This window comes from Oncorhynchus keta, chromosome 12 (assembly GCF_023373465.1).
Source record: "Oncorhynchus keta strain PuntledgeMale-10-30-2019 chromosome 12, Oket_V2, whole genome shotgun sequence".
NCBI lineage: Eukaryota > Metazoa > Chordata > Actinopteri > Salmoniformes > Salmonidae > Oncorhynchus > Oncorhynchus keta.
This window is the reverse complement of record NC_068432.1, coordinates 5494069-5555016: the sequence shown is the minus strand read 5'-3', so window position 1 is coordinate 5555016 and position 60948 is coordinate 5494069. Positions and strand designations below refer to the sequence as shown.

General features: G+C 43.0%; 2 protein-coding genes across 5 annotated transcripts; both read left to right on the top strand.

Annotated features, from left to right (window-relative positions):
- The first annotated feature begins 489 nt into the window (after nt 1–489).
- LOC118390896 (voltage-dependent anion-selective channel protein 1-like) lies at nt 490–17023 on the top strand. Of its 2 annotated transcripts, none has more exons than XM_052457659.1 (9): nt 490–730; nt 4292–4361; nt 5271–5320; nt 7597–7749; nt 8139–8191; nt 8422–8649; nt 12090–12240; nt 12426–12483; nt 16028–17023. In XM_052457659.1, the coding sequence occupies exons 2-9, from the start codon at nt 4295–4297 to the stop codon at nt 16117–16119; spliced, it is 852 nt and encodes a 283-aa protein (XP_052313619.1). In that variant the 5' UTR covers nt 490–730; nt 4292–4294; the 3' UTR covers nt 16120–17023. The 2 variants fall into 2 exon arrangements, with proteins under 2 accessions (XP_052313619.1, XP_035637515.1); XM_035781622.2 differs by having other exon boundaries at nt 494–726.
- A 524-nt stretch (nt 17024–17547) lies between these two features.
- On the top strand, nt 17548–38741 carry LOC118390895 (coiled-coil domain-containing protein 8 homolog). 3 transcript variants are annotated; one of them, XM_052457658.1, is made up of 4 exons: nt 17548–17715; nt 31521–31951; nt 32000–32737; nt 36492–38741. In XM_052457658.1, the coding sequence occupies exons 1-4, from the start codon at nt 17604–17606 to the stop codon at nt 36624–36626; spliced, it is 1416 nt and encodes a 471-aa protein (XP_052313618.1). In that variant the 5' UTR covers nt 17548–17603; the 3' UTR covers nt 36627–38741. The 3 variants fall into 3 exon arrangements, with proteins under 3 accessions (XP_052313618.1, XP_035637513.2, XP_035637514.2); XM_035781620.2 differs by having other exon boundaries at nt 31521–32737; XM_035781621.2 differs by having other exon boundaries at nt 17551–17715; nt 31524–32737.
- The last annotated feature ends 22207 nt before the right edge of the window (nt 38742–60948 follow it).

Genomic DNA, 60948 nt, shown 5'->3' with positions numbered 1-60948 from the left:
GCTGCCAGCTGCACCCTTACTATGACAGAGGAAGTCATGGGGTTTGGCAGGGTTCCACACAACCACTTCCACACTATTCTATGAAAACAAGTTACACACTACTTCACAAAAAGCTTTGCACCCATGCTGCCATACACTACACTCATAAGGCTCACAAGAATGCAGAACACAGTATGAAAACTGGCACTGAGTGATTTGTATATGACAAAAAAAAGTTCAAAATAGCAACTGCATTATAGGATTACACATATACAAAGGCCTTCACAATATGCACATTTTGACTGCGTTAAACAGGCAGGATTTGCTGTGGTTACAGATAGTGCCGTACAGAAGTCGACTGTGACGAGTGCTCAACGTCACATCCTGGCTCTTCTCGTGTGCAGCGTTGATGCGACATTCCTGCATTCCAGCGATTAGACTACCCGTTGACTATGGACGGTTTTGTTATAAGCACATAATGATGGGGATTGGTGATGAGGTGGGACGAGCTGATTCTAGATCGGTTGTTAACGGTGGCGGGGTTTGAAGCCTACGGATGAGGCGCTATGCGGACGTCAAACGATCAACAGCGCGTGCGCCACCAAGACAACGCCAGAGTCGTGCCTCTTTTTTTTCATACGCTTGTTTGACTTCTAGCGTGTGTAACGCTGTGGCACCTCCTCTCGCCCCTCCCGTTGTCTAGTTGACAGGAATCTCCTCAGGCAGGATTGGAAAGCACTGACAGAGGTATGTTGAAATGAAGCTAATATTGTTGCATATTATGGTGCACTATTGTATCCCTGTTGTGATATAGACATGGACCTCTTTCTTGGCTTGAGTCGGAAGAGGTAACACGCTCATCCACCACTCAACCAGTAACGTTGCGTTAGAAGCTGTCCAGGAGGATAAATGCTGATCAGCATACAGCTAGCTAGCTGGCTATGTGAACATGGCCTCAAGCAACTAGCTAATAACCTGATGCATTATCATTTGAATTTAATGAGCTTAGGTACTGTTCTCTGCAATTTGATTAAAGTTACTCGCTATAGCCAGCGATCATGTGCAGTGTATGCGCTTGTCCCGCTCTCCAACCAATTGCTTGCTAACCTCAGCAGCTAGCTAGTTTTCTACTTCGTTAGCAAGTAAGCTAAAGATGTCCAAGGGGTTATGCAACAACGCGGCAGACACATCACTGCTTGCGCTTGAACATCATCAGGCAGCCAGGCAGAAGAACTGCTCGTATCAGGCAGCAGGTTGCAGATTCTGTGACAACTGTCTGGGAAACATGTACATTGCATTTCCATCTCTCTAGTGCATGTGGAAGGTGAAACCACCTGCCTGACACGGGTCTAATGCAACAATGCTAACGTTCTCAATCTCCTATCTCAAGGTCCTTTCAGTCGACGTTCCCTTAATATTTCTGTTCAGGTATGCTTATTTGAAAATTAAACAACGCAAAAAAAAATCTAGTTATCGTAAAAGCTTATCGTCTGATGAGATTTCATTGACTTTCTGCAATGGAGTATTTCTGTCTCAAGAGGGACCAGAAGGACACATTGTGTGGCTTTCCTTGAAGACCCGGTTATGTAGACTAGCTAGTACATTCCTCAAGACCCCACGGACATTCTTCTCTGTATGGCCTAATATTCTAACCTCTCCCACCAATAATGATCCTCAAAGGTTCAGTGCTCCTTCCTGTGTGTGTATTTGTGTAATGTGTGTGAGTGGGGTGTGTGTGTGTGTGTATTCTGTAATGCCTGATGTTTGACACTTCCTGTCTCCTTACCGTGGTCCCCTTCGAGTGAGTGCCTGTTGGTTACTGTAGATGTCTTGTATTAAAAACTGAATGCCTTCAACTGAAACGTGCCTAACTCATTTAACCTAACCCCAATGAATCAGAGAGGTGCGGGGGGCTGCCTTAATCGACATCCGTGTCTTTGGCGCCAGGGAAACAAATCTGTCCTTCTGCCCCTGAGCAAGGCATATCTACCCGTGAGCAATGCAGAACAACAGATTTTTACCTTGTCAGCTCTGGGATTCGATCCAGAAACCTTTCTAACCACAAGGCTACCTGCCACCCCACTGAATTTCAAAGCGTGTAGAAATGAGATGTGTAATAATTGGTTTTGATTTTGGGTGTCACTAAACGCATTTAAACTGAACAAAAATATAAATGCAACATGTAAAGTGTTAGTCCTTTGTTTCATGAGCTGAAATGAAAGGTCCCAGAAATGTTCCATATGCACATTATTATAATATTTTTCTTGTTTTGTGCACAAAGCTGTTTCCATCACTATTAGTGAGCATTTCTCCTTTACCAAGATAATCCATCCACCTGATGGGTGTGGCATATCAAGAAGTTGATTTAACAGCCTGATCATAAACCGCCTGATCATAAACCGCCTGATCATAAACCGCCTGATCATAAACCGCCTGATCATTAACAGCCTGATCATTAACAGCCTGATCACTGCACCTTGTGCAGGGAACAATAAAAGGCCACTCTATAATGTGCAGTTTTGTCACATCACAATGCCACAGATGTCTCAGGTTTTGAGGGAGCATGGAATTAGTATGCTATTGCCAGAGAATTCTATGTTAATTTCTCTAACATGTGCCACCTCCAACATCGTTTTTCAGAAACTGTCTCAGGGGAGCTCATCTGCGTGCTCGTCATCCTCACCAGGGTCTTGACCTGACTGCATTTCGGAATTGCAACCTACTTCAGTGGGCAAATGCTCACCATCGATGGCCACTTGCGTGCTGGAGAAGTGTGCTGTTCACGGATGAATCCCGTTTTCAACTGTACCAGGCAGATGGCAGACAGTGTATATGGCGTCGTGTGGGCGAGCGGTTTGCTGATGTCAACTTTGTGAGCAGATAACCCCACCACCACTATGGGGTAATGGTATGGGCAGGCATAAGCTACGGACAACGAACACAATTGGATTGTATCGATGGTAATTTGAATGCACAGAGATACTGTGACATCCGTTGCCATCACCTCATATTTCAGCATTATAATGCACGGCCCCATTTCGTAAGGATCTCTACAAAATTCCTGGAAGCGGATAGTGTCCCAGTTCTTCCATGGCTTGCATACTTACCAAACATGTCACCCATTGAGCATGCTTGAGATGCTCTAGATCGACGTGTACGACAGTGAGTTCAAGTTCCCGCCAATATCCAACGACTTCGCACAGCCATTGAATAGGAATGGGACAACTTTTCAAAGGCACAATCAACAACCTTATCAACTCTATGCGAAGGAGATGTATCGGGCTACATGAGGCAAATGCTGGTCATACCAGATACTGACTGGTTTTCTGATCCACACCCCTACCTTTTTAGTTTAAGATATCTGTGGCCAACAGATGTCTTTATTCCCAGTCATGTGAAATCCATAGATTAGGGTCTAATTAAAGTATTTCAATTGACTGATTTCCTTATATGAACTGTAACTCAGTAAAATCTTTGAAATTGTTGCATTTAAAATTTTGTTCAGTGTATGACCGGGAGAAAGGTGTAGTAATTATCATTAATATTCTATTAAATAGTGTTTGAATGAAGTGATCGAAGGCTGTAGGCTATGTGGCATGCGCTGATGTACAAAATAGCCATTTGGGCTATAGGCTATTCTATTTGCAAATTAGCATTGTGCACATGGGCAGAGGGCAAGTGTTCCAGTTTAAGCCTAGTCTTGGATGAAAAAGCACGATCAATGCTGAAATCCTTTTTGGAATCTGCAACAAGCACATTTTTCCTCCTGTTTCTAAACATTGAAGTCTGCCCAGACATTCTCGTATAGTAAGAGTGGAGTTGAGGTCATCTAACAAATATTAAATCGCGTCTAACCCTTCCATTTAGAAATCACTTATTGATTCATAAGCTGACCCGTCTGTGTTTTGCGTTTTGAATTTGGCTGTCAGTCCAGTGTATCAGGTTTGGCTGCTGTTGTGAAATCTCTAGCCTGGCAAGGCAAGCACATCACTCTTTTTCTGATGAGTCAGAGCAAACGGGTTAGTCTGTTCAGGCAGATGTGAGGCGTGTCTGTCTGCTCCTCTGTCTGCCTGCCCCTCCCCCTACCGGCCCACCCGTCCATCAATGACCTCAATCCTCTCCCACCTCCTCCCCCACACGCAGTGCTCTCTCCTCAGTTGCTATGTCAGTGAAGGCCGAGCACACTGCTAATGCTTTATGTATACCATTGCCCCATTGCTATCTCACAGCGCTTTGTGCTAAGCAGTAGCCTAACACAAAGCTGTCTCCTTTTTATTCTTGTGATTTTCCTTTGATTTTTTTTTTTTTACAGATAATGGCCGTTCCTCCTACCTATGTTGACCTTGGCAAGTCCGCCAAGGATGTCTTTACCAAGGGATACGGTGAGCACTGAGCAAGTACTACTTTCTACCCACTATTTCCTAGATCATTCTTCAACTCAGCCTTTGCTCCTGTCCTGCAGAGAATCAGGAGTGGACTGTAGTCGTACTAGCCTAGTGTTATAGCCATTTGGTAAACCCTCTAGTTTAGACTGGCTGTCCTTAGGCAGCTTATTGACTGAGAGACACACAGCTGTACTGAGCTATTGAGGTCTAGGCCTTATTGTGGGGATTCCCAGGTAAATCCCCCCCAGGCGAGGGTGGGACGACCAGCACACTGCCTCCCAGAGATGGATGGAAAGGAAGCTGGGTCGGTGAACTGTGCCTGACGTGACAATGGACTCCAGTTTAGAAACTAGGGCCGGGAAGATACCAGTATCGCAATACTTGTTAGTATCGTGGCAAGGGAAAAAAGCAGATTTAACTTTAGGACAACAGCCCAAATGTTGGGAAACAAACATCCATTATGTCGTCATCCTGAGTCACATTTCTGGAAAAGAATATTGTGATACTGGTATAGTCACAGCCCTAGTAGAAACCACATCAAAACATCAAATCAATAAACTCTATCTATCAATGTTATGTAATAGTTGTAATGTGTGATAGCCTAGACTGGTATTTCTCAGAGAGGGATTTATTGAACAGCGGTTTACAGTGCATTCGGAAAGTATTCAGACCCCTTGACTTTTTCCACGTCACTTCATAAGCACTATGTGTTTATGAAGTGATAAAATAAGTGCAAGAGACGGCATGCTTATTTTGAAAACAACTGAGGCCATGCATTAACGGGGATTGCTAGGAATGTTAGTGGAAATAATGAACTGAACAGGAATATATCATCAGTTTAAAAAGCACTCATAGAATATGTTGTAATTACAACAGTTTGATTTCATTTTCTTCTGTGCCTTTCAGGTTTTGGTCTCATCAAGCTGGACTTGAAAACAAAGTCAGATAATGGACTGGTAAGTTCCACTGCAGTCTGTATACCCCTTCAGCCAAAAGAGGTGAACAGGTCAGGGATCCATAGCCGCAGGCAGAACAGTTGAAAATGGAGTAGCAGCACGATCAGGTGGACTGGGGACAGCAAGGAGTCATCAGGCCAGGTAGTCCTGAGGCATGGTCCTAAAGCTCAGGTCCTCCGATAGAGAGAGAATTAGTGAGAGAATTCGAGAGAGCATACTTAAATTCACACAGGACACCGGATAAGACAGGAGAAATACTCCAGATATAACAGCATATAATAGCATCCCGGCACAAACTATTGCAGCGTAAATACTGGAGGCTGAGACAGGAGGGGTCGGGAGACACTATGGCCCCTTTTGATAATACCCCCCCCGGACAGGGGCTAACAGGCAGGATATAACCCCACCCACTTTTCCAAAGCACAGCCCCCACACCACTAGAGGGATATCTTCAACCACCAACTTACCATCCTGAGACAAATCTGAGTATAGCCCACAAAGATCTCCCCCACTGCACAACCCTTCGGGGGGTGGGTGCCAACCCGGATAGGAAGATCACGTCAGTGACTCATCCCACTCAAGTGATGCATCCCTCCTAGGGACTGCATCGAAGAGCACCAGTAAGCAGTGACTCAGCCCCCGTAATAGCGTTAGAAGCAGAGAATCTCAGTGGAGAGAGGGGAACCGGCCAGGCAGAGACGGCAAGGGTGGTTCGTCGCTCCAGTGCCTTTCCGTTCACCTTCACACTCCTGGGCCAGACTACACTCAATCATAGGACCTACTGAAGAGATGAGTCTTCAATAAAGACTTATGTCGAGACCGAGTCTGCGTCTCTCACATGGGTAGGCAGACCATTCCATAAAACCAGAGCTCTATAGGAGAAAGCCCTGCCTCCAGCTGTTTGCTTAGAAATTCTAGGGACAATTAGGTGTCCTGCGTCTTGTAACCGTAGCGTATGTGTACCTATGTATGGCAGGACCAAATCGGAAAGATGGGTATAAGCAAGCCCGTGTAATGCTTTGGAGGTTAGCAGTAAAACCTTGAAATCAGCCCTTGCCTTAATAGGAAGCCAGTGTAGAGAGGCTCGCACTGGAGTAAAAAAATTTCAAGTCAAGATTCTAGCAGCCGTATTTAGCACTAATTGAAGTTTATTTAGTGGTTTAACCGGGTTGCCGGAAAGTAGAGCATTGCAGTAGTCTAACCTAGAAGTGACAAAAGCACAGATTCATTTTTCTGCATAATTTTAGGACAGAAAGTTTCTGATTTTTGCTATGTTACGTAGATGGAAGAAAGCTGTCCTTGATATGTTCGTCATATCAAAAATATGAACAAAAATATAAACGCAACATTAAACAATTTCAACGATTTTACTGCGTTACAGTTGTTATGAGGAAATCTGCCCTAATCAATGGATTTCACATGACTGGGAATACAGATATGCATCTGTTGGTCACAGATACCATTAAAAACAATGGGACTCACAATGGGCTTAAGGATCTCGTCACGGTATTTCGTTGCATTGAAATTGATCAAATGCATTGGGTTTGTTGTCCATAGCTTATGACTTCCCATGCCATAACTCCTTCCGCCACCATGGGGTACTCTGTTCACAATGTTGACATCAGTAAACCGCTCACCCACACAACGCCATACAATACACGGTCTGCGGTTGTGAGGCCGGTTGAATGTACTGCCAGATTCTCTAAAATGACATTGGAGGCAGCTTATGGTAGAGAAATGAACATTCAATTCTCAGGCAAACGCTCTGGTGGACATTCCTGCAGTCAGCATGCCAATTGCACTCTCCCTCAACTTGAGACATCTGTGGCATTGTGTTGTGACAAAACTGCACATTTTAGAGTCGTCTTTTATTCTCCCCAAAACAAGGTGCATCTGTATAATGAGCATGCTGTTTTATAAGCTTCTTGATATGTCACACCTGTCAGATGGAAGAATAAATGCTCACCAGTAGAGATGTAAACACATTTGTGCACAAAATCTGAGAGAAATAAGCAATTTGTGCGTATAGCAAATTTCTGGGATTTTATTTTTTTGGCTCATGAAACATGGAACCAACACTTTACTTGTTGTTTTTATATTTTTCTTCCGTTTAGTTATCTGACTCATCAACACCCGTGAAAGACCTCTCGGATTGTCTCCGTCACTCGTGACGTGCCAATGTGGTCCTCAGCCATCCAAATCCTCACTAATAATGTCTGATGCTAAAATAACGTGATCACATCTCACCGCTGACCTCTGTTTGACCCCAATCCCAGGAGTTCACCAGCACGGGCTCTGCCAACACCGAGACCAGCAAAGTGGCCGGCACCCTGGAGACCAAGTACAAGTGGGCCGAACACGGACTGACCTTCACTGAGAAGTGGAACACCGACAACACTCTGGGCACTGAGATCACTCTGGAGGACCAGGTCAGGACTATGTGTTCTTTAGATCAGGGTTGTACTCTATTCCGTTTTCTTCAATCTGTCATTGTTTGAAGGGCCAATGAGCCAATGAGTAATCCCTTCGTGTAAATATAAAAAAGATCAGCAGTCACTGACTTGTTTCATTGATTTTATTATATATTTTAAGACAATATATACATAACTTTACATGTTTAGTCTACTTTGTGTGGGAGTCTGTTCCCTATGGGCCCCCCCCACCCTATTAAGGGGTGAAATGCTCAGAGCAATATACATTTTAATTACGCAACAATGCTTTCTTAATAGTTCTTTCGGTCTGCCTCGGAAATTAATTTACTTATGAATCATTCATGCTTTCTTATCCTCTCCATCTTTCTCTCACCTTCTCCCTTCAGTTGACCAAAGGGCTTAAACTGACGTTTGATTCCTCCTTCTCGCCAAACACTGGGTAAGAAGTGGCTATCCAATTAATTCAGTGAAGGTAGCATTTAATGGTTTCACAATGTTAATTAATTGCAATCAATGATGTCACACAATACACGTTGCCATTTTATTTTGTCCTGCTCAGCTCAATGTAGATTGTTGGATGTATTTGCCATTCTGTCACTGTAATTCCTATATTACCTCATACTCACAAGTTTTTCCTTCCTTCCATTCCTCTCATATCCCTACCTCCAGCAAGAAGAGTGGTAAGATCAAGACTGGCTACAAGAGGGAGCACATCAACCTGGGGTGTGATGTGGACTACGACATTAACGGGACGGCTGTGCACGGCATGGCGGTGGTGGGCTACGAGGGCTGGCTGGCCGGCTACCAGATGACCTTCGAGGCCGGGAAGAACAGGGTCACCCAGAGCAACTTCGCCGTGGGCTACAAGACCGACGAGTTCCAGCTCCACACAAATGTGTGAGTAGATATATTTATTTAACTAGGCAAGTCAGATAACAACAAATTCTTATGTACAATGACTGCCTACCCCGTCATTGTATAGATGCAAAAATATGGTTCAGGTAGGCCTCCGCGCTTCAGCAAACAATGGAAGTAAGAAGGGGGCTCAACAACACTGACAGTAAGCCAGCGATGGGGCTGAACATCACTGACAGTAAGCCAGCGATGGGGCTCAACATCACTGACAGTAAGCCAGCGATGGGGCTCAACAACACTGACAGTAAGCCAGCGATGGGGCTCAACAACACTGACAGTAAGCCAGCGATGGGGCTCAACAACACTGACAGTAAGCCAGCGATGGGGCTCAACAACACTGACAGTAAGCCAGCGATGGGGCTCAACAACACTGACAGTAAGCCAGCGATGGGGCTCAACAACACTGACAGTAAGCCAGCGATGGGGCTCAACAACACTGACAGTAAGCCAGCGATGGGGCTCAACAACACTGACAGTAAGCCAGCGATGGGGCTCAACAACACTGACAGTAAGCCAGCGATGGGGCTCAACAACACTGACAGTAAGCCAGCGATGGGGCTCAACAACACTGACAGTAAGCCAGCGATGGGGCTCAACAACACTGACAGTAAGCCAGCGATGGGGCTCAACAACACTGACAGTAAGCCAGCGATGGGGCTCAACAACACTGACAGTAAGCCAGCGATGGGGCTCAACAACACTGACAGTAAGCCAGCGATGGGGTTTAGGGACCATATTTATGGTCTTTAAGACCCTTATCCAAAATGATTTACAGTGAAGTATTTTGTATTTTTGGCACTTTGTTGCAAGCACCATGCTCCAACCAACTGAGCTTTTTGAACGACTCGTCACTAACATTTTGTTTCCAGCTCTGAACTATGAGAGCTGATGTTGTCTGGACACTAGCAGCCCCAAGCACTTGCTGTCTCTCTGGTCCCCTCAGATGCAGACTGGCAGTTATTTTATGTATCCCACAGTGATGGGATTTGTCATAGGGCTTTGTTGGTAGGATAGTATAGTATCGTAAGCTAACCTCCTGCCACGACCTGGCCTTCCATTCATGATCACTTTTTTGACTTTTTTGAGCTAATGTCAATTAGCTCTGAGACATGACTATTTAATCCTTTGACAGCTGATCCTTGATATCCACTGAGTGTACAAAACATTAGGAACACCTGCTCTTTCCATGACAGACTGACCAGGTGAATCCAGGTGAAAGCTATGATCGCTTATTGATGTCACCTGTTAAATCCACTTCAATCAGTGTAGACGAAGAGGAGACAGGTTAAAGAAGGATTTTTAAGCCTTGAGACAATTGAGACTTGATCTGTGTTCGCATACACATACGAACATACTGTATACTACATAATGACTGTATACTACTTACTATATACTTTGTCTACTGGAAGTTGATGCTGTTGCTATGCAACCTCTTGCTTGCTTGTTAGCATAACAAATTACTATCAAGACTTCAGGTGTGTTTGTAAATTCAATCTGGAGTGTCAGAGTGCGTTCTGGAGCGCATACTGGAATCTTTGGCCGAGGATTAGGATCTAGGAATGATCCGAGTGTTCTGACCTCACACTGGCAGTCAAGCACCCAAGCTAACTGGCTAGTTCCAGACACAAATGAGAGAACACCTCACTCTAACCACCATTTTACTCACCCTAGCAGAGCTGGTTAGGCAGTTATCCAGAGTGTTGGTAACTGTAATGGTGCTGCTGGCAACTATTTAATTACACTTTTTTTGCCGACATTTACTGACACCGGCCACATTCAACGAGTGTTGAGCTTTTTGTAAATTCATCAGTTATTCTGCGCTCTGGCACAGTCAGACCAGAGTGCTCTGAAATCGGAGTAGGTAGCCAGAGTGAATTTACAGTGACACCCAAACCACTTTACCACTTAGCTAAGCTATAAATTACGTGAATAATCAAGTGAATAAATGTTGGGTAGTTAGCATAAAGTAAATATACTGGCAAGTCCGACTTATTAGTAGCCAACTGACGTTACAGTAGGTAGCTAAACATAGCATATCATTACACCAGTATGTACTGGGTATGCGGTTCGTAAGGATAGCGTAAACATTCATTCAAACAGCACTTTCTTTGTGTTTTGCCAGCAGCTCTTCGTTGTCAAGCATTGCGCTGTTTATGACTTCAAGCCTATCAACTCCCGAGATGAGGCTGGTGTGACCGAAGTGAAATGGCTGGCTAGTTAGCGCGTGCTAATAGCGTTTCAAACGTCACTCGCTCTGAGCCTTCTAGCAGTTGTTTCCCTTGCTCTGCATGGGTAACGCTGCTTCGATGGGGGCTGTTGTCGTGTTGCTGGTTCGAACCCAGGGAGGAGCGAGGAGAGGGACAGAAGCTATACTGTTACACTGGCAATACTAAAGTGCTTATAAGAACATCCAATAGTCAAAGGTTAATGAAATACAAATGGTATAGCGGGAAATAGTCCTATAATTCCTATTATAACTAAAACCTAAAACTTCTTACCTGGGAATATTGAAGACTCATGTTAAAAGGAACCACCAGCTTTCATATGTTCTCATGTACTGAGCAAGGAACTCAAACTGTGAACTCATATTGTGTTTTTACTTTCTTCTCCAACACTTTGTTTTTGCATTATTTAAACCAAATTGAACATGTTTCATTATTTATTTAAGGCTAAATTGATTTTATTGATGTATTATATTAAGTTAAAATAAGTTCATTCAGTATTGTTGTAATTGTCATTATTACAAATAACATTTTAAAAATCGTCCGATTTAATCGGTTTCGGCTTTTCTTTGGTCCTCCAATAATCGGTATCGGCGTTGAAAAATCATAATCGGTCGACCTCTTATACAAACCCTGTTATGGATTGTGTATGTGTGCTGTTCAGAGGGTGAATGGGAAAGACAAAAGATTTGTGCCTTTGAACAGGGTATGTTAGTAGGTGCCAGGCGCACTGGTTTGAGTGTGTCAAGAACTGCAACGCTGCTGTTTTTTTCACGCTCAACATTTTCCCGTGTGTATTAAGAATGGTTCAACACCCAAAGGACATCCAGCCGACTCGACACAACTGTGGGAGGAAACGATGTCACCATGGGCCAGCATCCCGGAGGAACGCTTTCGACACCTTGTAGAGTCCGTGCCCCGACGAGTTGAGACATTTTCTGGGGGCAAAAGGGGGTTGTAACTCAATATTAGAAAGGTGTTCCTAATGTTTTGTACCCTCAGTTTGCTAGTTTAGACTGTGAATATTGATCTTCTGATTGCAATTCATGTGAAATTAGGTAGTTGTAACAGTTCTCGTTTCATTTTTTTTGTTGAACATGAATACTGGAATGAATAGTGATGTTGCAATATACTTGCATACATGTTAGTTCCCCATTCTCATAGTAATAATGACCAAGCGTTTTTTCCCCACTATGACAGAAATGACGGCACCGAGTTCGGGGGCTCCATCTACCAGAAGGTGAACGACCAGCTGGAGACAGCAGTCAACCTGGCCTGGACCGCTGGCAACAGCAACACCCACTTTGGCATTGCAGCCAAGTACCAGATTGATGCCGACGCATCTTTCTCGGTAAGGGGCCACTCTAGCTAGTCCACTTACTGGCTGAGACATGACCTCCGCCTGGGGTCACATTCAGGGGACGGGTAGAGGGAGTTACTAGGCTAATAAGTTTTAAATGATCTGTCGAAGTATTGTTGAGTACATTTTGAGTCCTATTTTTAATCCTGTTTCTAATCTATACATTTCTCCAACAGGCCAGAGTGAACAACTCCAGCCTTGTGGGCCTAGGATACACTCAGACTCTGAAGCCTGGTTAGTAATTTTAAAATGTTTTATTAAAATGTTTTGCGAAATATTATTTTTCTCCATGCCAGTGTATTAAATGTGCAGTTGAAATACCTTTCTACAGTATTTTGGGAAGAAATGACAGAACAGCAGCGTGCACTTGATCTTGGACCTCCTCAGCCAGTCAATGGACGCTGATCTTGTCACTAGGACTGTTGCGGTGACCGTATTACCACCACACCGGCGGTCACGAGTAATGAAGGCAGGCAAATTCCACATGACTTAGTCATGGTAATTAGGCTTCTCCAAGCTTTGATGTTGCTAATGGTCATTAGTAGCCTACCAAACTTGCTAACTGCCTCGTTCTCAGCACCCTATTGTCCCTTTAATCACTCTGACATCAATGCAAATCTAATCAAACACTTCTTGAGAGCCCATGAGCTCATGTTGCGCAACATTTCAATAGAGTGATGGCCTCTATTAAAAAGAGGAGCATCAGCTTTCTATAGGCTAGGCCTACTATATTTATTTCTCAACTTCCCTAATATCAATGTTTATATTTACAACAGGAATATAGCCTACCTGGCTGGCATGAAAATAAACCACATGGAAAAGCGTCCTCCATTCTCAAATCAAATTTATTTGTCACATACACATGGTTAGCAGATGTTAATGCGAGTATAGCGAAATGCTTTTGCTTCTAGTTCCGACAATGCAGTAATAACCAACGAGTAATCTAACCTAACAATTCCAAAACTACTACCTTATACACACAAGTGTAAAGGGATAAAGAATATGTCCATAAAGATATATGAATGAATGATGGTACAGAATGGCATAGGCAAGATGCAGTAGATGGTATCGAGTACAGTATATACATATGAGATGAGTAATGTAGAGCATGTAAACAAAGTGGCATAGTTTAGTGGCTAGTGATACATGTATTACATAAAGATGCAGTAGATGATATAGAGTACAGTATATACATATACATATGAGATGAGTAATGTAGGGTATGTAAACATTATATTAAGTAGCATTGTTTAAAATGGCTAGTGATATATTTTCCATCAATTCCCATTATTAAAGTGGCTGGAGTTGAGTCAGTGTGTTGGCAGCAGCCAATCAATGTTAGTGGTGGCTGTTTAACAGTCTGATGGCCTTGAGATAGAAGCTGTTTTTCAGTCTCTCGGTCCCTGCTTTGATGCACCTGTACTGACCTCTCCTTCTGGATGATAGCGGGGTGAACAGGCAGTGGCTCGGGTGGTTGCTGTCCTTGATGATCTTTATGGCCTTCCTGTGACATCGGGTGGTGTAGGTGTCCTGGAGAGCAGGTAGTTTGCCTCCAGTAATGCGTTGTGCAGACCTCACTACCCTCTGGAGAGCCTTACGGTTGTGGACGGAGCAGTTGCCTTACCAGGCAGTGATACAGCCCGACAGGATGCTCTCAATTGTGCATCTGTAGAAGTTTTTGAGTGTTTTTGGTGATAAGCCGAATTTCTTCAGCCTCCTGAGGTTGAAGAGGCGCTGCTGCACCTTCTTCACGACGCTGTGTGGGTGGACCAATTCAGTGTGTCCGTGATGTGTATGCCGAGGAACTTAAAACTTAATACCCTCTCCACTACTGTCCCATCGATGTGGATAGGGGGGTGCTCCCTCTGCTGTTTCCTGAAGTCCACAATCATCTCCTTTGTTTTGTTGACGTTGAGTGTGAGGTTATTTTCCTGACACCACACTCAGAGGGCCCTCACCTCCTCCCTGTAGGCCGTCTCGTCGTTGTTGGTAATCAAGCATACCACTGTAGTGTCGTCCGCAAACTTGACGATTGAGTTGGAGGAGTGCATGGCCACACAGTCGTGGGTAAACAGGGAGTATACAGGAGAGGGCTCAGAACGCACCCTTGTGGGCTATTTAAGTGCATAGATTCTATGTATTTTTCTTTTTCCCGCTGCGCCTGTTTCGATACAGGCGCATGATAAGGATCCATTCACATATTATTTAGTATATGTAAAGACTAGATTAAATCAATAATAGTCTGATGGGTGACAATGTTGGCCTATCACTTGTGAATTATATATTATCCATTTTTGTGTGGCTTTTTCGAATCAGTCGCACACCTCAAGTAGCCTAGCCCATAGGCCTATATGTTTTAATAAGGTTTGTATCACAACTTAAGTGACCAAATAACTTCTTAAAATTAAGCACATTAATCTGCTTTACAAGGGGTGTAGAGCCTAACGCATACATAAGCAGCACGTGGGTTTCAAGTTTGGGAAAGATCATTTTCACCATAAAAAATGCACTTTTTATAATAAAATAATTTCATTTGGGGTCACTTGATAATGATGTTTTCTGTTAATGGAACATTTGCTCTTATAGTCTACTACCATGTGCACATTGCTGCGCTTATAATGTGAAGAAATAGCCTAATAGTTCATCAACATTTAAAGCTAAACGTTCTGATTTGTTGCGTCAGCCACATTGTGTAAAAAAAAAATGTTTGGTGCTAGCGGTTGTATTCATTTTGCATCTATCGAATCCCACAACTGTCCCAGACTGTTTGGAATATTTATTTCTCGCTTAGAATATAATAGGTTGACCTTTGTACAATGAAGAATAGTAGATTGACATAGGCTAGTGCTTTTGCTGTTTGTTAGGCCTACTCATCTTGTTGGCTGACGAAAAGTAAATGTGGACCGTTCTTCCAATATCTTCAATATGCACCTCGTAATTTGATCACGTGATGGAGTGCGCAGCACTCTGGGAGAAGGGCACAACGGCCACTGGCCACAAACGTCCTGGATTTTTTTAGGGTGCATTATGGCCACAGAAAGGGGATGCCGCTGTGAAATTCTAGGCAATATCAAGTGCGAATGAGTGACTGATGTAGCGTGTACAGCCTGCACAAGAAACAAGGTATAGCTCATGACTTTCAAGCTACTTTTTTTCAAATCATCATTAGTCGCATCATGCAGCCTTACAATGTTTTAAAAATCAAACATATACCCCAATGTTTGTAGAACAACTAAAGTTATATTAATAACTGTAAATTAAGCATAGGAGTACCTATTTCTTTGTTAACCGCTCAACACAGAATAGCCGCATGTGCGCACTCCCTCAAATAGTTTGGAGAAAATATTATATTTTATTCAGCTTTTTTCAATTGCATTCTTCATACTATAAAATACAAATAATGCCACCCGAATTCTTAGCAAATCTTGTCTGCTAAATGAACTAGTATAGCCTATAGCCATTTGGCATAGCCAGATCAGGACAACTCAGAGTATGCTGTTCTGTTCTTCTGAAATAGACTACATTTTATTCATATCATGCTTCTTTAGATCTGTATAAAATAAATAATGGATGTATTGTGAAGGTGTAGGCTATGTTACATGGATTTATTATACTTTTTAAAAATGTAGATGTTCCAAAAGTATGCAAGCCAGGAGATGCTAAATGTTAATTTTATATTAACTTGACAATTACCGGCGGACAATTCCGTGATCACCACAGACAGCTGCACTTGTTACTCCCCCTTGTTGATGTATTGTCTCTGTCTCTCTGTCTACAGGCATTAAGCTGACCCTTTCTGCTCTCCTGGATGGGAAAAATATTAACACCGGTGGGCACAAGCTCGGCCTTGGCCTAGAGTTTGAGGCATAAGAAGGCAGGGAACACAACAACAACCCCAAAACCTTTTACAACAACAACCAAATATTTTATTGAAATAGCTATCCTCACAACCTTGTTTCCCTTACAGTAGATGTGCTTTGGTTGAGGTGAGGTGGCACACGTGGTGAAATCGCACTACAGTTGATATTCCACTTTTACAGGACCATTTCAGATAAAATATTTTGGAATACAGGGCCCAGTTTAGAATAAAACGAAGATGTTTTAATGGTCGGCAAAATGTAAAAATGGTTAAGGTCTCATGTAAACACTAATTTATTTATATATATTTTCAAAGCGGATAAGAGAAAATAAGATGCTGTTGATAATTTTTTTTTAAGGATTTGGTAAACATACAGTTTACTTTTTGTCCACATGGTGGGACTGTTGCATTAAACAGATCACTGTTACTGGATTACAACATAAACATTCCTTGGCCAAGGTGAAATATTCCTCTGTACTGGAGAGTTCTCTCCTTGTAAACCCTCTGCAAAGAAGGGAAGTGTCTAAGATATTATATTATTATGGGATGGGTAAGTGGTCCTTCACTTAAGCAGCATTAGCTCTGAGGCACTAACTACTTTTTGGGAATATGGTGCCATTTAGGATCAAACCTGTTTTTGACTCGTCTGTCTGTGCATTTGGTGTGAATTATTTTTTATTACATATAGCAAAAATATATTAACAATGTTCTTGAATGCTTAACCTGTCTGTGAAGTTTAAGGCAAACCTCAAATGTTCCCAAATAGAAAGGTAACCTATCCTGCACACTATATAACATCCCTCTTAACACAAATGATTTTACAAGGAATGTTAGTCTTCCGATAATGGTGTTCGAACAGACAAACTCTGTGTACCTGACGTTGTTACTCCGTTAAATAAAGAACAACATCTTGAATGCCTCTGTGCTTTTCTTCCCACCCATAATGCAATGATAATGGAAATAAAAAGCCTTGGATTTGCTGTAGGCCTATATTCATATCTACTTTAACTACAACTGTTAATTTCTCTACGATAAGACTCCTGCAACATCGTTTTAGAGAATTTGATAGTATGTCCAACCGCAGAGCACGTGTGACCATGCCAGCCAAGAACCTCCACATCCGGTTTCTTCACCTGCGGGATCGTCTGAGACCAGCCACCAGGACAGCTGATGAAACTGAGGAGTATTTCTGTCTGTAATGATTGGCTGTGCCTGGCTCCAGGTGGGTGAGCCCTCGCCCAGTAGTGAAATCCATAGATGAGGGCCGAATTAATTAAATTGACTAATTTCCTTATATGAACTGTAACTCAGTAAATGTTGATGTTGCGTTTATAGTTTTGTTCAATATACATAAAGCTATCTTTCCAACTGATCAGACAGTCCTAATCCCCACTCAGGTGTCAAGTACAAAGGACCGTTCAGTTTCGGTTGTCATCTGTTCTACGTCACCTTTTTGCATTTTAACCACGCCCCTTAATGAGCCCTCACAAACAAGATGGCGACTTGCAGGAAGATGAGACGTAGCTGGAAAATTCAATGTTTCGTGTTTATCTTGTTACAACTGTTTACTCCCAACTGTATTTCGGCTCCGCCGGCAACCCAAAACGGTATGTTTAATATTCAAAACGAAGTTACCATGTTTTATGGTTAGTTTTATGTTGAGAGGGAGCTATATGAGCTAATGTAGCTAGCTTTCACCTGAACCAGTATCTGCTTTCACCTGAATTAGTATCTGCGTTCGGCTTTCACCTAGCTACAGTAGCTAGTCGACGACCAGCCCCTGCTGTGCCGCCGACTGAGGTATATGGGTGCCGCCTAGTGACTTGCCAATGTGTCAGATGAGCATGGCAGCCAACTCTGTCAGAAATCGAAGTCCGGGTTACAGGCCTAATCATCTAATCTGTCATCAGTGACCATTAACCTTACCGAACGAACGTTACAGTTTCCAATCCTAGCCACAGCGGGTTAGCTAGTTTGGCGTCAGAGTGAAAGTAAAGATTCATTTTGTCAACGATTCTGCTGATAATTGGTAGTTAGCTCGCTAGTAGCACAATGCTTTCGTGTTAGAATCATATAATTACTTATTCGAATATGAATTTAATATTATCTCAATGGTTAGAAAACCCACTTTATAGATACTATTTTGGTGGTAACAAGCCCTTCTCTAAGTGGAGACCCAATAAGGAAATGTCAACAAATGATTTCCTTATCACAAGCCTACTTATAAAATATTTTCGTTTTCTGCCTGTACATTTTAATATCAACATGTTTTACTTGATAATGCTGTATATGGTATTGATATAGAGCTTATCTTCATGGGAATACTTTTCCAAGGTCCTTATTGCCTTCTGAAAATGTCTTGAGGATGAGGAAAATATCATTTTTGGATACCAGAGCAGATTGTTTTGGAGAAAACTACAACTCTGGCCTTATCGTCTCATATAGCTAGTCATGTCCCTTTTGTGCTAAAGCCGAACTGCTATGAGTTCCTTTTTTTAGGATCATTGTTCCTCTTTTAGGAGCATTGCATGATTCCACATTCATGGAAAGTGAAACCATGTGGCCTATTCCTACCATCCAAATTGACATGACATGCTATCCATAACAGTCTAATCATTCTCAACAGGAGCCCATTCACTGTGCCTTGTGCCGGCAGATGTGATTGCCCCCATAGTTTCTTGAGTTACGGAAAGAGCCCATCTGTCGACCTGTCATCCTACTGCATTTAACCTGTTATGAGAGCATTTCTTTACCGTGTTAAGTATCACAATACCAAAATGATACCACAGCAAAAAAAAGGCATATTAGCCAAAGGCACAGAATGACACTTGATCCAGACATATAAACTCAGCTACTGCTCTTTGCAATCGTTGGGCATCATTACATTAGCAAAATGTTACGTCAATATTTTTCAGAAAAGGCCATGTATTCATTAAACCTATTTGACTTTTACCAATTTAACGACATAACATAATGGTAATTTATTTGAATGGCAAATCTCTTGGTAAATCAATACAGGTGAATGTGTATTCAGTAGGAGTCTGTGCATGCATTGAGTTATTGAGCTTGTTTTGGCTGATGTCATCTGTAGCCTCATGGAAATCTGTTTCTCTGAAATTTGGGACTTATTTGTATAGAAGTATCTTATTTTTTAAACATTTTTATTTTACTTAACTAGGCAACTCAGTTAAGAACAAATTCTTATTTTCAATGACGGCCTAGGAACAGTGGGTTAACTGCCTGTTCAGGGGCAGAACGACAGATTTGTACCTTGTCAGCTCGGGGGTTTGAACTTGCAACCTTCCGGTTACTAGACCAACACTCTATCCACTAGGCTACCCTGCCGTTTGTGGTCTAAGGCACTGGATGAATGTGCGGAAGTAGCCGACAGGAGACTTTTGAACTAGCCTAACCAGATTACAATCTTTGACTGGTGTTTATGACACACATAAAGAATAGCTGGTCAGAACGGAAAGGCAGAGCAAGCTTTCCTGAATAACTGGGCCTGCTGGGAGCATACAGTGACAAGGAAAAGTATGTGAACCCTTTGGATTTACCTGGATTTCTGTATAAATTGGTCATCAAATTTGATCTGATCTTAATCTAAGTCACAACAATAGACAAATATAGTGTGCTTAAACTAATAACACACAAATTATTGTATTTTTCTTGTCTATATTGAAAACATACTTTTCCCAACCTACACTATGAGTATTTAAATTGTGTGAATCCCTAGGCTAATGCCTTCTCCAAAAGCTAATTGAAGTCAGGATTTAGTCAACCTGGAGTCCAATCAATGAGACGAGATTGGAGATGTTGGTTAGAGCTGCCTCAATCAAGCCTTCATGGTCGAATTCTGTCCTTTTGGTATAATGAGTCCAAATTTGAGATTTTCTGCAGCGATACGCCATCCCATCTGGTTTCCGCTTAGTGGGATTATAATTTCAACAGGACAATGACCCAATACACTTCCAGGCTGTGTAAGGACTATTTGGCCAATGAGGAGAGTGATGAAGTGGTGCATCAGATTGCATGGCCTCCACAATCACCCGACCTCAGCCCAAGTGAGATGGTTTGGGATGAGTTGGATTGCAGAGTGAAGGAAAAGCAGCCAACAGGTGCTCAGCATATGTGGGAATTCCTTCAAGACTGTTGGAAAAGCATTCCAGGTGAAGTTGGTTGAGAGAATGCAAAGCTGTCAAGGCAAAGAGTGGCTACTTTGAAGAATTTCAAATATATAAAATGTTTTGATTAACACTTTTTTGAGCGTTACTACATGATTCCATATGTGTAATTTCATAGTTTTAATGTCTTATTATTCTACAATGTAGAACATAGTCAAAATAACCCTTAATTGAGTAGGTGTGTCCAAACTTTTGACTGGTACTGTATGTTTGACAGGCAAACACTGCTGAGTACTAAACTGTAAACCAATCACAATTTTTGTATTATCTTTGCTGATCACATCTGCCAATCACGTTATTTGTATCTAAGGTAGAAGACAGCTGCTCACATCTTGAGAGGAATCTGTCTGACAAACTGCTATCAAGTATTTTTTTATTTGTAATCAAAACTATGAAGTTATTGATTGTATTCCGTTTCTATGCAAGCTATAAAATTACTCCCTACTCTGCACACCGACACCTTAGCTACATTACTATCTTGCTAGTTTTAACGAGTAGATCTGTTGCTAGCTAGCAGGATAAGATTGCTTTATCGCTAGCTAGTCATTTCGGTACGAGGAGCATTTTAGCTTTCTGTTCATTCCAAGTAATGATTTAAGATTACAAAAATCTATAGGTAGCCTAGCGGTTAAGATTGTTGGGCCCGAGCCGACTAGGTGAAAAATCTGTCTGTGCCCTTGAGCCTCCTGTAAGTCGCACTGGATAAGAGCGTCTGATAAATGACTCAAATGTAAACGTCCCTCTTTGCATCGTTCACCTTGGTGGGATCTGGCCTGGGCACACAAATGCTACTAGAGAGAAGCATGTGTTGATGAGGGGTTCTACAGTCTCCAAGATGCCCAGGCTTTTGGCATAGATGGCAAACCTTTTGTCTGGACTGTAAGATTGTGCCCTCCATTGCACTCCACGACTCCAACACCATCATTAAGTTTGCCGATGACACAACAGTGGTAGGCCTGATCACCGACGACAACGAGACAGCCTTTAGGGTGGTCAGAGACCAAGCCATGTGGTGCCAGGACAACGACCTCTCCCTCAACATGATCAAGACAAAGGAGATGATTGTGGACAACAGGAAAAGGAGGACCGAGCACACCCCCATTCTCATCGACGGGGCTGCAGTGGAGCAGGTTGAAAGCTTCAAGTTTCTTGGTGTCAACATTACCAACAAACTAACATGGTCCAAGCACACCAAGAAGGTCGTGAAGACGGCCCCTCAGGAGACTGAAAAGATTTGGCATGTGTCCTCAGATCCTCAAAAGGTTCTACAGCTGCACCATTGAGAGCATCCTGACAGGTTTCATCACTACCTGGTATGGCAACTGCTCTGCTTCCGACTGCAAGGCACTGCAGAGGGTAGTGTGTATGGCCCAGGACGTCACTGGGGCCAAGCTTCCTGCCATCCAGGACCTCTATACCAGGCGTGTCAGAGGAAGGCCCTAAAAATTGTCCAGCCGCCCTGTCATTGACTGTTCTCTCTGCTACTGCATGGCAAGCGGTACCGGAGCACCAAGTCTAGGTCCAAGCGGATTCTAAACCGCTTCTACCCCCAAGCCATAAGACTCCTGAACATCTAATCAAATGGCCAGACTATTTGCATTGCCCCCCCCCCCTCTCTCTCTCTCTCTCTTTTACACTGCTGCTACTCTGTCATTATCTATGCGTAGTCACTTTAATAACTCTACCTACATGTCTATATTACCTCGACTAACCGGTGCCCCCGCACATTGACGCATCTGTACCTGTACCCCCTGTATATAGCCTCGCTAATTGTTATTTTACTGCTGATCTTTTAAATATATATATATATGTATATGTTTCTTAACTGCATTGTTGGGTAAGGGCTTGTAAGTAAGCATTTCACTGTAAGGTTGTTTTATTTGGCGCATGTGACAAATAACATTTGATTTGATAAACATTGATTGGTAGGTAACACCGTATTTAGATACTTTAAATACTGCCTGCGATTTGTTTCCCTGCTCAATAAATGGGGAAACACTGATGGTATTTTTTTCCCGCATGTATGTGCATGAAACAAACATTATGCAAAACATGTCTCACACTCATGGTTAATAGAATAATGAATGGATTGGCACCGTTAACTTTTAGGTTAGTAGGAAAGTTAATCATTTAAACCACCGAAATATACTCACATTCACTGAACAATTAGTATTTGAAACTCAAACATTAGTTTCCCAACTACTTTTTCTATAATCATACAGCCTCTTTATCATTCTCCATATATTGTATTCTAATGCATCCAACATTAAGCATGCCCACCATGGAATTGGGCAGCTGCTGTTTGAGAACTCATCTGGTTTAGAAATCAAACTCTGATTATATTATTGCAGAGCATGAATGGTCCACCACCTAAAGGACATCCAGCCAACTTGATACAACTGGGAAGCATTGGAGTCAACATGAGCCAGCATCCCTGTGGAATGCTTTCGACACCTTGTTGTCCATCCCTCAACGAATTGAGGCTATTCTGAGGGCAAAAGTGGGTCCAACTCAATATTAGGAATGTGTTCCTAATGTTTTGTGCACTCCGTGTATAGCCAAGGCTTCTAGTTTACAAGCTAGAGAGAAGGGGAAGAGATGGGCGACTTGCCAGCGGAGATTCATGAATTACAGTGAAATATCTGCCAGCGTTTAGGCTACCCTTTTTCAATAAGTGGTTGCACCAATTTTAGATAAAGCACTCAAATTAAAATGTAGGCCTAGTGTCAACATAACCACCCATTGCTTCACTAAAATGTATTGATCAATGTCTGATAGGCTATGGACAGGTTGCATGTATGTTTGTATATAATGGTTGTCAATTTCCAATTCATATCACCTAGGCCAGTGTCTCCCAATCCTGGTCATCGAGTACCCCCAACAGTACTCCATTTTGTTGTAGCCCTTAACAAACACCCCTCATTCAACTCATTGAGGGCTTGTCGGTTAGTTGACAAGCCGAATCAGGTGTGATTGTTCACTGGCCTAAGCCTATCACCAACCTGTTCTCAGAGCATTTCGTATTATTCTGTACGTAAATGCGGGACACTCCATTTAGTATTATATGTTACGTTTCATATGGTATGTATTAATTTGTGGATTTCTATCCATTTCATATATGTTACAAATTACAATTTGTATGATCATTTGCGAAACGTACAATATGTAACACTTTACGCTAGCTTGCTCAAGTGGCCTTGTGGTTAGTCTGCCTTGAGATTGGAAGGTTGTGAGATCGATCCCCCGGCTTATACCAGACTGTAAAAAATGGGACCTGAGGCTACTCTGCTTGCCACTCCGTATTAAGGGAATAGACTAGCATCCTGTCCAGGGGATGTACTTGTAGATCTAGCTGCCTCACGCTATAGAATCAGGAGATGGGGCAGGAGGCTATGAACAGGCCAAGGCTTGTGCAAGGCCACTTACTAACATTACTAGAGGTTAGGTTAAAGGGTTAGGGGAAGGGTTAACTAAAAGGATTAGGGAAAGGGTTAGCTCGCATGCAAAGTAGTAAGTAGTCGAACAGTTGCTAAAATGCTAAAGTTGTCCGTGATGAGATTCGAACATGCAACCTTTGGTTTGCTAGACGTTTGCGTTATACGCCTACCCATGCACACTCCTTTTGTTTTTGCCTTAAGTAACCTTCTTTTGTATGTAACCATACCAAACGTAACATCTTACTAATTTGAATCTTGGATTTACATTTACTATGTTATATCTGGACTGAGACCTGACTAATATCACTGCTGTCTATCTTCCCCTTAGCTTTCCTCGTTAATTTATATGATAGGCTACATTGGTTTAAAATTTTCCTACAATGTAGACTCATTTTTGATTACCTACAGAAAGGATTTGAAGCTAAGGCAAGCCTTTAATGTGATTTGCTTGAGTCTGGGGGAGAAGCGCTGCAAGCTGCTTTGATTTGATGGATCATTTTAGGTGGGTGGGTGTGAGTGTATGATTTGCTAATTCTCTCGATGTCCATTCCAGAAAGGTTCCTAAAATAGGGCCCTCTTTAATTAGATAGAAAGAGAACTGTAGGCAGTGCCAAGTCTAGGTCCAAGAGGATTCTAAACAGCTTCTACCCCCAAGCCATGACTCCTGAACGTCTAATCAAATGCAACCCAGACTATTTGCACTGCCCCCCTCTTTTACGCTGCTGCTACTCTGTTATTTTCTATGCATAGTCACTTTAACTCTACCTACATGTACATATTACCTCGACTAACCGGTGACCCCGCACATTGACTCTGTACCGGTACCCTCTGTATATAGTCTCGCTATTGTTATTTTACTACTAATCTTTAATTATTTGTTACTTTTATTCCTTTTTTTGTATTTTTTTCTTAACTGCATTGTTGGTTAAGGGATCGTAAGTAAGCCTGTTGTATTCTGCACATGTGATATATAATTTGATTTGAATGACGACAGCATTGGTGTCAGTTTTGGATTTCGTCTCTTATTAAATGGGGCGCAAAGAATGAAACGTAGCGAAGCTCCTGTATTGACCTCGCCTTCTCGATGGTAGCAGGGTGAACAGGCCATGGCTTGGGTGGTTGATGTTCTTGATGCTCTTTTTGGGCTTCCTGTGACATCGGGTGCTGAAGGTGTCCTGGAGGGCAGGCATTGTGCCCCTCCTGATGCGTTGGCTAGACCGCACCACACTCTGGAGAGCCCTGCGGTTGTGGGCAATGTAGTTGCCGTACCAGGCGGTGATGCAGTCCGACAGGATGCTTTCGACTGCATCTGTAAAAGTTTGTGGGTCTTAGGGGCCAAGCTCAATTTCTTCAGCCTCTTGAGGTTGAAGAGGCGCTTGTTGCGCTGCCTTCACCACACTGTCTGTGTGGGTGGACAATTTCAGATTGTCGGCGACGTGTACGCCGAGGAACTTTAACCTGTTCACCTTCTCCACTGCGGTCCCGTCGATGTGAATAGGGGCATGCGCTCTGCTGTTTCCTGAAGTCCACGATCAGCTCCTTAATTTTGTTGAGGGAGCCTATTGCCACTGAAAATGACCCCAGCAGGATATACTTTGCAAGTGACTGACTGCTGACATATTACATTTTTCTAAATGTTATTTCAGGGGGGGGCTTATGATACGAATATGGCATCAGGCTGTAACCACTTGATCAATCGATTCGAGTTGGAATGTCAGCAATATAATCATGTTGATATGGCGAGGTAGAAAGATCCCAGCTATATATAGGCTAGGATGATGATGTATGCCTTATTAGATAGGCCTAGAATGGATTGATGCATGTTGCATATAATTACTCTTGGAGTGCGTAATTGCACGCTGTTTACATCAAATGCATTGGTGCCAAAAATGTAACAAATTGCGGAATAAAAGCTACAGTTGCCAGTATGCTTCTTTTGAACCGAAAATAAATATAATCTAATCCAAATTCAGAGATGTAAAAATTACTCACTTGTCATACTTGAGTAAATGTAAAGATACCTTAATATAAAATGACTTAAGTAAAAGTGAATGTAACCCAGTAAAATACTACTTGAGTAAGTCTTAAATGATCAGATGTTAAATGTACTTATGTACAGTGGTGGAAAAAGTACTCAAATGTCATACTTGACTAAAAGTACAAAGTAAATGCTATACATCAAATTCCTTATAGTTAGCAAACCAGATGGCATAATTTCCTTTATTACTTTTTTTGACAGGTGGTGCTAACTCCAACATTCAGACATAATTTACGACGCAAGCATTTATGTTTAGTGAGTCCACCAGATCAGAGGCCGTAGGGATGACCAGGGACGTTCTCTTGATAAGTGTGTGAATTTGACTTTGTCCTGTACTGCTAAGCATTCAATTTGTAACTAGTACTTTTGGGTGTCAGGGAAAATTTACTTTAGGAATGTAGTGAAGTAAAAGTAATCAAAAATATAAATTGTGAAGTACAGATACTACTAAAGTATTTTTACTTAAGTACTTTACACCACTGTCAATTGTGTGAGTAGACCCTCCCGCAGTTGAGAGTTTTACTGTATTATAATAGCCTGCAGATTAACAATATAGCTCAATGCTATTTTTTTTAAGACGACGGTGTCACGCAGATGTGAGTCAGGTGTTGGTATCACAACACGTTATTGGCTCTTTCCCCCGCGATAATGATGCAGCCCAGACTCCCAGTGCAGGCTAACGTCTCGATCACACTGACGGTGTCATTGCGCAAAAAATGGTATGCGCCATCATCTGGATATGGGTGCAACAAAAGTTCAACATTCACCTTCTGATACCATTTGTGTCAAGCAGTCTGCATTAGAGGTCGACCGATTAATCGGGATGGCCAATTTAATTAGGGCTGATTTCACGTTTTCATAACAATCGGTATTTTAGGGTGCCGATTTTGCCCTATTTTTAAAAAAAAAATTACTTTTTTTTTTATTATAAAAAAATAAAAAAAATCTTTATTTAACTAACAATGACGGCCTAGGAACGGTGGATTAACTGCCTTGTTCAGGGGCAGAACGACAGATTTTCACCTTGTCAGCACGGGGGATCCAATCTTGCAACCCTACAGTTAACTCGTCCAACGCTCTAACCAACGCTCATTGCACTCCGAGGAGCCTGCCTGTTATGCGAATGCAGTAGAAGCCAAGGTAAGTTGCAAGCTAGCATTAAACTTATCTTGTAAAAAAAAAAAAAAATCATAATCACCAGTTATAACTACTCATGGTTGATATTACTAGTGTATCTAGCGTGTCCTGCGTTGCATATAATCGATGCAACGCTGGGCGGCGATTTTACAAAAGCGCATTTGCGAAAAAAGCACAATCGTTGGACGACTGTACCTAACCATAAACACCAATGCCTTTCTTAAAATCAATACACAGAAGTGTATACATTTTAAACCTGCATATTAAGCTAAAAGAAATCCAGGTTAGCAGGCATTATTAACCAGGTGAAATTGTGTCTCTTCTCTTGCGTTCATTGCACGCAGAGTCAGGGTATATGCAACAGTTTGGGCAGCCTGGCTCATTGCAAACTAATTTGCCCGAATTTGACGTAATTAGGACATAACATTGAAGGTTGTGCAATGTAACAAGAATATTTAGGCTTAGGGATGCCACCCATTAGATAAAATACCGAACGGTTCCATATTTCACTGAAATAATAATAAAAAATCCGGATTCGACCATATTAATGACCAAAGTCTCGTATTTCTGTGTGTTATTATATTATAATTAAGTCTATGATTTGATAGAGCAGTCTGAGCGATGGTAGGCAGCAGCAGGCTCGTAAGCATTAATTCAAACAGCACTTTCGTGCGTTTTGCCAGCAGCTCTTCGCAAGCACAGGGCTGTTTATGACTTCAAGCCTATCAGCCTAATGTCTGGTGTAACCAATGTGAAATGGCTAGCTAGTTAGCTGGGTGTGCGTTAATAGCGTTTCAAACGTCACTTGCTCTGAGACTTGGAGTAGTTATTCCCCTTGCTCTGCAAGGGCCGTGGCTTTTGTGGAGTGATGGGTAACCCTGCTTCGAGTGGCTGTTGTATATGTGTTCCTGGTTCGAGCCCAGGTAGGGGCAAGGAGGGGGATGTAAGCAATACTGTTACACTGGCAATACTATAGTGCCTATAATAACATCCAATAGTCAAACTATATGAAATACATATGGTATAGAGAGAAATAGTCCTATAAATACTATATTAACTCCAACCTAAAACCTCTTACCTTGGAATATTGAAGACTCGTGGTAAAAGGAACCACCAACTTTAATATGTTCTCATGTTCTGAGCAAGGAACTCAAACGTTAGCTTTTTTACATGGCACATATTGCACTTTTACTTCTCCAACACTTTGTTTTTGCATTTTTTAAACCAATTTGAACATGTTTCATTATTTATTTGAGGCTAAATAGATTTTTATTGATGTATTATATTAAGTGTCCATTCAGCATTGTTGTAATTGTCATTATTACAAATAAATAAATAAATATTGGCCGATTCAAACGGTATCGGCTTTTTTGGTCCTCCAATAATCGGTATCGGTGTTGAAAAATCATAATCGGTAGACCTCTAGTTTGCATACCATTTTGATGCATGCATTAGATAAATACAACATACTGTATGCACTGCAACTGCCTTTTCAACGCAATGCTGCAAGAAAAACGCAGCGTTCCGTTGAAAATGAATGTACTTCTGGTGTACCAAAATGCAATGCTGTTGGTGTGATCGATATGTAAGTGGAGCAGGCAGGTTGCGCGCTCCAACTATGTAAGGGAGCTGCGCTGGTAGACTTGAACCGTGACAACAACAAACATAGATCTACTACCGAACTGTTTTATGTTTTGGTAGACCAGGTACAGAGATTGCAATGCAATGACTGAGATTGCAAGAGGGAAGAAATCGTCCCACTTAAGGATATTGAGTAGACAACGTGTTGCGTGATGTCTGGATGTCCCTACACAGAGCAGATGGGCCATATTTTCCAGCCATTTACTTGGCTATTTAAAGAGTATGTTTTGTCTCACACCCCTCTTTCCATAGCCACAGGAAGTAGGTTTGCTGAGCGTGCTGCAGCACTCCCTGATTTAATTATTATTATAAAAAAAATTTTTCTTCCCACAAAAGTAGTGCACTGGGCCTTTACTGTTTGAGCGGATCGAAATAGCCGCCTGCAGCATGGGGAGAAGTAATTATCCCAACCCAACCCCATCCCTAATCATCTTCTGACGGCCTTGCCTCTTCTTATTTAATGTTGATGCTGGCAGTAGCTTCCAGGAATGAATACTCCCATTCTTTGTGGCGACTGCTAATTTGTCATGAGTATAAAATCATGTTGACTCTCTGGTTGAATCGGGTTATTGATTTATGAGGACCGGCCAAAGGCATGAGATGGCAGGAGCTAGAACAAACATCCCTCTCATAGGATCCCTGAACGTTCTGTACAGTGACAAAATGCATATGAATTAAGTTGATGTTTACTGTACAGTACACTGCACATTTCTACAGTGAGAAGTGTATACCGATAAACTCAGAGTAGGGTGTCCACCCACTGCCCAGGCGTGTTCCCAGTGTGTGAGAACACCCTTTGGTGATGAAATCTCACTTGTCTTAGTCAAATTTGTTTTAATAACATAAGACTATTCATGTTCTGAATTGCTGAGTGGGGTCTTTTTCTAACATATTTTAACGACCCTGGGTTTATAAGCGCGGTTATCGACCATGCCGCACGAGTATGCTTCTGCGGCACAGTCGATGGCGCACCGGACTTCGGACTAGAAGGTCGTGGGTTCGAGACCTGCTCCCTGCCTGTTACATTACAATATCATTAACATTATATCCAAAAATTGTGATTTCGCATCATAAGCACCGAGCTCTGATATACAGTACTGTTTTCTACATTGTAGAATAATAGTGAAGACATAACTAAGAATTAACACCCATGGAATCATGTAGTAACCCAAAGGTAAACAAATCAAACATTTTATATTTGAGATACTTCAAAAGCCACCCTATGCCTTGACAGCTTTTCACACTCTAGGCATTCTCTCAACCAGCTTCATGAGGTTGTCACCTGGAATGCATTTCAATTAACATGTTAATTTGTGGAATTTCTTTCCATAATGCGTTTTGAGCCAATCAGTTGTGTTGTGACAAAGTAGGGGTGGTGTACAGATAATAGCCCTATTTGGTAAAAGACCAAGTCCATATTATGGCAAGAACAGCTCAAATAAGCAAAATTAAATAACAGTTCATCATTACTTTAAGACATGAAGGTCAGTCAATGCGGAACATTTCAAGAACTTTGAAAGTTCCTTAATGTGCAGTCGCAAAAACCATCAAGGGCTATGATGAAACTGGCTCTCATGAGAACTGCCCCAGGAATGGAAGACCCAGAGTTACCTCTGCTGAAAGGATACGTTTTTAGAGTTAGCTGCACCTCAAATTGCAGCCCAAATAAATGCTTCATAGAGTTCAAGTAACAAACACATCTAAACATCAACTGTTCAGAGGAGACTGTGTGAATTAAGTCTTCATGGTCAGATTGCTGCAAATAAACCACTACTAAAGGACACCAGCTGAATCAGATGATCTGGTCTCCACAATCCCCCGACCTCAACCAAATTGAGATGGTTGGCAATGAGTCAGACCGCAGAGTGAAGGAAAAGCAGCCAACATGTGCTCAGCATATGTGGGAATTCCTTCAAGGCTGTTGGAGAAGCATTACAGGGGAAGTTGGTTGAGAGAATGCCAAGAGTGTGCAAAGCTGTCATCAAGGCAAAGGGTGGCTACTTTTGAAGAATCTCAAATCTAGAATATATTTTGCTTTGTTAAACTTTTTTTGTTTACTACAGGATTTCATGTGTTATTTCATAGTTTTGATGTCTTTAATATTATTCTACAATGTAGAAAATGGTAAAAATAAAGAAACACCCCTGAATGAGTAGTTGTATCCAAACTTTTGACTGGTACTGTAGGTATGGAGGTTTCTCATAACTTTTGAGGATTTTACATTTTGTTGTCCGTTGTTTCCACGGGTCGGAGAAAGCTAAATAAGCATGATACGAGCTGAATGAAATGTAATCGGCTTTGAAAATAAAAGCAGTTGACATTAGAGATGCTTGTTTTTGAATAATCTTTGAAAAAGGACAGGGATTTCAATTTAATATGAAAAGCATATACTAAAATGCTACATGTCATGTCTCAATCGATATCCCATCATATGTCTATTGTTTTATGTTCTGTTGATTCGAGAAGATGAGTTCAACGGGAAAGTGAGCATGTCAGGTAGCAAGTAACCTTCATTTTTGCACAGAATTCAGCCAAGGTTTTTTTGATCCACTTTCTCTGGCCTCCATTGATTTAGTCACCATACTTTTAGCCATCTTACAAGGGTAAAAACTTAACGGATTATGAGGTTTGGACCATTGGTACACTTATTTTATATGCATTTTTGATTGGACACCCAACTCCGAGGGCAAAGTGAACCTATTTATTTTCTTTTATTTAACACCAAAACACATTCAACCGTTACAGGTCAGATGTAGAATGGTAAGATGTGTGTATCATGTACAATTTGATGAGGCCTAGGCTACATAACTTGGCTACATTTTTCCACTAAAGATTTCACCACGCTTATTTTCAAATGTTCTGTAAGCTACAAAAAGATTAAACCCCATGACTTGTTTTGTAAAGTGTAGAATGTGAACAGAGGTTCAAATGAGTGTGGTGACTGTTTTGTTTTCAATTCCTACTCTAATTTTCAGCAGTTTCTCTGGATCCAGGAGTTGATTTAGAACCCTTGCCTTTGGCAACAGCCAGCAAGGATGCAGAAACAGCCATCGGCACTGGTACAACAGACGGCAAAGCAGACACAGTAACCAGTGACAATGCTGCAACAGTAATGAAGGCTGTAACAGCAGATGCAAAGGACGCTGTCGCCACACCCGTCAAGGACGCTGTCGCCACACCCGTCAAGGACGCTGCCGCCACACCCGTCAAGGACGCTGCCGCCACACCCGTCAAGGACGCTGCCGCCACACCCGTCAAGGACGCTGCCGCCACACCCGTCAAGGACGCTGCCGCCACACCCGTCAAGGACGCTGCCGCCACACCCGTCAAGGAGGCTGCCGCCACACCCGTCAAGGAGGCTGCCGCCACACCCGTCAAGGACGCTGCCGCCACACCCGTCAAGGACGCTGCCGCCACACCCGTCAAGGACGCTGCCGCCACACCCGTCAAGGAGGCTGCCGCCACACCCGTCAAGGAGGCTGCCGCCACACCTATCGATGGTGCAATAGCACATGATGATGCACCATACACCAAAGGGGAGGTTATAGCTGAATCCACTGCCATTATTGCTGAAACAACTGTTGGCAAGTATGCAATAACTGCAGACAAGAACAAAACCAAATTTGATAAATCAGGACTGACTCCTGAAAAATTACCTCCCAAACCTGCTGATTCAGATGCTGATGCTGTCATAACTGCAGCTCCAGCCACCAGCACCACCACAGTCAAAGCCCCAGAGCTTGCCAAGCCCATCCTGGAGAAACCAAGTCCTGCCTCTAACACCAAGCTCGTCGGCCCCATGGACGCAATAGAGGATAAGCAAGAGAGCGATCAAGTGCCTATCAACACCCTGGAGTCCCAGACCGAGACAGACATGTACGACAGAGAAAATGAGGAAGAAGGTGGTGAAGACTATGACATGGGACCAGCTGTTAAGGTCCCTCTGGACCAGGACCAGAACCAGAACTTTGGCGGCCAAGACCTCAACGAGGAGAACGATGACGACATGGTGGACGCCGACGATGACCAGGTGGGGCTTAGCCCAGCAAAGAGTGCTGGCAAGATAGATGTACGTATGAAGGACACCAACATCTACACCGCCCAGGACGAGGACTCCCACTTCTTCTTCCACCTGGTCATCCTGGCCTTCCTTGTGGCCATTGTATACATCACCTACCACAACAAGAGGAAGGTAAGCAGAGGGGGAGTACATTTTGGTTACTACATGATTCCATGTGTTATTTCTTAGTTTTGATGTCTTCAGCATTATTCTACAATGTAGAAAATAGAAAAAATAAGGAAAAACCCTAGAATGATTGTGTGTGTAAAGACTAGTTTAAATCAAGAAAAGTCTAATGGGTGACAATATTAGCCTTTCACTTGTGAATTCTATATTATCACTTGTGAATGATGCCCAACACAAAGCAAGGAACAATGCCTTTTTTTGAATTATAGTCGCATACCTCATGTTGTCTAGCCCATAGGCCTATATGTTTTGACAAGATTTGTATCACAACTAAAGTGGCCAAATAACTTCTTAAAATGAAGCACATTTATCCGGTTTTACAAGGGCTATAGAGCCTAACGGGCATACATATGGGGTGGCAGGTAGCCTGGTGGTTAGAGCGTTGGACAAGTAACCAAAAGGTTGCAAGATTGAATCCCCGAGCTGACAAGCTAAAACTCTGTCGTTCTGTCACTGAACAAGGCAGTTAACCCACTTTATTAATTTTTTATTTTTTTAAACCTTTATTTAACTAGGCAAGTCAGTTAAGAACAAATTATTATTTTCAATGACGGCCTAGGAACAGTAGGTTAACTGCCTGTTCAGGGGCAGAACGGCAGATTTGTACCTTGTCAGCTCGTTTTTTTTTTACTTGCAACCTTCCGGTTACTAGTCCAACACTCTAACCACTAGGCCACCCTGCCACCCCACTGTTCCTAGGCAGTCATTGAAAATAAGAATTTGTTAACTGACTTGCCTAGTTAAATAAAGGTAATGAATAAATAAGCAACGTATGTGTTTCAAGCTTGGGGAAGTTCATTTTCACTGAAAATTGCACCTTTATAACAAGCAATACAAGCATTATCGCATTTGCTGTCACTTTTGATAATGGAGTTTTCCCACTAATAATAGTTTATCAACATTTTAAAGCTAAATGTTCTGATCTGTTGCGTCAGCCACATTAGCATTAAACACATTTTTTTACGTAGTGCTTGTATTAATTTGGGATCTATCGCATCCCACAACTGTCCCAGACTATGTTTGGAATATTTATTTCTTGCACAGAATAGAATAGGTCTTTAAAAAAAATAATAAAAATAAAATTTTCTGTCTTCACTTGTCTTCACTTGTAGCCTGTGAGAGACCTGATCACATTGTAGCCTGTGAGAGACCTGATCGCCAAGGGCACAATAACCACTGGCCGCAAAAGGCATGGATTTTTTTAGGATGCATTATGACCACACAGAGGAAGTCGCCATAAAATTTGAGGCATTATAAAGTGCTAGTCAAATTGTGAATGAGTGATTGATGCAGTGTGTACAGCCTGCGCAAAAAACAAAGTAGCGACTTTTTTCAAATCATCATTAGTCGCGTCATGCAGCCTTACAATGTATTAAAAATCGAAACAGAGTTTGTAGAACAATTACATTAACTCTAAATTAGGCATATAGGAGTATCTATTTCTTTCTGAAACGCTCAACACAGAATAGCTGCATCAAATTGTTTGGAGAAAATATAATTTCTATTTTATTCAATTGTATTTTTCATACTATAAAATAATGCCACGAAATTCTAAGCAAATCTTGTCTCCTAAATAAACTTGTGTAGCCCACAGCCATTTGGCATCGCCAGATCAGGACCTAACATAAGGTCGACCTAGCATAAGGGCAACTCCGAGTATACAATTCTGTTCTCCTGAAATAGACTACATTTCTTCTTGTCATGCTTCTTCAGACCTGTTTAAAATAAACAGTGGGATTATTGTGAAGGTGTAGGCTGGATTTATTCGACTTTTTAAAATGTAGATGTTCCAAAGGTCTGCATCAGTGGCTTGTAGGCTATTTGTGGAAGCCAGCAGATGCTAAATGTGTTTATGTTAATTCATGTCAGTTAGAGACCAACAGTTATTTGCTTGACAATCACCGGCTGACAATTTCGTGACCGCCACAGCCCTAGTTGCACCCCCTTTTGCCCTCAGAACAGCCTCAATTCTTTGAGGCATGGACAAAAAGGTGTCAAGCGTTCCACAGGGATGCTGGCACATGTTGACTCCAATGCTTCCCACAGTTGTCAAGTTGGCTGGATGTCCTTTGGGTGGTGGACCATTCTTGATACACATGGGAAACTGTTGAGCATGAAACCCCAGCATCGTTGCAATGGTGACATCAATAAGGGCTCATACTATAGCTTTCACCTGGTCAATCAGTCAGGGAAGAGCAGGTGTTCCTGATGTTTTGTTTACACACACTGTAATAGGAATTTTCATGTGAACAAAAAAGAGCAGCCGCAGATAATGTCAATCAGGTTTATTTACAAGTTGCTATAGGGAGATGCCACCCAGCACAGATGCAGAGGAAATGTCTAACTGGCCTCTTGTAGATAGGTCCTTTATCCTCCTAATCAGGCTGCACCAAATGTTCTCCAAACACCAGTCCAAGAGGCTTGTGGGAAGTCCAAACAAAAGGGTGTCTTTGTCAGCTGCTACAGAATCAGTGTTCATAGAATGTCATCAATACAACAGTGAATAATCCGTGTGTCCTCGGTCCTTGTACTTCCAGTCTGGCGTCAATCACTATCAACATATGAGAATGGTCCATTCCAAATCTAGTGACCATCAACCTGCACCTTGAGTGTTACAAACAGAACACAGAAAATGTGATGTATTACAGAAACTAAATATTGTTTTGATCACTAAATCAGGGATGTGCATCTATCAGGGCCCCCCTTTTTGTAGGCCCATGGATCAATTTACAACAAAAAATAATAATAATTTGTGGGGGAAGGGACTCGGTCAAGGTCTCAACCTACTGTTGAGAGAGAGAGAATAGTACAATACAAGTGCTGTTTTAAAAAATATATAAATATTTGCTGAATTAAAAAAAAATCTTACGTCAGTTGCTGACGGTCACTTAATCAGCTAACATTTTTAAGGTAGTCTAGACTGCGATCTAAACTTGTAAACATGGTTGAATTACAGATCAGGGGGCCCCCATTTGATTTTTTTATATTTTTTTTTAGTCATTCAGATAGGGTAGATATATTAAACTGCAAACATTTTTCTATGTCAAAATGTGTAGAATTTCATGAAATTAGCTGTAAAACGGAAAAAATGTTCTGCCCCATGGCAGAATTTGTAAAATTGTTAAATATTCTCTACACCCATGACAAAATGTGTATAATTGCAGCATATTTACTTTGAAACAAAAATTAACTTAGGGCCGGCTCTGACTGCCTGTGTGGGTATGGATGTGGGTACACAGTCCCGTGAGCAATATTTTTTTTGTGTGGGCCCCACCCCTATCAAAGTTGCCCAATTTAAATATGAACTTTAGTCATCTTAAATAATAACATTATGCAGAAATGCATATTGAGTTGGAGTTACCTTCTGTTATTGAGAGACTATTTACTTCCCTTTTAGGTAGCCTAGCTACATTGTTAGCATGGGTAGTCTCCATTCATAGCCTTTTTTGTGTTCCTTTGAATATCACCCTGATGGCGCTTATTTTAGCTACTTTTGGGTCCGTATGTATCAAGCATCTGAGTAAGAATGCGGATTTAGGATCAGCTTTGCCTTTTTAGATCTTGATGAATAGGATTACATGGACAGTGGGGACCTGATCCTAGATCAGTACTACTACGCTGAGATGCTTTATGAATGGACAGGCCAGAATTCAATAAAAAAAGGTTAAAGGTTAACTTGAATATCCACTCTCCCCTCCAGATCTTCCTGCTAGCCCAGAGTCGGCGCTGGAGGGACGGCCTGTGTTCTCGTAACAATGTGGAGTATCATCGGCTGGACCAGAATGTCAACGAGGCCATGCCTTCCCTCAAGATGACTCAAGATTACATCTTCTGAGCAGAGAAGGAAGTTGAAAGAACTAATACGAGCCTTTTTCCAGCTGCATTGTTGAAACGCTTGCTTGCCCACAAGCTTGCCCCACTTTTTTTTCTTGCTTCAGGAAAAACCTGGGCAGGAGGGAGTTTGATGGTACTACCACTCTGTAATCGATACACGTTTTCGATGTTTGCCCACGTATGCTGGAAATATTCATTTCTGTTTTGTTAACCATAGTCCTATGTTTTTGAAATTAATTATGATTTAGTATTTGATTTATTTGGGTGGCCTATACTGGTCTGTATGAAATATGTTCTCACCATGTTTAAGCCTTATTATTCTTCTACACTTATTGTTTTGCACACTCTTAAGTGTTTGTGCTGATTGCAGATTACACACTCAGAAAATTGGAATGTAAATATTGTCAATCAATACCAAGATGAATAACCAATGATGCTGTACTTTACTTGCTAGTCACATCTGCCCTGCAATGAGTGAAGGCTATTTGTAGTGGTTCGCCTCAAAGCCCTCATTTCACAAGGCGTTGCAATACAATTTGCATTTGCAGTTGTAAAAGTTAATATTGTACGTATGTAGCGTACTACACAATATACATTCATGTTCAGAACTTGTGGTTATTTCTTACGCTAAATCCATTAGACAAGTGAGGACTTTTGACATGACAGAGCCCACCACATTGTGATATGGTGGCAGTAATTCCCTTGCCTGAAATTGTATTTTTCCATAATCCGGCATTTGACTGGTTTTCTTATTAAAACGCTGGCCAGATTGTGCTATGCACTAATCCCAGTGCTGCCCCCTTTTTTTTGTATTTGTTTTATGACTTTGAAGTATCAGATGTCAGGTAAAGATTCCTCACTGAGATTTCTCAATGAGAATGTGGACTCGACCGGAGTGCATGTGAAACACTACTTCAACACATTACTTTAGGGGACAGAGAACTGATTGTCGAATCTGGGGACGTACCCTATTCCTTATGTAGTGCACTACTTTTGAACGGGACACTAGGGCTCTGGGTCAAAAGTAGTGCACTATAGATATAGGGAATATGGTACCATTTGGGAATCAACCTCAGTCTAGAGGAAACGATGACAACCACCGTCGCTCACTCGTCATTACCTTAACGAGTCTTCAATTCTAATGCCATATCCTGTGACGTGAATCCAGAATCAATCAATTCTCATGCACTTTCTCAATTCTCAATCCCCAATACTTTTTACAGCTGTCTTTTCAGGACTGTGGAAAAGCATTGTAATCTGAGTGTCACAACAATAGCTAAAGCATGGAGGGGAGGTTTTGTCATCCATGGAACAGGACGTATATTGTGTAGCTTTCATATGGTATTTGGTGGATGGACACTGCCTTTGCAATCAACTGTAGAGATTGTACAATCATTTGCTGATGAAGCACAATTGTATTTGGGGGCCCCTTTGTTTTTTCTCTTGCTAATGCTTTGTTTTCTAAGAAATACATTTTGAAAAATCTGTTTAGTTTGTTTCTTGTATATTAACATAACATCCACACCAGGTTTTAAGAGTCATCAAAACACTGTTTGTCATGAGTATTGAATGCTTTGGAAATGTCCTTGGAAATGAGCCTGTGGTGACCACATGACTACCCTATCCACTCAATCATTCCATTGCTATTGTTTTGTATGATGACAGCCATGCTTACATCTGTCATATCCTTGTTTGTTGATCCATCCAAGCACCCCAGTGAGTAATCCTGAATCCTAAGCAGTGTCAATAGCATTTTGAACTTGCATGGTGGTTCTGCTTTAGAAGCTGTCTGTCTGATGTTATTGAGAGAGGTTGGTATGAGCTGGGTGTGTTCTTGAAGGAGGCACATACCAAAGGGCCTGTATGACAGGTAAGGCTGCAGTTAGTCATATCGCCCTTGGATGGCAGTAGAGACCTTCAAGTCATTGGCGATCAGACAATAATTGAACAGCAGCTTAACCATTCAAGAGAACGTTCAGAAATGCACTTCCAGCTTGAGTACAAGACTGTTTTAGCTTGAACTGTTATTCCATCATCCTAAAACCTAGTATGTTAATAACCGTGTAAGCAAGTAGAATGTACTTATGAAGTTAAATAAAATAAAAATGTATATTTACATGGTTGATTTCATAAACCTCAAGCACTGTCAATTTAATTGAAACCAACGATTCTATTTATACATGAAAGCACAAGATGGTGGGTAAATGACAAACCAATGCAGTGATATTGATTACAATTGGGATGTCAAGGTTATGCAGGGTGGTTGATTCTGGCTGATATTGGGCATATAGAGCTTGTCAGTTTATAGTCCTAAAAAGCGGAAAAATGAAACTGGTTCGTTCAGCCTTTCTAATGGGGGAAAGAATGGGGTTTTGGGATGAATGCCGGTCTGAGGTTAACACAGGCTTAGGAGATCTTAAATGTATTGTTCTATGAGATGTCAGTCTGTTAACATGGCCTTTAAGAATGATGAATCTTGTATGTGCTTTATGGACTTATTTTGATTACATAAATTCACAAAAAGTTACTTTAGCAGATGAAGATTATCTCATAGAACAACATTTATAAGATCTAAGCCTGTTTACCACAGACCTTATTTTCGGCATTTATGTTTATCCAAAACCCCCATTAATTTCCCCATAGGCTTTGGCCAGTGAGCCATGGCGGAGTCAACCCCCGTTATTGCCTACGGAAGAAAAAAAATCCACACAAACTACAAAATAAGGAATTAACAATAATAAATAAAAATATATATATACTCATATACCTTGCTCAGGCTCTAGGGCCTGAGAGGGTGGGACCGCACAAGACAGTACTCCATATTTCTCGTCAGATGTGAAGTATTTTAATCCCAGAAGTGTTTCAGCTGCATAAACAATGAAGTCCATCTTTCTTGACTTCGTTTCGACTTGTGCAGTGCCGTTTACCGCCATCGCTATAAAAGACACTTAAGTCCACTTTCTTCACATGAAGATTTTCTAGGACCTGTTGGTGATTCACTACCACTGGACCTTCAGAGATAATCTCTACCCTTTTGACAGCCTCTGCATTGGAGACACTTTCAACTGCCCAGATTTTGGCAACCTCAGTCTCTTTCACCCTACTCAGGCATTCCAAGGATTTCGCCCTATGTTCTCCACCACAGTTGCAACACTTTACTCCTTTGCCAATGGCCATTCTCTTCTGCTACACAATCGGAATCACCTTCAAAGTCATCTTTCCCACACATCCCACCATCTCTGCTTCTTCTGTCTGCAGACACTTCCTACAGCTCCAAACATTTTACAGTGATGACATTGCAAAGGCCTGGATACAAAAGCTCTGACAGGATAGTGCACATATCCCAGCTGCACTCATGTTGGGAGGGACTCCACATAAAAATAAAAACTTTACTGCCAATTGACCACCATTAATATTCTTTAGTATATCCAGAAATTACTCCCTTGACAGGTGCCCTTCTCCGTAGCTCAAAGAACGACACAGCATAATCATCAACTCGAGTGAGACCCAACCCACACTTTTTCTGATCAGCAGAAACACAAGAAATCAAAACAAGCACACTTCTCATAATCTTTACTGATTTTACTTCACCCAAGGCTTTCTCCACCATTTTGGATATTTTCAACAGATTCACCAAGTCGGGCACCAATACTCCCTGAAAACGTACTCCTCCCAGATATGATGGGGTATTATCAACACTACAGAACATTTTAACCTCCCCTCGCAGATAAAAAATCTGGAATAAAATCAAAGCATACCTATCCGATATGTTCTGGCTGTTGCTTTATCTTCAGAGGGAGGTCAAGGTGTGCGAAAGTTTGCTGTTGGCATTTATGGTATTTTCATAGGTGCTGTATGTTTCAAAGAGGACATTTGTGGACCAATGTGTGTGCACATGGGTGAATGCAATGTGTTAATGCAGAAAAATATCCCTTCTCTTCATGTCCTCAAATTGTTGTTTCAGTTCACAGAGGCCTGTGTCCTCTATGGATCGTTATTTTTTATTAAAATTCTCCGTAATTGATTTTCATATTGTGTGAAACTTGGTTCCGACGAGGGACTAGTACGAAAAAATATCTGAACATTTATCCACTCACTACGGTAAGTCACTCTGGATAAGAGCTAAGTGACTAAAATGTCAAATGTAAACGTGGTTGATGCTCCACAGGAAGTGCCGTTTACCTTAATTTTAGAAATTAACATAGGCAAGTAGCCCTACCACAAAATATGACAATTGTCGGTAGTATGCAGTAAGATGGATATCTCTGATCTCCTCTACCCTCTAATTACTTCACTGACACTTAAAATGTCCTGTCCCTGTTGCTTTCAAACTAAAAATCACCTGGATGGTATAAAAATCTGGAAAAGTGAAGGGATCTGAATACTTTTCAAATGCACTGTATGTGATACAATTAAGTGATAATGCCCAAGAAGCCGGTGTATTGGCACTATATCCAATACATCCTCCAAACACCGGCATTATCACTTTTATACAATGGGTTACTAACATATTCAAATAATGATTGACATATTTTCATTAAAAACGTTATTTTGATGACTTTATTCATACTATTTCATCCTTCCACAAGATATAGTCCCGACACAAATCTAGGGTTGCTACCCAAGCTGGCTGGTCGTTTGTTCTATCGGTTCGGTTGCTAGAGACACGACCTAGTCGTTCGTTCTAAATGTTCCATTGCCATACCCTTGCTTGATAGCTAGCCAACTACGGCTAACTTAAAGTCACGCAAAAAGTGCAGTCAGAATAACAGCAAAGTAGCAGCATTTACATTTGTTTAAGCTGTTTTCTAGAGACATTTATTTGGACACATCCATAACAATAAGGCACGATTTCACCTGGCGTAGAAAATTTGCTCGCTCATCAGGACACTGTTGATCAGAGGAGCTAGCCAACAACACAGCTAACACAATCACTTCAAACGGAAGCTGGAAAGACGGCAGACTAGCAGCACTTCGTTTCGTTTAACCTTTTTCAATTGAAATTTCTTTGTATATATCCATAAAAAGCTTATTCATGATTTTGACTGGTTGAGAAAAGCTGCCTGCCTGCCTGCCTGCCTGCCTGCCTGTCTGTCTGTCTGTCTCGTCCCGACTCCCGACATGTTCATTACTATGGGACAGCTGGAGATCGAATTTGAATATTGAAACAATGTTGCAAATGTCAGAGACAGACAGCGAGGTTTATACAAATCTGCTGTTGAAAAGGAAATATTAGTCTAAAAGAAATGTGACATAATGTCTTGAGGCTTTTTATAGTGGAGATCAAGTTTATTAATTGTTTGGCTGGGCTGATGTGACAGTGAATAGGCATTTTAATGTCATAGATTTAGCCGGTGGTCACTTGTGGAATAGACACCTGCTGGAATGGGGTCTTAAACAATCAGCATTCAGCATTAGACCCTCTCGTTGTATACATGTTAGCAAGGTTTGAAATTATTATGTTTTACTCAAATACTGTATTATATCTGTTTGGGCTTGTTGCGGTCAATTTGCAGTCTACAAATGATTTTTAATGATGTTCCTACCCCCTGACTCCGCTCAAGAAAGAATCAGCCCGTGGCGGAATCTAGTTGGTGATGCGTGGTCTAGACTGTCTAGTCCTGTGTTCCTTGTTTTATCTGGGTGTGTGGTTTTAACATTGACTATAGCTTTACTGTCCTGAGTTTCTGTCTGGGGAAAGCCTACCGAGTGTACAGTGTTGACTCTTGGATTACCTCTTGTTTATAAACACCACACCATATGTCTTCTTTGCTGTAATGAAAACTGCGTGCCTTCTTCTCTGAGGGGCCCGTTCCCCTGGAGCCTCCCTCGCTTCTCTCATTATGTTGTTATCCTCCCCTTCATTACTCACTCACCATCAAAGCACCTCCCTTCCTTCAAACCCTCCTCCTCCTTCTCTAACAAACTGTTAGCTCAGAGGTTGTCATTGGTTTGTTGATTTAAGATGATGAAATGGTTATCATCCGTTAAAAACCAAAACGTTTAAATGTAACTCTTGCGTATTAGCGACAACCCCTTCGTGGTCTTAATCAGCATGTTGGTCCGGCTACCTCCAGTTCTACTCTCAGCTGATTGCTTTTAAGCATCCATTGTGTTTGTGTGTGTGTGTGCTTCTCCTCGCTCAATAAACAAAAATCGACCTACTGCTGAAATAGTTGATGATCCCTGCTATATGGCTTAGCTTGGGATGGTTGGTGGAGGCCAGAGGAGGCTGGTGGGAGGAGCTATAGGAGGAGGGGCTCATTGCAATGGCTGGAATCGAATACATATCTGTGTGTGTGCTTCTCCCCAGCCTCCACCTACCTTCCCATGCTAAGCCATACAGTGTCTGGCTGCTTGGTTCTGTCAGACCTACTATGTTAGCTGCTTCATGCTTCATGCCTTAAGTTCCTCGTCAGCATCTCCCCAATTTACTTTTCTCCTTCGGTCCTCTCAGAACAGGGTATTAGCTCTTGTTGTTTGTCTTATATTTCCTCTTCCCTTTCTCTCCTGTAGGAGTAAGTTAGTCTACGCTGTCTGTCAACTCTGTATGGGCTATTCAAAATCCTTTCTACTCTCTCTACCAGTAGTGTCTTCAGAGTCCTGCAGGGTCCATATATCTCTCTTATTCAGTTTGGAGCTATAATCTTAGCTCTGTCCATAGCTCTCAGACTAGACACCTTCTCGTGGCTTTATATGCTACTTTGATCTTCCCTTCAGTCTCTGATGATGAGGTGGAGTTTTTTCTGTCTGTGTATTTGTAGGTATGTCTATGCATTAATTTGGAGGGAGATTTCTCACTGACACCATCTGCAGTTCCCTCAACATCTTGTCCCTCCCATTTTAAATCCATGGGATCACCTTGTGACGAGGCAGGGTGAATTTATTGGGGAGTCGTGGCCTGGACGTTATAACTTCTTTCCAAACACACGGTTTGTCCCTTGTCTGTCACAACAACATGGACATGCGTCACCCTCTGTCCCCCGGGCAATAAAACACCTGATTAACAGGCTCAGGCATGACCACTGACTAGAACACTGAGCAATCTCAGCATTCTGAAGGAAGTACGTGGTCTCTGGGCAATTCGTATTATTCTGTAAGTAAATCTGTAGCACTCCATTTAGCATCATATATTACGCTACGTTAGGTTACATTATGAATGGAGTATCGGTCGTACAATATCATACAAATTATCGGATGCATAGTATCATATGTCTTACCCGGTTGTACAATAGCATACGAATTGGATGACATAACTTATCATACAATTTGGAGGACAGGTTGCTTGTTGTACTGTAACAACAAATAAAAAATACAGGGATAATTTACGTTGGTGGTTAGGGGAACTAAAATGACGAAGGTTACAGATGTAGGATCTTCATTTGAGCCAGTTTGCTACAAGAGGAAAATAATCCTGCAGCAACAGGAAATGCAAATTATTATGTGTATTATAATTAATGGACATTTTTGTAGGGGTTGATACATTTTCCATTAGGGCAAATCAAGTCTGAAGTTTCAAAGTGGAAATGACAAACTGTAGAAGCCTTTTTAAAACTCAAATACACCAGACGTTTGCATTTCTGCTGTACAAGAAGATTCTCTGCAACAAAATAGTTATCAAACTAAGATCCTACATCTGTAGGTAAATTTACTTAGCAGGATAGATGAATTGGGTTCATTTTAGAATAAGGGTTAGGGGAAGGGTTAGCTAAAACGCTACATACTCAAACACACAACCTTTTGATCGCTAGACTGTCACGGATTACGCCCACCCATCCTTCTCGACCAACCTCCCTACTTTCGTCTCTGTCTAAAGTAACTAGACCATTAGTAGGTATCACCCGTCTTGGAGGGGTGTTCAGAAATACGTAAAGTGTGTTTCATATATGGCTCTGAGGCCAGGCTGAAAGGATCATCATTAACATTCCAGTCATTGACTCTGTGGAGTTCCTTTTGGTTGATGCAGTTCCTATAAGAAGGAGGGGGAAATACAGCTGAGCATGTGGGATGGAGGTACGAAGGACCGTGGTCATGCCAACGCTGCAGAGGAACAGCGATAATGAAGAACAATATATGAATGGAGGTACGAAGGACCGTGGTCATGCCAACGCTGCAGAGGAACAGCGATGATGAAGAACAATATATGGATGGAGGTACGAAGGCCCGTGGTCATGCCAACGCTGCAGAGGAACAGCGATGATGAAGAACAATATATGGATGGAGGTACGAAGGCCCATGGTCATGCCAACGCTGCAGAGGAACAGCGATAATGAAGAACAATATATGAATGGAGGTACGAAGGACCGTGGTCATGCCAATGCTGCAGAGGAACAGCGATAATGAAGAACAATATATGGATGGAGGTACGAAGGCCCGTGGTCATGCCAACGCTGCAGAGGAACAGCGATGATGAAGAACAATATATGGATGGAGGTACGAAGGCCCGTGGTCATGCCAACGCTGCAGAGGAACAGCGATGATGAAGAACAATATATGGATGGAGGTACGAAGGCCCGTGGTCATGCCAACGCTGCAGAGGAACAGCGATGATGAAGAACAATATATGGATGGAGGTACGAAGGCCCGTGGTCATGCCAACGCTGCAGAGGAACAGCGATGATGAAGAACAATATATGGATGGAGGTACGAAGGCCCGTGGTCATGCCAACGCTGCAGAGGAACAGCACTAATGAAGAACAATATATGGATGGAGGTGTGCAAAGGTCACACGCTGCAGCCGAAATAAGAATGAAGTAAATTCCAATGCCCCCCCCCCCATTGAGCTGGTGCATATTCAGCAAAGGAGGCCCCTTACACACCCTCCTCTCCACCCAACTGGCGGACGTTCCCTCATGTAACAGTATTTCTGCTGCGTTCTGCTGTCACACAGACGACCTCTCCACCAGCTCTCAATGTGACAGCGATTACCAACGCCTGAGTAAGCAAGAATTTCACTCATACCAGGTCAAACACAATGGTCCCAAATTATTGCCTCTATTAATGTTTTATGGTCGCTATGAAATCCTGATATATACATTATGCAGACCTTGCTTGGTGAGAGATTTTTTTTTAGGGGGGTCCTCAATGTTTCTGACTATATTGCATTTTGGGAGTAGAAAAAAATGGATCACCTTGCTTTCCATGTGTTGAATGAACTTTTGTGGTTTGATGATATTACTTCTCCCTAGAAATCAAATCAAATCAAATGTATTTATATAGCCCTTCGTACATCAGCTGATATCTCAAAGTGCTGTACAGAAAGCCAGCCTGAAACCCCAAACAGCAAGCAATGCAGGTGTAGAAGAAATAAAGGTTATTGAATTCACTGTGACACCTAGCCCATGTCTACTGTTTATTCGCCTATCCAAACCTTTTACAACTGGTCAGAAAAGCAAAGATTTGGCTCTTGATCAAAGACTTCGATCCATTTCAAATATGTGTGTGTGTGTGTGTGTATTGTGTGTGTGTGTGTGTATTGTAGATGGACAGAGTGTGTCTGAGTGGATGACTCGACTCAGGATTGTAGAAGAAGTTGTATTCAGGCAGTCAGGAGGGAGGCCCGGGTCAGTCTAGACAGCCCTGGAACAGTGGGGCCCATTGACATGATTGTGTAGTGGTGGTGGTGCTGTCAGCTGCTGGCAGAGAGGGCACCAGGGGATACCGTTCGCTCTGAGCCCTCCATAGGCCCTTTGCATGGCTTTAAATAATGAGTTCATTCATGTTGTACAATGGAGCTCCGGGGATCGAGGAAATTGCTTTTCTGGAGGAGAGAGGGAGAGAGCTATTGATGGGTGTGTTGATTGTGCACACTCAAAGGACAAACGCTCTAAGAAAACACAACAACAACAACAGAATAATGTGAACTGAAGAACTCTACAGGACAAATAGTTCCTGAACGCAATTTTGAGTTCTGTGTAACTTTTTATTTTCTTTAATAAGAACCACTGCTGTGTCAAAAGCGAACCCCCCACTGTCCCACCATCCAATTTCCGATATTGGTTTTCTACTTCCTCTCCTGTAGCTGCAGTGATTACACCAAAGGTAATCTAAATATATTCATCTAGCCTGCCTTTTAAGGTTTTTAATTGAGTACAACATTTTAAATTGAAAAACTGCTTTATATGTAAATGGGTGATCTATACTTATTGATCAGGTCGACCAAACTGGTTCCCACAATGACGTTTGGTTTGGCACACCAGGACCACTAGGGGTCAACCAAATTTCTCTTAGGGCCCCCATAATGCTGCTCATATTCAAGTTATTAGCCTTATGAACATAGAAACCTGGTTGCAAAATGTCTAATAAATCCAAATCAAATTGTATTGGTCACATGCGAGAGAGAAAGAAAGATTACTTACGAGCCTGTTCCCAACAATGCAGAGTTCAAATGTAAGACAAATATTTACTAAACAAAAAAGGAGATAGTAACACAATAAAAACAATAATGAGGCTATATACACGGAGTACCAGTACTGAGTCAGTGTGCAGTATGTACATGTAGGTAGAGGTAAGTGACTAGGCATTCAGGATATATTATAGATCTGACGATAGGAATTGGATGAAGCTCAGTGTTAAATTCAAATCTCCCTATCATCATACCTAAGCCAATATGACACCAACCTCTATGAAAATGTGTACACAACACAATCCATGCCTCTTGTAATGAGCCGTCTGTTACCGAGAATCACATACCAGATTTTTTAACAGCGTCGTATTTTTTTTGTTCTATGTTTTGTATTTCTGTGTTTGGCCTGGTATGGTTCCTAATCAGAGGCAGCTGTCTATCGTTGTCTCTTATTGAGCCTGTTCCCACCTGTGTTTGTGGGTAGTTGTTTTCTGTTTTGTGTTTCTTCACCTTACAGAACTGTTTCTTTTTGTCACGAGTCCGACCGAGGGTGTTTCCCCTTCCCGGGCGGGTGGAGCTCGGCGGTCGTCGTCACCGGCCTATTAGCTGCCACTGATTGTTTTTCCTCCCCATCCTTGTATGTTTAGTGGTAGCACCTGTTCATGTTAATTAGTTTGTCTTTATTAGACAGCCGGCCCGCCTGGTTGTTGTGCGGGATTATTTCATTGTAAACTTCGGCTCTGTTGTAAAGGTACGTGTTTGTGCTTGGTCATGATTTTTTCCATTGTATTTTTGATTCCCTGTGTTTGGGAACGTAACTTTTGTGAGCACCCTGTTGGTGCTATTAAAAGACGCACAGCAAGGGCACCCTCATAGACGTCATCCTGACCAACTGGCCCTCCAAATATACCTCCGCTGTCTTCAACCAGGATCTCAGCGATCACTGCCTCATCGCCTGTATCCGCCACGGAGCCGCAGTCAAACGACCACCCCTCATCACTGTCAAACGCTCCCTAAAACACTTCTGTGAGGAGGCCTTTCTAATCGACCTGGCCCGTGTATCCTGGAAGGACATTGACCTCATCCCGTCAGTTGAGGATGCCTGGTCATTCTTTAAAAGTAACTTCCTCACCATTTTGGATAAGCATGCTCCGTTCAAAAATGCAGAACCAAGAACAGATACAGCCCTTGGTTCACTCCAGACCTGACTGCCCTCGACCAGCACAAAAACATCCTGTGGCGGACTGCAATAGCATCGAATAGCCCCGTGATATGCAACTGTTCAGGGAAGTCAGGAACCAATACACGCAGTCAGTCAGGAAAGCTAAGGCCAGCTTCTTCAGGCAGAAGTTTGCATCCTGTAGCTCCAACTCCAAAAAGTTCTGGGACACTGTGAAGTCCATGGAGAACAAGAGCACCTCCTCCCAGCTGCCCACTGCACTGAGGCTAGGAAACACGGTCTCCACCGATAAATCCATGATTATCGAAAACTTCAATAAGCACTTCTCAACGGCTGGCCATGCCTTCCGCCTGGCTACTCCAACCTCGGCCAACAGCTCCGCCCCGTAGTTCCTCACCCAAGCCTCTCCAGGTTCTCCTTTACCCAAATCCAGATAGCAGATGTTCTGAAAGAGCTGCAAAACCTGGACCCGTACAAATCAGCTGTGCTTGACAATCTGGACCCGCTATTCCTGAAACTATCTGCCGCCATTGTCGCAACCCCTATTACCAGCCTGTTCAACCTCTCTTTCATATCGTCTGAGATCCCCAAGGATTGAAAGCTGCCGCAGTCATCCCCCTCTTCAAAGGGGGAGACACCCTGGACCCAAACTGCTATAGACCTATATCCATCCTGCCCTGCCTATCTAAGGTCTTGAAAGCCAAGTCAACAAACAGGTCACTGACCATCTCGAATCCCACCGTACCTTCTCCGCTGTGCAATCTGGTTTCCGAGCCGGTCACGGGTGCACCTCAGCCACACTCAAGGTACTAAATGATATCATAACCGCCATCGATAAAAGACAGTACTGTGCAGCCGTCTTCATCGACCTCGCCAAGGCTTTCGACTCTGTCAATCACCAAATTCTTATCGGCAGACTCAACAGCCTCGGTTTTTCGGATGACTGCCTTGCCTGGTTCACCAATTACTTTGCAGACAGAGTTCAGTGTGTCAAATCAGAGGGCATGCTGTCCGGTCCTCTGGCAGTCTCTATGGTGGTGCCACAGGGTTCAATTCTCGGGCCAACTCTTTTCTCTGTATATATCAATGATGTTGCTCTTGCTGCGGGCGATTCCCTGATCCACCTCTACGCAGACGACACCATTCTATATACTTTCGGCCCGTCATTGGACACTGTGCTATCAAACCTCCAAACGAGCTTCAATGCCATACAGCACTCCTTCCGTGGCCTCCAACTGCTCTTAAACGCGAGTAAAACCAAATGCATGCTTTTCAACCGATCGCTGCCTGCACCCGCATGCCCGACTAGCATCACCACCCTGGATGGTTCCAACCTTGAATATGTGGACATCTATAAGTACCTAGGTGTCTGGCTAGACTGCAAACTCTCCTTCCAGACTCACATCAAACATCTCCAATCAAAAATCAAATCCAGAGTCGGCTTTCTATTCCGCAACAAAGCCTCCTTCACTCACGCTGCCAAGCTTACCCTAGTAAAACTGACTATCCTACCGATCCTCGACTTCGGCGATGTCATCTACAAAATGGCTTCCAACACTCTACTCAGCAAACTGGATGCAGTCTATCACAGTGCCATCCGTTTTGTCACTAAAGCACCTTATACCACCCACCACTGCGACTTGTATGCTCTAGTCGGCTGGCCCTCACTACATATTCGTCGCCAGACCCACTGGCTCCAGGTCATTTACAAGTCCATGCTAGGTAAAGCTCCGCCTTATCTCAGTTCACTGGTCACGATGGCAACACCCATCCGTAGCACGCGCTCCAGCAGGTGTATCTCACTGATCATCCCTAAAGCCAACACCTCATTTGGCCGCCTTTCGTTCCAGTACTCTGCTGCCTGTGACTGGAACGAATTGCAAAAATCGCTGAAGTTGGAGACTTTTATCTCCTCACCAACTTCAAACATCAGCTATCCGAGCAGCTAACCGATCGCTGCAGCTGTACATAGTCTATAGGTAAATAGCTCACCCTTTTTCACCTACCTCATTCCCATACTGTTTTTATACTGTTTTTATTTATTTACTTTTCTGCTCTTTTGCACACCAATATCTCTACCTGTACATGCCCATCTGATCATTTATCACTCCAGTGTTAATCTGCAAAATTGTATTATTCGCCTACCTCCTCATGCCTTTTGCACACATTGTATATAGACTGCCCATTTTTTTCTACTGTGTTATTGACTTGCTAATTGTTTACTCCATGTGTAACTCTGTGTTGTCTGTTCACACTGCTATGCTTTATCTTGGCCAGGTCGCAGTTGCAAATGAGAACTTGTTCTCAACTAGCCTACCTGGTTAAATAAAGGTGAAATAAAAAAATAAAAAAATTGAACTGTGTCTCCTGCATTTGACTCCACACCCACGACACCCGGAGCATTACAGAATCCCGCACCACCAAATCGAATGGAGTCAGCAGGAGCAGCAGCCAACCCTCTCCCATCGATGGAGGAACGGGTTCTCCACCACACCACCGTCCTCCATCGGATCGGATCCGCGATGGATCAAGTGATGGAGAGAATGGACAGATGGGAGAGGAGTGGTCTCCTCTCTCCATCTTCGGCACCCACGGTCCCGGACTCCCCATCTCCCGACTCCAGCACCCTCCGTCTGACGCTACCGAGGGCTTATGATGGATCGGCGGCGGGTTGCCAGGGGTTTCTGCTTCAGCTGGAGCTATACCTGGCCACCATCAGACCCACTCCCTCAGGAGCAGAGAGGGTGAGTGTCCTCATCTCCTGCCTCACGGGTCGTGCTCTGGAGTGGGCGAACGCAGTCTGGAATGGCCCAGACTCAGCGCGGGAGCACTACACAGAGTTTTCCTGCCGCTTCCGTGCCGTGTTTGATCACCCTCTAGACGGCCGAGCGGTGGGAGAACGACTATTTCATTTCAGGCAGGAGAGGAGGAGCACCCAGGATTACGCGCTGGAGTTCCGGACCTGGGTGGAACGACATGGCCACTACAGGTGTAGTCTCCGAGAGGATGTCCGCCGGGAGCTAGCGTGTCTGGACACCACTCTGTCACTGGAGCAGCTGATTGACATGTCCATTCGACTGGATAATCTGCTGGCTGCCCGCGGGCGTTCAGAGAGGGTTCTGTGCGTTCCACCACCCAGCCCCTCCGCTCCCATTCCAAGGGAGTTGGGAGGGGCTGCGCCGAGGGGTACCGGAGGAGGAGGCCTTCCCTGCACCAACTGTGGTCGGAGAGGACACACGTCTGATCGGTGCTGGGGGGGGTCCGTCTGGGAGTAGAGATGGCAGGCGGAACGCTTCTCGGTCACCCCAGGTGAGTCAGCATCAAACTCACCCAGAACCCCTTGTTGGCCACATGTTTGTCTTAACCTTTTTCCTTCACTTTTTCCCCTCTTCCCAGCATAGGGCGCTAGTCGATTCAGGCGCAGCTGGGAACTTTATGGATCGCGGACTCGCCCTTAAGTTAGGGGTTCCGCTGGTGCCGATAGATTCTCCTTTCCCCGTGCACTCCCTAGATAGCCGGCCATTAGGGTCAGGGATGGTCAGGGAGACCACGGTCCCACTGGACATGGTGAAGCAGGGGAATCATAGGGAGCGTATCAGTTTCTTTATTATTGATTCGCCTGCGTTTCCAGTGGTGCTGGGGACTCCTGGCTGGCCCGGCACAATCCTAAAATTTCGTGGAGACAGGGGTTCTCCAGGGGTGGTCAGAGGAGTGTTCTGGAAGGTGTTTGGGAGTTTCCATCGGTGCCACGTCGGTGGAGAGTCCAGACCAGGGTTCCACGGTGTGCATTCCCCCCGAGTATGCCGATTTGGCAATCGCTTTCAGTAAAGTGAAAGCGACTAAATTACCACCTTATCGACCGGGAAGGGATTGTAAGATAGATCTCCAGGTAGACGCTGCGCTTCCCAAGAGTCATGTGTACCCGCTGTCCCAGGAGGAGACGTTGGCAATGGAGACATATGTCACGGAGTCGCTGGGACAGGGGTACATTCGGCCCTCCAATTCACCCGAGTTTCTTTTTTGTGAGGAAAAAGGAGAGAGCTTTGCGTCCGTGTATCGATTTATAGAGGTCTAAACGCCATCACAGTGGGGTATAGTTACCCTCTACCTCTCATCGCTACGGCGGTGGAATCGTTCCACGGAGCGCAGTTCTTCACAAAACTGGATCTCAGGAGCGCGTATAGTCTGGTGCATATTCGGAAGGGAGACGAGTGGAAAACCGCATTTAGTACTACATCCGGCCACTATGAGTACCTTGTCATGCCGTATGGGTTCAAAAATGCTCCAGCCGTTTTCCAGTCTTTTGTAGACGAGATTCTCAGGGACCTGTGCGGGCAGGGAGTGGTTGTTTATATCGATGACATTCTGATCTACTCGGCCACTCACACCGCGCATGTGTCTTTGGTGCGCAAGGTGCTTGGTAGACTGCTGGAGCATGACCTATACGTCAAGGCTGAGAAATGCGTGTTCTCTAAACGAGCCATTTCTTTTCTGGGATATCGCATTTCCACCTCGGGGGTAGTGATGGAGGGTGACCGCATTAGGGCCGTGCGCAATTGGCCGACTCCGACCACGGTAAAGGAGGTGCAGCGGTTTTTGGGTTTTGCCAACTACTACCGGAGGTTTATCCGGGGTTTTGGCCAGATAGCGGCTCCCATTACCTCACTGCTGAAGGGGGGCCCGGTGCGGTTGCAGTGGTCAGCAGAGGTGGACGGAGCATTCAAGAAGTTGAAGGCGCTGTTCACTGATGCGCCCGTGTTGGCGCATCCGGACCACTCTCTAGCATTCATAGTGGAGGTGGACGCGTCTGAGGCTGGGGTGGGTGCCGTGCTATCACAACGCTCGGGTACGCCACCAAAACTCCGCCCCTGCGCTTTCTTCTCAAGGAAGCTCAGCCCAGCGGAGCGTAACTATGATGTGGGGGACCAGGAGTTGCTAGCGGTGGTTAGAGCTCTGAAGGTGTGGAGACACTGGCTTGAGGGGGCTAAGCACCCTTTTCTCATCTGGACTGACCACCAGAATCTGGAGTATATTCGGGCAGCTAGGAAACTTAACCTCAGTGTCCAGCGGGGCGAAGGTACGTGCCGCTTGGTGTTCGGGACAAACTGATTCGGTGGGCTCACGTCCTACCCACCTCGGGTCACCCTGGGGTGACGAGGACAGTGGGGAGCCTTCAGGGGAGGTATTGGTGGCCTACGTTGGCTAAGGACGTTAAGGGTTATGTCTCCTCCTGTTCAGTGTGCGCTCAGAGTAAGGCTCCTAGGCACCTTCTAGAGGGAAGCTACACCCCCTCCCCGTTCCACAGCGGCCATGGTCACATCTGTCCATAGATTTCCTGACCGATCTTCCGCCGTCTCAGGGGAACACCACGGTTCTAGTGATTGTGGATCGGTTCTCTAAGTCCTGTCATCTCCTCCCGTTGCCCGGTATCCCTACAACCCTACAGACTGCGGAGGCATTATTCACCCATGTCTTTCGGCACTACGGGGTGCCGGAGGACATCGTTTCTGATCGGGCTCCCAATTCACGCCTCGGGTATGGAGAGCGTTCATGGAACGCTTGGGGGTCTCTGTCAGCCTGACCTCCGGTTATCACCCAGAGAGTAATGGGCAGGTGGAGAGAATGAACCAGGAGGTGGGTAGGTTTCTGCGGTCGTATTGCCAGGATCGGCCATGGGAGTGGGAACGATACATTCCCTGGGCTGAAATGGCTCAGAACTCACTACGCCACTCCTCTACTAACGTGTCCCCTTTTCAGTGTGTGTTGGGGTACCAACCGGTCCTGACACCATGGCATCCGAGCCAGACCGAGGCTCCTGCGGTGGAGGAATGGGTACAGTGCTCCAAGGAGACCTGGAGGGCCGTCCAGGAATCTCTACAACAAGCGAGTGGACGGCAGAAGAGGAGTGCTGACCGCCACCGCAGTGAGGCCCCGTGTTTGTACCGGGGACAGGGTCTGGCTCTCGACCCGAAACCTACCTCTCCGCTTGCCCTGCCGGAAGCTGGGTCCGCAGTGTGTAGGGCCCTTTAAAGTCCTGAGGAGAATAAACGAGGTGTGTTATCGATTACAACTCCCTTCCTATTATCGTATTAACCCCTCGTTTCATGTGTCTCTCCTCAGGCCGGTGGTAGCTGGTCCCCTACAGGACAGTGAGGTGCCGGAGGTCCCTCCCCTCTCTGGACATCGAGGGGTCCCCGGCGTACACGATCCGGGCCATTCTGGACTCAAGACGCCGGGTGAGGGGCCTGCAGTACCTCATGGACTGGGAGGGGTACGGTCCGGAGGAGAGGTGCTGGGTACCGGTGGGGGACATCTTGGATCCATCCATGTTGAGGGATTTCCATCGCCTCCATCCGGATCGCCCTGCACCTCGTCCTCCGGGGGGGGGGTACTGTCACGAGTCCGACCGAGGGTGTTTCCCCTTCCCGGGCGGGTGGAGCTCGGCGGTCGTCGTCACCGGCCTATTAGCTGCCACTGATTGTTTTTCCTCCCCCTCCTTGTATGTTTAGTGGTAGCACCTGTTCATGTTAATTAGTTTGTCTTTATTAGACAGCCGGCCCGCCTGGTTGTTGTGCGGGATTATTTCATTGTAAACTTCGGCTCTGTTGTAAAGGTACGTGTTTGTGCCTGGTCGTGATTTTTTCCATTGTATTTTTTGATTCCCTGTGTTTGGGAACGTAACTTTTGTGAGCACCCTGTGGTGCGTTGGTGCTATTAAAAGACTCACAGCATTGAACTCTGTCTCCTGCATTTGACTCCACACCCACGACACCCGGAGCATTACACTTTTCATTCACTTTCTCTCTTTGTTGTTTTTTGGTTATTGCAGTGTTCAGTTTATTTATTAATTTATTAATACATTTTTATCGAAAATTTGCAAAAATAGATAAGATTTTGCTACCATGGAAAGGAAAATACCTGTCTATTTGTGGAAAACTCACCCTGATGAACTCTTTAGTCATATCACAGTTGACCTATTTGCTTATGGTTTTGCCTACATCTAGTGACCTGCTTTTTAAATGAACAAAAAATATTCCATTTTATTTGGAATGGTAAGCCAGACAAAATGAAAAGGGCCTATTTATATAACAAATATGACTTCAGAGGGCAGAAATTATCAAATATTAAAGCATTAGACCTCTCATTAAAGGCATCAGTCATACAAAAGTTATACTTAAATCCAAACTGGTTCTCTAGTTAATTGGTAGGAATGTCTCACCCCATGTTCAAGAATAGCCTTTTCCCCTTTATTCAGATTATAACTGTTCACTTTCAGTTGTGTGAAAAGGAAATATCTCCAAAATATTGTTATTTTTTTAAAACAAGCCGTAGAAAGTTGGTTGCAATTTCAGTTTAATCCACCTGAAAAGACAGAACAAATAATACAACAAATATTGTGGTTAAACTCAAATATACTAATTGATAAAAAAATGTATTTTTTCATGAAATATTTAAAAACTGTATAATTTTAGTGAATGATATAAATAGGACTGGTGGAGTTATGTCACGCATGCAGCTAACACAGACATATGGAAACAATGCCGGATTCAAAACTTTGAATTTTTCAATTGAATTTACTATACAAAATTCTTGCAACCAATAGAATATGGGGGATACAATCTTCCCAGCTCTGCAGATTTTGCTGTGAGAAGGCAGAGTCATTAGATCATTTATTTCGTATTGTCCATACGTGTCTCGTTTTTGGTCACAGGTCCAGGAATGGCTGAAGAATTTCAACATTTGCCTAGAACTAACGCTGCAGATAGCAATACTGGGTGATTTGAAAAACCATAGTCAATCAATAATATAATAATCATTATTTTTGCAAAAAATGTTATCTTTAATTTACAATCTGTAGAAGCTATGAAAATAGAAAGGTTCCATACTTTTGTGAAGCATCACAGCACAGTTGAAAAATATATGCCAAATAGAAGAGATAGATGGGAGGGGTTGAATGGAGCTGAAGGGTGGGACTAATAACAAGATAACCAATGTAAAACATACAGGGTCTGTCAAATGTATATAGGTTCAGGAATTTTATTAAATAGTACAGTTACAAATAGAATAGGGGGTTTTGTATGTCTATGTTGGCCTGATATGGTTCCCAATCAGAGACAGCTGTTTATCGTTATCTCTGATTGGGGTTCATATTTAGGCAGCCATTTCCCCTTTGTGTTTTGTGAGATCTTGACTATGTTTAGTTGCCTGTCTGCACTAAGTTGTAGAGCTCCACGTTTCGTTGTTTTTGTTAAGGGTTTCATTCATTAAAAGAGAATGTACGCATACCACGCTACCCCTTGGTCTGATCCTTACGACGAACGTGGCAGTATGTATGAATGTTTATGTATGCATATGTATATGTAAGGGTATGTACGTGTATGTATATGTGTATATATATATTTACCCAAAAAAGATACTGGGGATCGGAAATTATGCAGAAAATTACATTGATGGAAGCAACAATTTTCTGCAATATTTTCTGCAATTTTCTGCAAGCTGATCCACCCCTAAAAAAAGAAAAAAAAATTGTAGGTGCAACAGTTTTTATTACATTTATAATTTATTGCTCTCAGATGCACATTTCCATCCATTAAGAAAAAACGATCTGCTACCTTTTTGTAGCATTTCTGACAATGTTAAATGCTTTTTAGTTCTAACAAACTAACAACTCTTGCCATTCTAGTAATCATGTGTTGTTAGGTATCAAGTTATATGGCTATGATTTATGTTTTAAAAAAGCTATTGTTTACCTTTTATATTTCTAAATGGATAGTGTCTATTTGTTTGGCCCCGTAGCCCACCACTCAGATTACGTTTTGACCCACCAAAAGTTTGAGCACCTTTGTAATATTGATAAAGATGCTGCTTTGATTATGGGGCAGAATGATTTGATAGAGGAGCCTCTTCTAGTTCGCCTTCTCGGTTTTAATTTAAATTCAGCAGGTGATTTGGCAGTGGGACAGCCAGATTAAATATAGCTCTCTGTCAAAACAGGTTATCCTGCAATGCTTTATAGCCCTCTTAAAACCTCAACACTAAAACAACTGCTATCCTTGCTGGGATCTAGTCAGGGAAACCGTTTGATCATTTGAAAGCAACGGTAGTAAGGGAAATATAATGTGGAGAAGGGAAAGAAGCTCTGTCAGTAGTTTGCTCACCTTGCCTAGAATATCTAACTGTTGATGTAAAGCTAGAAATGTGTAATGATTTACCGCTGTCTTGTCCTCTGTTATGCTTCTCAATTGATTGTCGTGTTCTCTTTACAAACTCAAAAGGAAACATTTAGCAAGGGTCTGTGACGTGCCGTGACCAAGATGGAGAAGAAATCTTTAATTATCCGAGACAGTGGTTAACCATCTCCATTGGAAAAGCAATCGCAGTGATCAGACCTATAGTGTCTCTACACTGTATAAAACAGTCCACCCCTCCTGTGTCCCTTACCCTCCAGCTCAGCTCCTAAAAGGCCATTACAACACTATGATGGGTTTCATCATCTAGCGCGTGTTCCAAGTGGTACCCTATTCACCATGTAATTCACTACTTTTGCACAAGGCCCACATGGCTCTGGTCAAAGTAGTGCACTATGTAGGGAATATGGTGGCATTTTGGACGAAGCCCCCTAACTGTAGAAATGAAACACAAGACAATGAAATCTGTGTGGTCCGCTTCTCATCACGTCTCACCTGATTGGTCTGTTGCTACCAGACGTTTGTTGAAAGGTAATAGAAGTTCCCTATCCTTATCATGGCGTTAATTCCGTCACATAGCCTACTTGTCCACATTCCATCAAACAATAAACACTTGTCGCGCAAAGTCCCTTTGTGGTTGTCCTCAATAGTACTTCTGTCTGGCAAAGCTGCCAAGAAAATATGTTATTAAGTAAGTGCTGATGGAATCGATAGGGGTGGAGGAGGGTGGATTTGATTCCCCCCCTGTTTTCGGGGTGCTTAACTTTTCCCCTCTACAGTGACTTTACAGCAGCTGCTCCTGTGGTGTGTGGAGACAGGCATTACCTTAGACAGGTGCCTAACAGATGCTAAGGAGAAAATAAACAACACAGTGGTGGACAGAATGCAGCCAGAACTCTGTGAGGAGGAGCAAACCAGGGGGAATAGAGAATGAAGTGGGACATTAGGTTCATCAGAACAGGTACATTAAAGCCACTTAAATGGCATCATTTAAATGATTTCAGACAGAGGATTAATAAAGGTGTATTACTGCTTATTACTGTAGAGTGTGGAGCCTCTATGTGTGACAGGGCTAGCAAGACACAACTCTATGAAGTCATGGTCTGTGTCCCAAATCGCACCTTATTCCCTATAGTGTACTCTTTTGACTAGAGCCATATGTGCCCTAGTCAAAAGTATTTTGCTGGATAGGGAATAGGGTCCCATTTGGGATGCAACCAAGGTGAACTGAAGCAATAAAGTACCTTATACCTTGTGTAGGAATACACTACCCTTCAAAAGTTTTACAACATGTACTCATTCAAGGGTTTTTCATTATTTTTACTATGTTCTACATTGACTTCAAAACTATGAAATAACAAATATGGAATCATGTAGTAACCAAAAAAAGTGTTAAATAAATCAAAATATATTTAATATTTGAGATTCTTCAAATAGCAACCCTTTGCCTTGATGACAGCGTTGCACACGCTTGGCATTCTCTCAATCAGCTTCACCTGGAATGCTTTTCCAACAGTCTTGAAGGAGTTCCCACATATACTGAGCACTTGTTGGCTGCTTTTCCTTCACTCTGCGGTCCGACTCATCCCAAACCATCTCAATTTGGTTGAGGTTGGGGGATTGTGGAGGCCAGGTCATTTGATGCAGCACTCCATCACTCTCCTTCTTAGTAAAATAGCCCTTACACAGCCTGGAGGTGTGTTGGGTCATTGTCCTGTTGAAAACAAATGATAGTCCCACTAAGCCCACACCATAACACCTCCTCCTCCATGCTTTACGGTGGGAAATACACATGCAGAGATCATCTGTTCACCCACACCACGTCTCACAGACACAGCGGTTGGAGCCAAAAATCTCCAATTTGGACTCCAGTCCAAAGGACAAATTTCCACCAGTCTAATATCCATTGCTTGTGTTTCTTGGCCCAAGCAAGTCTGTTCTTCTTATTGGTGTCCATTAGTAGTGGTTTCTTTGCAGCAATTCCACAATAAAGGCCTAATTCACTCCTCTGAACAGTTGATGTTGAGATGTGTCTGTTACTTGAACTCTATGAACCATTTATTTGGCTGCAATTTCTGAGGCTGGTAACTCTAATGAACTTATCCTCTGCAGCAGAAGTAACTCTGGGTCTTCGATTCTGGTGTCGGTACTCATGAGAGCCAGTTTCATCATAGCCCTTGATGGTTTTTGCAACTGCACTTGAAGAACCTTTCAAAGTTCTTGAAATGTTCTGCCTTGACTGACCTTCATGTCTTAAAGTAATGATGGACCGTAATTTCTCTTTGCCTATTTGAGCTGTTCTTGCCATAATATGGACTTGGTATTTGACTAAATAGGGCTATCTTCTGTATACCTACCTTGTCACAACACAACTGATTGGCTCACAGGCAATAAGAAGGAAAGAAATTCCACAAATGTGCTTTTATGAAGGTGCACCTGTTAATTGACTACCTCCACGTGACTACCTCATGAAGCTCGTTGAGAAAAGAGTGTGCAAAGCTGTCATCAAGGCAAATGGTGGCTATTTGAAGAATCTTAAATATAAAATATATTTTGATTTGTTTAACACTTTTTTGGTTACTACATTTGGTATTTAGTATTTTATTAGGATCCCCATTAGCTGTTGCAAAAGCAGCAGCTACTCTTCCTGGGGTCCACACAAAACAATGACATAATACAGAACATCATTAGACAAGAACAGCTCAAGGACAGAACTACAGGATGTGGTGATTGACGGAGTCGAAAGCCTTGGCCAGGTCAATGAATACGGCTGCACAGTATTGTTTCTTATCGATGGCGGTTAAGATATCGTTTAGGACCTTGAGCGTGGCTGAGGTGCACCCATGACAAGCTCTGAAACCAGATTGCATAGCAGAGAAGGTATGGTCAGCAATCTGTTTGTTGACTTTGCTTTCGAAGACCTTAGAAAGGCAGGGTATGATAGATATAGGTCTTTAGCAGTTTGGGTGAAGAGTGTCCCTTCCTTTGAAGAGGGGGATGACCGCAGCTGCTTTCCAATCTTTGGGAATCTCAGATGACGTTTTCTTGAATTTGTTCTGGATTTGGAGACTATGAAAAGACCCCTGGTGGCATGTCTGGTGGGATAAGTGTGTGTGTCAGAGCTGTGTGTAAGTTAACTATGCAAACAATTTGAGATTTTCAACACATTAATGTTTCTTATAAAAAGAAGAAGTGATGCAGTCAGTCTCTCCTCAGCTCTTAGCCAAGAGAGACTGGCATACGTAGTATTCATATTAGCCCTCTGATTACAATGAAGAGCAAAACATTCCGGGCCAGCGTCAGCTTAACTAGGTGTTTCCTTGCAGCTCTGGACCACACGACTGGACAATAATCAAGAAAGCATGGCATCTCTTTATTACGGCTAGACCTCTCCCCATCTTTACAACTATTGAATCTATGTTTTGACCATGACAGTTTACAATCTAAGGTAATGCCAAGTAATTTAGTCTCCTCAACTTGTTCAACAGCCACATCATTCATTACCAGATTCAGCTGAGGTCTAGCACTTAAGGAATGATTTGTACCAAATACAATGCTCTTAGTTTTAGATATGTTAGGGACCAGTTTATTGCTGGCCATCCATTCCAAA

What these genes read in the sequence shown, in the direction of transcription:
- LOC118390896 (XM_052457659.1), top strand. Translation starts at nt 4,295, where the DNA reads ATGGCCGTTCCTCCTACCTATGTTGACCTTGGCAAGTCCGCCAAGGAT. An exon ending in AGATCACTCTGGAGGACCAG is followed by an intron (nt 7,750 to 8,138) that starts GTCAGGACTATG and finishes TTCTCCCTTCAG; the next exon opens with TTGACCAAAGGGCTTAAACT. An exon ending in TTCCAGCTCCACACAAATGT is followed by an intron (nt 8,650 to 12,089) that starts GTGAGTAGATAT and finishes CCACTATGACAG; the next exon opens with AAATGACGGCACCGAGTTCG.
- LOC118390895 (XM_035781620.2), top strand. Translation starts at nt 17,604, where the DNA reads ATGGCGACTTGCAGGAAGATGAGACGTAGCTGGAAAATTCAATGTTTC. An exon ending in TCCGCCGGCAACCCAAAACG is followed by an intron (nt 17,716 to 31,520) that starts GTATGTTTAATA and finishes TCTAATTTTCAG; the next exon opens with CAGTTTCTCTGGATCCAGGA. An exon ending in CCTACCACAACAAGAGGAAG is followed by an intron (nt 32,738 to 36,491) that starts GTAAGCAGAGGG and finishes TCTCCCCTCCAG; the next exon opens with ATCTTCCTGCTAGCCCAGAG.